At 36.6% G+C, this 70,069-nt stretch overlaps 1 protein-coding gene across 1 annotated transcript; it reads left to right on the top strand.

Annotated features, from left to right (window-relative positions):
- Positions 1-10,079: 10,079 nt before the first annotated feature.
- On the top strand, positions 10,080-57,596 carry AP3S1 (adaptor-related protein complex 3, sigma 1 subunit; the record flags this gene model as incomplete). The annotated part of the gene is made up of 5 exons (XM_011972872.1): positions 10,080-10,183; positions 13,342-13,453; positions 38,445-38,516; positions 46,409-46,516; positions 56,876-57,596. Coding segments are annotated over 5 exons (525 nt in total), but the record flags the coding sequence as incomplete, so codon positions are not given.
- Positions 57,597-70,069: the final 12,473 nt, after the last annotated feature.

The following is a 70,069-nucleotide window of genomic DNA, read 5'->3' as shown; positions in this document are numbered from 1 at the left end:
ACCTCCCAGGTTCAAGCGATTCTTCTGCCTCAGTCTCCCGAGTAGCTGGGACTACAGGCGTACACCACCACGCCTGGCCACTTTTTTTGTATTTTTAGTAGAGATGGGGTTTCACCATGTTGATCAGGGCAGTCTTGAACTCCTGACCTTAAATGATCTTCTTGCCTTGGCCTCCCAAAGTACAGGGATTACAGGTGTGAGCCAGTCCTATTTTAATATTTTTATTCAACCAGGACCTCACAGCCACCTAGGCTGGAGTCCAGTGGTATGATCACAGCTCCCTTGCAGCCTTGATCTTCCTGGGCTCAGGTGGTCCTCCCACTTCACCCTCCTGAGTAACTGGGACTACAGGCATGCATCACCACGCCCAGCTAATTTTTGTATTTTTTTGTAGAGATGGAGTTTCACCATGTTGCCCAGGCTTGTCTGGAACTCCTGGCCTCAAGCGATCCTCCCACCTTGGCCTCCCAAAGTGCTGGAATTATAGGCGTGAGCCACTGCGCCTAGTTGATTATGAGGAATTCTGTTTCTTTTTTTGAAATATAAAAAAGGCAAAATACAAAACTATAAGTTCAAAATAATGATATCTTATGTTTTACTTCTTGTATTAGATCATACGCTGTTTGTCTTTGATCTTGGTAATCCTCTATATTTTAACATCTACCAGAGTGAACGAATGCATTTTAAGAAAACACTTTCCTAAATTTTTAAAAGAATGATGAGGATAATGACATATTGATATGATTAGAGGGAAGTTTTAAAGTTGCCTTTGTGATATATGCATAAGGACAGGAGGGAAACATAGGAAAAGAGAAAACATTATTAGTGGGTTTCTGATTTTGTAAAGTTTATTTTTGTTTCTCATTAATGCATTAAATATTAAAATAATAAAAGTTTTTGCCTTTTTGTAACTGTAGTCGTCTTTAGACTGATGTAATCTAGGAGTTGTGACCAACTGAAATATAGCTCTTTTGACTTCTGTTGTGAAACTATACTGTTAGGAAATCTGATCAGCCTGAAGTAAGTGCTAGGCTCCTTACTGAAAGCTGTTAAGTTAAATAAGGGAAATAGTTTTATGTCAGCAGATACTTATTTAAGTTTAGCTTTAGCCTTTGGATATTTGATTAAAATTTTAAGGCATTCTTTCCTATTTTTTAAATTCATTTTTAATTGACATAATAATTGTGCGTATTAATGGGGTACAGTGTGATGTTTTGATCTATGTACACATTATAAAAGGATTCAATCAAGCTAGTTAATATATCCAGCATCTTTTTTTTTTTTTTTTTTTTTTAAGAGATATCATCTTGCTCTCTCTCCCAGGCTGGAGTGCCCTGATGCCCAGGCTGACAGGCAGTGGTGTGATCATTAGCTCACTGCAGCCTCAACCTTTTCAAGGGCTTCAAGGGATCCTTTTGGCTTGGCCTCCTTGGTAGCCAGGACTCCAGGTGCCCGCCACCATGCTCAACTAAGTTTTTGAAACGTTTTGTTTTGTTTAGATGGGGTCTTACTTTGTAGCCTAGAATGGTATGAAATTCTTGGCTTCAAGTGATCCTAGGCCTTGGCCTCCCAAAGTGCTGGGATTACAAACGTGAGCCACCGCACCCAGCAACGTATCTGTCATCTCACCAACTTGTTATTTCTTTGTGGGGAGAATGTTAAAAATACATTCTTTTGGAAGTTTTAAAATATACATTATTATTAACTGCAGTCACCATGCAGTTCAGTAGATCACAAAAACTTATTCCTCCAGTCTAACTGAAACTTTGTACCCTTTGATCAACATTTTTGCTTTCCCCGTTCCTCCTTTTATTCCCACCACCAGTCTCTGGTAACCACCCTACTGATTTTCTTCATTGAGTATTGCCAGCATTCTAAGAAGATTCCAAGTGGCAGCAGTTGAAGTTCCTATGAGAAATTCTTTCACTGTCAATATAATGAAACATAGTTAAAGGTTAGCACAGTTGACCTCTTCCTTGATAAGCAGTAATATAATGCAAAAAGATAACATTCCTTAAAAGAAAACTTCCTATAAGATTTTATTGTCCTTAGAATTCTAGAACTGACTTTTCAGATAAGGTCCAGAGGTAGTACTTAAAAATAAGTCATTGTTAATGCATGCTTATTATGTGCCAGATATCATTCTATGAGTATGTACATATATGTATAAAGTAAGTGTATGAACTCAGTTCTCACAACACCACCATAAGGTAGATACTATTGGTTTCTCTATGCTACAAATGAGGAAAACTCAGGCACAGAGAGGATAAGTAACTTGCCCAAAGTCACACAGTTAACAAAGAGTACATCCAGGAATAAACCCATATATCTGGTTGCAGATTATTTACTCTCCTCTTTCCCTTTTAGTTTGTTTCTTCAAGTTATACATACATATTGGTTAAAGAATCTAATAGTTTCATAAAGTTTATTATGAAAAATAACATTCCTTCATTTCTCCCTTTCCACAAGTAACTACTTTTAGCTGCTTTCAGTGTTTATGTACATGTGTCTAAATAATGTACTTGTTTTACTACCTGACTTATTATTTGTAGACGTGATTTATTCTGCTATTAAAATTGATTATTTGGCTGTTCTCTCCTCCACAACTAATTCCCAGTCCTCTCATAGTTATTTCATAATTTTGGTTAGATCAGTGTTTTGATGTTTACATTAATTTATTATGTAAACACTTTCTTCAGCCGAGCCATGTTGTAAACTGTACTGTTTTTTCTTTCCTGACACTTTGTTTTCCTTAAAGGTTGTAATTACCTTTTCTTTTGATGTAGTGTTTAATGCGCTTATCACTAATTTACATCTTTGCCAGTTGTCTAAATCTTACGCATCTTTTCTCCGTTTTATGTTCTTAAATTTTAAGTCTTTTCTGGAGCCTTTTGACGAGGACCAATCCAGACCAGTTGTAAGGCAGTCATGCAGGGATCTTTATTATTTTAGGGGATTCGTTTTGCTTGTTTCCTGTGTTGGACCTCCTGTTGCTTCATTTCTTTGTTTGTTATCTTGCCATGGAGGAGCCAGTAATAGCCTCCAGTAATTTCTTGAGAAAAGGTCATGGGAAGTAGATTTTTTGTGACCTGGCATGCATGCCCCAAAATTCTTATGACTCCACATTGACTGCATATAAAAGTTTAGGTTTGAATTTTTTCTCAGAACTTTGATTATATGCTGCATTACCTTTTAGTTTCCAGTGTTGCTATCTAAAAGTCTGAAGCAGTTCTGATTACTTATCTTTCATGTGTGATCATTTATACCTTCCAAAAAGTTGTAGATTCCTGTTTTGGGGGCAGAGTTTCTACAGTTTCACAGACCCTTGCCATGGGTCTGTTTTCATTTATTGTGCTGGGTATTTGATGGGTCCTTTGATTGTAGAAGCTTTTGTCCTCTACCGGAAACATTTCTTCATTTCCTGTTCTCGAGTCTCCTTTTTTCAGTTTTTCTGAATTTCGCTGGACTCTTCTACATTTCTTATTCTTTCTCTTTCGTTTTCTATCTTTGTGCCCTTTGGCTCTATTTTCTCAACTTTATTTTCCAGTTTTCTACTGAATTTTTAAAATTTCTCCTTATATTTTGAATTCCCATGAGCTTCTTTATTTCTGAATTTCACTCTTTTATTGTATACTGTTATTTTATAGTTGCATTATCTTTTCTTACCTCTCATATTAATGATATATATTTTTAAATTTTCTTCTCTTTACTTGGTTTGTTTCCTCTGAGTTGCTTTTTCCCCTATTTTATGTTTAACTTTTTAAAAAAATTTATTTTTTTTTAATTTTTATTTTTTATTATAGTTGAAGTTCTGGGATACATGTGCAGAATGGGAAGGTTTGTTACATAGGTATACACGTGCCATGGTGGTTTGCTGCACCTATATTAGAGTTGTCTTTAACTGTCCAATAATCCTTGATTGACTGCTCCTTTCTAAGGATAGAGTACTGAAAGCTGATTGGAAGCTCTAAATCCATGATTAGAGGTTGCCTGTGCAATCTTTACTTGAGGTAATCAAGCTAGGCAATTTAAGTAGTGTAGGAATTGGAATTGTTGTAACTACAACTCCCCAAATCTTCGTGACTTAACATAATAAAAGTTTGTTTCTCACTTACATAAAGTCCAGCGTTGGTGTTCTTGGTCAACTGGAACCTTTCATGTGGGCCTTTTTTTTTTTTTCTTTTAAATCATTCTTGAGAAGGGAACAAAGGAACTTCTACATCTAGTTAGCATGGAAGATTTTGCAGGAATTTTCATGAGTGAGGCTTGAATAGTATATTTTTAACAACCTGATCATCTGGGAGGAAAAAAGCTCTGATTTATAGCATTTGCTGATCTTTGTGGTATAAATACTTCGCCGTGACCAAGTTCAGGCTACCAACATGATGTCACCAAATGCAGAATTAGGAAGAGATACACCCAATAGACTTTCATGCCAGGTCTGGCATACCACAGACTACCAGCCACATTCCACTGGCCAGAACTATGTTGTATGGCTCCACCTAAATTCAGGGGAGGGTGAAATTGTGTGCCCTGGAAGTAAGGGAACTAGATTTTAGTGAGCAGCTAACAGTTTTCTGTCATAGTTGGTATCTCCATTATCATTAACTTTATATCTAGTTGGAGTTCCTACAGAGTTATATTCCAATCTCCTGCCTAGATGGTGAAGAAGGCCTAGTGCTAGGTATTCTGAGAACTCTCATTAGACAGGATCTGGTGGTATCTGTACATTTACATAATCCCCATGTTTTCAATGTGGTCCCTGAATTTATTTTATGTTACTGTAACAAATTACCACAGACTTAGTGGCTTAAAACAACACAAACTTACCGTTGTATGGTTCTTTGGGTTAGAAGTCAGACGTGGGTTTTACTGGACTAAAATCAAGGTATTGGTATAGCTGCATCCCTTTCTGGAGGCTCTGGGGCGAATCTATGCTCTTGTCTTTTCCAGCTCCTAGAGGCCACCCTCATTCCTTGCTTATGGCTTCCATTCTCCATGTTCATAGCCAGCTGCATAGCATATCTCTGATTCTTTTTCTGTAGTCATATCTCCCTCTGACCACAGCCCAGGAAAGATTCTCAGATTTTAAAGTACCATGCCATGCAATTAGCCCACCTATATAATCTGGGATAATATCTTCATCTCAGAGTCCTTAATCACATCTGCAAAGGCATTTGTCATGTTAACCACGTATTTACAGGTTCCGGAGATTAGGGTGTTGTCATTTTTTGGTGGACCATTTTTCTGCCTACCACAATACCACTTGCTCTCCGAAGACCCTCCCTTTTATCTATTCCTAGTAATAAGATTAAGAACGTTTCTTGGGGATGGTAGTGGAAATTTAGTGATCCTTCTGCTTTTTAAACAAACTTTTAGTCCTTATTTTACACTACTGTTTTCATCCTCACTTCCAGACATATGTAAAAGCACCAATTCATGAGTTTTTGCCTGTTTTGTGACACAAATTGAGTTAGTTTTATGATTTCCCTCTCACCATTTAGGATTAAATTTTCTGAGAATACTTTAACACTTATTTAAACGCTTTCAAGATTTTGTTGTTCTTGTCTTCCTTTCCCATTCTCCTCATCCTTGTGTGTTTATGCCTTTACTGAAAAAACCCTTTAATATTGTTTTAGCTGGGGTTTGGGCAGGCAACAAATGCAGATGTGTGTTTAATTTACCATCTTAATTAGAACACAGCTTGCACTTTTAACTTCTATACCATACTGCCTTAACTTTATTGCCTCTTTTTTTGTGTGTAAGGTAACCCAGATTTTGGGTAATATAAATGGATGTGGATCTTGTCTTCTAGATTACAAATTTATTTATTCAGTACACTTTTATTGGCTACTCTACATCAGCCACTTTGCTGAGCATTTCAAATACAAGGCTCAGGTTCTGGTGTTGGAATTCAGACTACCACAAAGGAAATTTGAGCACATTGTTATAAGTGTATGATAGGAATAGAAACAATACCAAAGAAACATGGAGAAAGAAGGGACTACTTTTAATTGAGAGTCAGGAAAGACTTCATAGAAGTCGTAACGTTCTAGCTGTGTCTTAGAAAGGGTGTTGCTGGAGAATGGAGTGAGGAAGTTGTTCCCAGACAGAAGTGGGAAAATGTGAAGAAGGTGAATGGTAAGAAGTTCATTGTGGCTGGAGCAGATTATATGGGGGAGAAGAAAGAGATGATGAAACTTCAGGGATTAGTGTGGCTTAGATATTGGAGAATGTTTTATGGCATGGTAGGGAGTTTTTATTTAGGTCAGATAAAAACTAGAGATCTTTAAGAAAGGAAGTAACATGGCTTACACATCTTTGGTTAAATTTATTTCTAAGTTTTTAAAAAAATTTCTTGTTTGGGATGATATTGTGAATGAATTTTTAAAAATTATTATTTAAAAAAATTTTTTGGAGGCAGGGTCTTGCTCTGTCATCCAAACTGGATTGTGATGGGATGATCTTGGCTCACTGTAACCTCCACCTCCCAGGCTCAAGCAATCCTCCTACCTCAGCCTCCCAAGTAGCTGGGACTACAGACATGCACTAGCATGCCTGGGTAATTTGTTGTAGAGACAGGGTTTTGCCATGTTGCCCAGGCTGGTCTTAAACTCCTAGACTCAAGAGATCATCCCACCTCAGTCTCCCAAAGTGTTGAGATTGCAGACGTGAGTCACTGAACCAGGCCAAAATTTTTCTTTTCTTGTTTTTTTGAGATGGGGTCTTGCTGTATTGCCCAGGCTGATCTTGAACTTCTGGGCTCAAGTGATGATCCCCCTTGGCCTCCCAAAGTGCTGAGATTATAGGTGTGAACTACTGTGCACAACTGAGAATCATTCATATTTAAGGGCGTGGTTCAGTTCTTTCTTTAACTTACTTTTTATAGGAGTCCATTGTACAATTCCATTCCGTAATTTATCCTTCTGTGACTGGTGGACATTTGGGTCCTTTTCACCTTTTCTTATTGCAGACAGTGCTTTTATGAACATTCTTCTGTTTGTCTCCTGGTACAGAGGTTAAGAGATTTTTTTATGTACGGTTGACCCTTGCAAGGCTCCACTTACACACAGCTTTTCAGTAAGTACATTGGGAAATTTTTTGGAGAGTTTTGACAAATTGAAAACACTTGCAAATTGTATAACCTAGAAATAAAAAAAAATAAGTTTGGAGGTATGTCATCAATGCATAAAACAGTAGATACTAGCTTATTTTATCATTTACTACCATAAAATATATACAAATCCATCATAAAAAGTTAAAATGTATCAAAATTTATGCAAACACTTAGAGACTGGACATGGTGCTACTCTCGGTACGTGGTGCTACTCTCAGTGGAGACAACTGTAAACAAATGGAAAGATGCAGTATTATAACTGTATAAAATTAACTGTGGTTTATACTGTACTACTGTAGTAATTCCAGTATTCTGTTGCTATTGTGGTAAATTCAGGTGTTTTGAGAATCTGCTTAAAATGCTGTGTGATGCTCATCATCTCCTGGTGAGCAGTTTGTATCTTTAGTAAATTGCACATCACAGTAAAAAGTGCTTTCTCCCAATTCCTGTGTAATTTGTTGTCATGTTTGTTATAATATCATAAACCTTGACGTGCTACTAGTGATGTTGGAAGTGCTCCCAAGCAGCAGAGAAATGTCATGACACTACAAGAAAAAGTTAAATTGCTTGATATGTACCTGAGATAGAGGTCTGTGGCTGTGATTGCCCACTATTTCAAGATAAATAAATCCAGCAAAAGGACTATCATAAAGAAAATAAAATTCATGGCCAGGCACAGTGGCTCATGCCCGTAATCCCAGCACTTTGGGAGGCCAAGGCAGGTGGATGACTTGAGTTCAGGAGTTCAAGACCAGCCCAGCCAACATGGCAAAACCCCGTTTCTACTACAAATACAAAAATTATGGCTGGACGCGGTAGCTCACACCTGTAATCCTAGCCCTTTGGGAGACTGAGGTAGGTGGATCACCTGAGGTCGAGTTCAAGACCAGCCTGGCTAACATGGTGAAACCTCATCTCTACTAAAAATACAAAAATTAGCTGGGCATGGTGGTGGGCGCCTGTAATCCCAGCTACTTGGGAGTCTGAGGCAGGAGAACCTCTTGAACCCAGGAGGCGGAGGTTGCAGTGAGTGAGATCATGTCATTACACTCCAGCCTGGGCAACAGAGCAAAAACTCTGTCTTGATAAAATAAAATAGAAATAAATTAAAATAAAATAAAATAGAAACAAAAATTAGCTGGGCATGGTGGCAGGCACCTGTAATCCCAGCTACTCTGGAGGCTGAGACAGGAGAATTGCTTGAACCCTGGTGGTGGGTTGCAGTGAACCGAGATTGCACCAGTGTACTCCATCCAGCCTGGGCAACAGAGGGAGACTCCATCTAAAAAAAAAAAAAAAAAGAAAAGAAAAGAATATTCATGAATCTGTAGCTATAGCTATGCCAATGTGTGAGAAAACTTTGCACCTTTTGCAAAATCCCTTTTTATCTAATATTGAAAATCCAGCTCTTATGTGGGCACAGGAATGCTGTAAGAAAGGCATACCTATAGAATATGATTTGAGAAAAAGTGAAGTCATTATATGATAACATAAAGCATAAGGAAGGTAAAGGATCTAAAGCTGGAGAATTTAATGCCAGCAAAGGACGGTTTGTTGCTTATAGAAAGAGGTTTGACTTTTAAAATGTCACGATGACAGATTGTTAAGAGAAAAAGTATAGCTAAGTTACATTTTTGGGGAGTCAAAACTTATACGTAGATTTCCAAATGCATGGGGGATTGGCATCCCTAACCGCCACATTGTTCAAGGGTCAACTGTCTGTGTAATTGCCAATGCTCAATTGTTTTTGATCTTCAAAAACTGGTTTCATATGGTTTAGAATAGTATCTAGGAGAGAAAGTGCTGGTTAATAAAACTGTTTCCCCAAGTGATTATATGTTTACCCTACCACTGGTGAGGTGAGAGTTTCTTTGGCTCTACATCTTTGTCAACATTTTATACTATCATATTCTTATACTTTTGCCAATATGGTACATGTGGAACTATCTCGTTGTTTTAATTTGTATTTCACTTAATTACTGCTGAGGTTTAGTAACTTTTTATTTCTTTGTGGACCATTCACATCCTTTCCTGTGAAATTGGTGTTCATGATCTTGTTCAGTTTTCTATTGCAGTGTTTAGGAAGCTGACTCTTGTTTTGTTTTGTTTTGTTTTGTTTTGTTTGAGATGGAGTCTCACTCTGTCACCAGGCTGGAGTGCAGTGGCGTGATCTTAGCTCACTGTAATCTCTGCCTCCTGGCTTCAAGCGATTCTCCTGCTTCAGCCTCCCGAGTAGCTGGGATTACAGGCACACGCCACCACACCCAGCTATTTTTGTATTTTCAGTAGAGATGGGGTTTCACCATGTTGGCCAGGATGGTCTCAATCTCCTGACCTTGTGATCCGCCCGCCTCGGCCTCTCAAAGTGCTGGGATTACAGGCATGAGCCACTGTGCCCGGTCAGGACACTGACTCTTACTGGAATATAAATTGCTTAGTCCAGCTTAATAAATATTTATTGAGCCAATCCTTGGCTTTAGATCAGCTTATATAAAGATGAGTAAGATATATGGACTCTTACCTCAGTCTGTATTTAGTAAAGGTGAAACTTAATTGGAAGCTCCATAGTTCTATTTCTTTTCTCCATTCAAATATAGATTAGCTATGCTATTTATAACTTTACCTTTCTGATTCAGTTTACTCATTCATAAGATAATCAGCTTTGACTAACATCTAGTTTGCCTTTTACTAGTGTGTGTAATTCATCTAATATTTTTTCTTGTTGGTTTTTGAAACTTAGAAATATGTTACTTTTATTATAGTGGTAAATATAAATACTTGGTTTTTTCTTTTCTTTTTCATCAAAAAATGTTGGGTTTTGCTTCTGTAAGGTGTAATTTAAGTCACTTCTCCAAGGACCCCTCTCTTAGATGGATTTCCCAGATACATATTACTACCTTTGATTTTAAAAATTCTTAAAATGCTATTAAACCTATACCCTCCGTCCTAATATATATGAATTATTCTTCCTCAGAGTGAAGATACACAACAGCAAATCATCAGGGAGACTTTCCATTTGGTATCTAAGAGAGATGAAAATGTTTGTAATTTCCTAGAAGGAGGATTGTAAGTAAAGCATTTCATAGACATTTCTAAGTTTTGACTATATGATTAAAATATACACTGTTTAATCAGTTTATGGTAAAAGTTTTCTAATTTTGATTAATTGGATTAGGTGAATTAATTGCCACCTATGTTAGCTATAAATCTAACCTAAAGAATTATTTTTTAAAGATATGAAATCTTTTTTTCCCTCTTAAAAATTTTGAAAGGGAATTTTATATAAAGGTAATATATTAATGGTAAAAATTCCAACATTACAGGGAAGTATAAAATGTAAAATAAGAATCTCTCAACCTTAGTCCTTCTACCCAATTTCTTGTGTATCCTTCTAGAAAATTGTTTGTATAGACTAACATATTAAGTATGTTATATGTGTTGACTAACATACAACCTTGAAATTTTTATTTATGAGATTATGCTTATATGCTCATTTGCATGTTGCTGGTTCTCAGTATGTTCAAAAACTTTGCATGTAAACACATCTAGGACAAGCTTATTCTTTTTAATGACTATAGAGTATTCCTTTGTGTGAATGTGCATAAAAATTAGATTACATTTTTTATTTTACTATTACAATACTGAAGTCTGTTTTTCAAATATACCTAATTCAGCTAATCGATTTTTCTATTTTAAAATGAATAAGAATATTGCCAAATATTACAAATAAATACTTTTAAACTAATAACTTCCATGAAAACAGTTTGTTCTCAAACATGAATCAGTCAGAGAAACCTAGAATTTTCTGTATTTTAATGTGTATGATGGATGAGAAATACTCTGGATAACAGGGAATCCATGGTCATAAGTTACTTTTTATCATGTGGAACACTTAACTTGGGTTTCCTAAAAGGTTATATCATGCTGTCCTTAAATGTCCAATACATACTTAAAAATGTTTCTGTTAACTCAAGGCTTCTGATTTAATAATTGAGACAAGTGTACCTGCTTCTGTTTTTGAATTTTACTTGTATTGATTCAACTTTAGTTGTCTTTGACATTACTGTCACTTCCTCTCATCCTAGCCTCTTGATTTCTTATCTCCTAGGAAACTTACCACCCAGCACAGTGTGTACTGCATTTAGAAGTAAGAACCTGATTAATCTAACTAGGGTGCTATTTGAAATAGAAATTGTGGCTTGAAATTGTGATTGTTCTTTTTTAACCTTACAAAAAATAGAAAGCAAATATTGCAGCAAAGATGAGGCTACACATCTAGTTTAATCCTAGTTTTGTTACTAAGAGGCTGATTTTCTTGGACAGGTCACTTAAATTCTTGGGCCTCAGTTTTCTCCTCTATAAAATGAGTTATTTGGACTAACAGGATTTCTCAATCCTGTGGTTGTATATGATGTATTGCATTCTGTACAGGAATTTTTATCAGTATTATACTATAGCTTAAAGATAAAATTATATTTTTAAAGGTAAAATATATACTTGCCACATTAATATTTTTGCTTGCTTTTAATAGCATTAATGGCCTCTTTGAAACTTATATTCTTCAGAAGTTTGCTCTCCTTTTAAAGTAAAGCAAAATTTTAAGATAATCACTAAATTGCTGTTTCAGAATGAAGTGAAGCCTCCTATTTGTGTTCTTTTTACCTCTTTCAGGGAACAATTGCAGTCACAGTCTATAAATACACTCTCAGAATCTTTAAATTGCATGTAGATATTTTTAAATTAAATATCTTCTCTAGAGGAGTATCTAGGATAGTAGGAAATTTTTATTCTTGTCAAAGATCATTTCTCCTTTTGCTATTAGAGGACATAGAAGTAGTATATACCTTGAGAAGTTGTTTCTACAGAACTTGTAAGTTTAGTATTATTTTTACTGCATAAAAAATAGATGCTGGCCAGCCATGGTGGCTCACACCTGTAATCCTAGCATTTTGGGAGGCCTAGGCATGCAGATCTCCTGAGCTCAGGAGTTCGAGACCAGCCTCATCTCTACTAAAAGTACAAAAATCAGCCGGGTGTGGTGGTGCGCGCTTGTAATCCCAGCTACTTTAGTGGCTTGAAGCCAGGAGGCGGAGGCTGCTGAGATAGCGCCACCCAGGCTCTGTCACAGCCTGGGTGACAGAGTGAAACTCTGTCTCAAAAAGAAAGAAGAGAGAGAGAGAGAAAGAAATGCCATTTTCCTATATTCTGTTGGGATGGATGTTAGTTTACTTTTGGTTTCATATAACCTTGATTGTAAATTATGTTAAGTGTTTAGAGGTCTTTTAAGAAGGTGAATTCATTATTGCGAACTTAACTATGAAATAGCTAAACTATATTTAGAAAATTATAAGATGTTTGGAATGATTCCTAAATTATTATTTTTAAAATACTAAAATTCCAGTCATTATAAATAAAAGTATTTCATTAAAGAATTTAGTATCCTAGCTTAGTTTTCTTGCATTTATATTTCAAAACAATGTAATTCTGGAAGAGATCTTGATGGTGAATCTATCCAAAACTTAAGAAGTGTCATTCTTCTTTTTTTTCTAGTTGATAATCAGTCTTAAGCTGTGTAACTTACTGTGACGTATGGAGTTAAATCTAGTAAGCACTTACAAATGCCCCATGATCTAATTTCTGCCTACTTCTCTGACTGTATCATTTACTAATCTTTTCTTATCTACTGACCTTTTTTCTCTTCCCTGAACATACATACTTTGTTCTTGATGAAATGGCCGTTTATTACTTACTACCTTAGCTTGAAATGCTCTTCTCTAAATTTTTTTCAAGCCAACTCCTTATCATTAGATCTCAGCTTAAATGTCACTCTTGCTTAATATTCAGCCTGAAATAGGGAACCCATCAATATATCATCGTTGTATTTTGATTCTTAGTGTAACACTTGCCACTATCTGATGATGTTCTGATATGTTTGTTTATTGCTCCTTCCCCACTACCAGTACCTGGCACACAGTAGTTACTCAGAGAACGGTTTAATGAATGAATGAACTGAAATTAAGCACTGGCTTCTTTTACTTGATATTGCTGAAGAAAACAGCCATCTTAATTTACCTAGTCTCTGAATAAGTTCACTTAAATGCTTTGCCATTGAATGTCACCTTTCGTTTGACAAGTGGTTTTTAAACAAATTGTCAGTTTGCTTGCGCTAATGAAAATGTTTTGCATTTTGTTTCCAATAACATTACAATTTTTTTGTCATTTAGATTAATTGGAGGATCTGACAACAAACTGATTTATAGACATTACGCAACGTTATATTTTGTCTTCTGTGTGGATTCCTCAGAAAGTGAACTTGGCATTTTAGATCTAATTCAAGTAAGTTAACACTTGCTTCTTACTATCTTAAATAACAGTTTGGCATTTAAATTTTTAAAAACTCATATGTTCTAAATTTTCTAAAATGATGTTAGTAAGAGATAAAGCATTTCATAATAGATATTTTGTTGGTAAAAGTGGTCAAAGGACATAGAAACAAGCAAATATTTGATCTGATTAAAACTATCATAACTTAATTTCATCATGACCTTTTATCTTGCTCATGTAAGTTACAGCAAGGAGCTCAAGACTCGTGGGTTTCTTAACACATGTATCCAAAACTAACCCTAAAACCTACCTCTCCGTGTTGCCTGAAAATCTTTCATAAAGTCTCTGGAACTCAAGGTCAGTCATCAGCAAATTTCTTTTTATCTTCAGCCTCTTCTGTTAATATTACTTTAATTTTGCTCTAAATTAAATCTTGCTTCCCTGATGATACTACCTGCAACCCTTTCAGGTAGTAGCCATTTTCTCTCCTGCTTCTTTCTGCCTTTGAACCTGGAGGTGTACTCTTAGCTTCTCGTTGCATTTTCCAGACCATTCTTTCTTCTCAAACACCTCCGAATTTTATCTTATGTTATCAGACTATACCACCTTCTATCCATTTAGTTATAGTCATCACTCATCTCCATCTCTCACTCAGTGGAGATTTTGTTAAGAATTGTGAAGTGTCTGAGATTTGCTTTACTTGCAAGCTAAGAAGTTAACCTGCCATAATTTCATGGATGCTGGCAGAAGACAGGAGATTTCTGGCCCAGAGACAAAGGACCTTATTACTAATAGCAAAAACTTTAGCTAAAGTGACAGCATTTGCTTGCATGAATTCTCTGATTCCCAAGGGGTGATATGAAGAGGTCCAGATGATACCTGCACACACCATGGATTAAATGACAGATGAGGAACACCAAGCTTAGGGAACTGGAATCTTTTATAATGGATACTAAGCTTGTCTGCCCTTGTTTGGAAGGAAGAGACTGTCTCTTCCAAGAGTGTAAGGAAACCTATCCTTTGCTGTGGAAGAAGACACTGTCTATTTTCCAGGGCTGTTTGATACACAAGCATGCTTAAAAAGATAGCCCAGAACAAAGACAGTCCATGCCTCTGCTCACAATATGTGCGGAAACACAAGATCCATGGAAAATTGTCTCCTAATAGATTATGGTTCTTGGTTTACTGGCATTCATTCCAGTACTGCTTGTTTTGTAATTCTTGGTGATTCCATTGTTCATATGTATAATTCTTCTAATATCCTGGTGTCTTCAAATCTGAAACCCCTCTCTCCCGATAAATTTTGCCCTGCATTCCATCTCACTATGTACCCACTTCTATATTTTATCTTTATCTAAACTGTAACCCCTCCATAATCTCAGTTTCACAGTTTTGAAGTGTTTAGACCTATTGGAACCCTCAGTTTTAAAAATCTATTTTTTTTTCAGTCTCTGGTTTTACTGATCTTACTTTCCTTATCCAGCTTAAATTTCATAGTCATGATAGTGATATAGCCTTGTGTTCTCTTAACTCCTTGTCCACACCCATACATCTGAACACACCTAGAGGAAAAAAAAGGTAACCATGTTTACCAGTCTCACTTTAAATTAATGATCCTTTAGCTCAGTGAGTCCTTTATGCTACCCAAGAATCATTTTCTGTTTCCCCGGTCCATTTACTCTCCCATACCTCTAGATGACTACTCATACAGTCTCCTCTCTCCTAAAATATCTAGCACTTTTAGCACCTTGCTTCCCAGTACACAGATAAAATTGGCTTTTGAAGTTATCAAGAAGGAGGCATGGTTTGAGCTCTAGTTGGTGTTACAGAATAGACAAGAAATTAACCCAAGCAGACAACTTAGGTAATAAATTCTTAGCACTGTGGCTAAGGCTTTAAAAATAGAAACATTGTGGCCAGGTGTGGTAGTTCACACCTGTAATCCTAGCACTTTGGGAGGCTGAGCTGAGCAGATCACTTGAGCCCAGGAGTTCGAGACCAGCCTGGGCAACATGGCAAAACCCCATCTCTACAAAAATTAACGAGACATGCTGTTCTGCACCTGTAGTCCCGGCCACTCGGGAGGCTGAGGCGGGAGCCAGAGAGGATGGCTTGTAGTGAGCTGAGATTGTACCACTCACTCCAGCTCAGGTAACAGTGTGAGACCCTGTCTCAAAAAAATATAAATAAAAACATTGTTAATAAAATAAAAAAGAAGATAAATGATAAATGGATCTATTCATTTGCCACATTACTCTTAAATCTATAATTCTTAAACTGGGTTTTTGGGAGGAGCCAGGTATCAAAGTTATATGAAACCACAACATAATCATGGCACATATTCCTGGTATATGTTTTTCCTTTGTTTTGAAGATTGGTGGCAATGAGGAAATGAAAGTAAACATGTATGTATTATGAGGTAGAATACAAAATTTTAATAATATTTAAAGCTCTAAGTGGAGACTTGAAAGAAATTTTGAGCTTGAAGGAAAGGTGCCCCGAGATCCCTTGGGTATATATTCACTTTCCTCCTGGGGCCTACTTGAGAAACACTGCTAGGTTTTGTTTTGCTTTCTCAAGGCTTTTCTAGTAAAGAAAAAGAAGCCAAATCTTGCTTTTGATAATATTGGAGGGTTAATCAGGACTATATATTGCATTGCCTTGTAACTTTGTTTATTCTTACATTTCTTAGTTTATCCCACCTAGGGGAGTAGTTAATTCATTTTATCCTTATGTCAAGAGAGCATTATAGTTTTACAGAAAAAAAAATTAATGCAGAACTGTGTTTTCTATTTCTCTGTTACCCATGACTGAAGAGAGTGGTAGACATGCACACTGTGTTCCAAAACAGTTTTTACTTACCTGAGCCTAGCCACTAGAATTATAGGAAGACAAACAGGAAAAAGTGTACCATTTCAAATTTAGTCTCTTATTTAACAGAAATATTGCAATTAAGAAAGACCAAAGCAAATGTGTGTTTTCCTAGAGGTAAATCAAAAGTATTTTATGCTTGTGTCCTGAGATTAAGTCCTCACCATTGATTATTATTTTGATACTGTGGTTGATCTTGTTATGAGAAGGTAGTTCTGTCTCCAAAGGGGATTAGATGGGGAGTTTTCAAAGAACAAACATGCTATTAATATGTCATATCCGAAGTAAAGTCTGTCGTGTACTCATTGGAAAGTGGAACCTGTCTTCTGTGTTTTGCAAAATTTTTTAGCCATGTTTCACACGTTGATCATTTGTTTTGATATTAGGTAACATATAGAAGAAAGGATTTCAGGAGGACTTTGTCATTTTCCTATCACTAAAGTAGGCTAGAGCTGTTTTTACAATACCCCTGAGTTACCACATGCTGATGTATTGTGTCACAAAAAAATAAGATTTCTGTAATTCACCTTATAGTTACTATGTCTATCACTACCAGAGACATGTTGGAAGTTCTTTGGTTGTGATCTTTCCCCTTCAATTACCACAGTTCATTAAATACTGAAGAGAGAGTGTACTGAGCATACATGAGTCAGTCACTTTAAAAATATTGGTTGAATAAACAAAGATGGAAGTGAGTAGCTTATTGTTTCTGCTTCTGTTTCATCAAATAGCTATTCAGAGAGAACTGATTTTCTTAGTTTGTTCATCCTCTAGTTTGGAGAAAGGCAATTTTAATGTAAAAAGTAAAAGTGGAAAATTATAAACCAAGAGAGATTACATCAAAACCTCTTGGTCTTGCATATTCTTTTAGAGAACAGATCAAGAAAACTCAGCATATAACTGTTAAGCCTATGCTTATAATTTTGATATTTTAAATATTAAAGTGATACCATTCATATAACTGGAAGCATATATTTTAATACAGAGAGTTAGTGTCTCTGAGGTATGCATATGTTGTCCCAAATATGAGTTTGTATCTTGTATAAAATCTGGGAGAAGGCATTATTAGTAAATTCGATATGAAATTTACACCACTCTTCCACCAGTACTGAATTTACATCAGTATTCCACAGAATTTACACCAGCTACCCAAATGAATTATCAGTTTTTGTTTTCTTTTGTTTCTTTTTTAAAATTCCTTGTAAGTTTGGAAAAAAGGGGTAGACATTTTTTGTTATTGATATATACCATTTTAGTGTGATATTAACTGCCATGTATGTGAGAGTTAATAGCTAGCTTTTTAAGGAGTCCTTTCTGTTGTAGCATATTGTTATTGGAAGTTGGAAGTGTTAAAATATTTACAGGATGAGAATAAAAGTTTATCAAATATTAATGTTGGGTTGAGTTATTTATAAGCAGTCGTATTGTCCTTAATTACTTTATTATGCCAAGCTGATAATGGAGGCATATAAATTCACTGGATAATTCCAAATTTCTATTACAGTTTTCTGTACCACATATAACAGTAATCAGAGCATCAGTCTTATTCAGTTGTAGCTAGTTGAAAAAAAAATAACAAAATTGAGAACTGACAGCTGAACTTTTCTTAGGTTTAGAAAGATACGTTCTGACCATGTTGTTAGAATGTATATTTAAACTGGAACTCCATATATAACATTTGTTATTATTACAGTACCATTAGACTGCCTTTTCAGGAATTATTTTATTCGTGGGTGCTGATGCTAAGTTAGTATGATATTGAACAAGTTATTTATTCTTTATAGACCTTAATTTTTTTTTACCTGTAAAGTATACTTGTTTCAACATGTTGCCTACAGACATGAGGTTGTTAGAAAAGACCTGTGAATTAAAGCTACCTATTATCTTGTAGTGGTTAAAACCATTCAGCTATGTAATTTTGGGCAAGTTATTTAACCTCTTTGACCCTAACTTTCCTCATCCACAAAACAGGGATAATAATAATAACACCAACTCACAGAGTAGGTGTGCACATTAAAAAAAGATATTTCATGTGAAACCCATGACTAAATGATTAACATGCCCGTGGTTTTTAGCTAACATTATCATTAAAGCATGTATTTGTGAGAAAGGCATATAAAATATTATTTTGTTAGTACACAAACTGAATTAAGTAAATAGGTTTTTTTTTTTTGTAATCTTTCTGACTTTCTCATTGTTAGAAGCATTTGTGAATCTGTTTATCCTGTATGTTGTTTGATGGCTTGGAATGAATTTTATATGACACATTTATGTGATAAGAAATAGTCTTCACTGGGGAAATTTATAAGCCAAGAATACTTAAGTGAAGAAAGGTCTCTGATCTTCCCAGCATCACCTAGCAAATTATGGTGAGGTAGGTGCTGCTGACTGACTGAACATACAGTGGTGTGCCAATGAAGGCCCACCCAGTTATTGTTCTCATCTATCATGATGGTAGGCCTGAAAGTACACTTGTTGGTGGGGTAACAGATATACTGTTTAAGCCTTGGGCTATGTAGGTTTGGGTACCACCTGTTTTTTAAAATTGCCTGGGAAAACCAACCGTCCAGCACTTGGAAATTATGGGAATTTGCAACTCTCCTGTTGGAGATAAACTAACTCCTGGTCCCAGAAGCAGATGAGTTTCTGGTATAGTTCCTCCTGCTGGAGCAAGAGGGATCCCTGCCTAGCGAGCTTATTTTCCAGGCACTCAAGCGAATGCCCAGGATCATTTTAGGAAAATTCTGCCTCCTACATTATACTGTGTTACCCGGTTATTTAAAACTTTCTGTTTTCAATAAGATTTGTTTCTCATATATTTTTGGGCAACCCCCAATTTTTTAAAAATAGTTTGGGTCAGATTGTTAGAGTTGTGCAGGATTCCTAAAATTATTTTCCTGTGTTATTTTCATGCTTGAGAAATCTAATTTCCAGCAATTGCAAATATAATAATTCTTAGTTATTTATGTTGCTATTTATTTGTGACAAATCCTGGTATCAAATCCTGGTATCAAATTTGATGATACCTGCTCTTATAATTTACATGTTTCATTGATGTCTTAGCAGTTCATTTAGGAGGCATCATGGTGTCAAGTTTAGAGTGTCAGGGTGTTAGAGTCAGGTAGTATGGATTTGAATCTTGACTCTGTCACCTAACAGTTGTATAACTTTAGGCAATTACTTAGTCTCATCTTTCCTCAGTTTTCTTTTTTGTAAGTGTTGATATTCATACTTATCTCACCAGCGTTGTTGTAAGAATTAGAACTAATTTATATAAACAACCAGCAAATGATTTAGAATATAGTGGACACACTCTTCTTAGTTACTTCACAGTAGTGAAGGAAGTAGTTTAGAACTCAAGTGCTTAAAATCAGAATTTTGGAGCTGGAAGTGACTTAAAATTTATTTTCTTCCCTTCAATGTAGGTTTAAGAGAAAAACTCAGCTTATGTTGGTCTTCTTCTTTGATTTAAGGTAAATTCATCATGTCCTAATGTAGAATGGTTGGTTTTCAGGAAGGAATTGGACATGGTGGGGAGACTACCCAAATTTGACATTAACCACAGTACAGCTATTAACCCAAGAAATTAACATTGATACACAACTATATAATCTGTAGGCCTTGTTTACAGTTTGCCAGTTGTCCCATTAATGTCCTTTTCTCATTCCGGATGTAATTCACACATTCCATTAGCTGTCATGTCTCCTTTATCTCCTTTACTGTGTAACAATTCTTTAACTTTGTCTTTCGTTCATGTCTTTCATATACTGATCCTTTTGATGAGTACTAGCTGGTTATTTTGATATTCCTCAATTTGGGTTTGTTTGATACTTCATTATGATTTAGACTGTGCATTTTTGGCAAGAATGCCACAGAAATGATGTTATGTCCATAGTGCATCATATCAAGAGGTATATGGTGTCCATTTGTTCCACTACTTGTGATACCTGATGATCACTTGGTTAAGGTGGGGTCCAACAGGTTTATGCACCATAAAGTTTCATTTTCCCATTGTGCTAGTATATTATGGGGAATATTTGAGACTATGTAAATATACTTTTTCTAGTCATATATTTGTTCATTCATCCTAGTATCTATTGATCATTCTTACCTAAAAGAATTATTAATATTTGTGGTGTTTATCAAATGGTGGGGTTTTTCTTCTATCATACCTTCAATATTTAATAGTTGAAATTCTGTGAGGAAAAGCTTTGTGATACATATTTTTTTTATTATACTTTTAAGTTCTGGGATACATGTGCAGAAGGTGCAGGTTTGTTACATAGGTATACACATGCCATGGTGGTTTGCTGCACCCATCAACCCGTCATCTACATTAGGTAGATGTAGGATAGCATTATCTCCTAATGCTATTCCTCCCCTAGCCCTCCACACCCTGACAAGTCCCGGTGTGTGATGTTCCCCTCCGTGTGTCCATGTATTCTCATTGTGCAACTCCCACTTATGAATGAGAACATGCAGTGTTTGGTTTTCTATTCCTGTGTTCGTTTGCTGAGAATGATGGTTTCCAGCTTCATCCATGTCCCTGCAAAGGACATGAACTCATCCTTTTTATGGCTGCATAGTATTCCATGATGTGTATATGTACCACATTTTCTTTATCCAGTCTATCATTGATGGGCATTTGGGTTGGTTCCAAGTCTTTGGTATTGTGAACACTGCTGCAATAAACATACGTGTGCATGTGTCTTTACAGCAGAATGATTTATAATCCTTTGGGTATTTACCTGGTAATGGGATTGCTAGGTCAAATGGTATTTCTGGTTCTAGATCCTTGAAGAATCACCGCACTGTCTTCCACAGTGGTTGAACTAATTTACACTCCCACCAACAGTTTAAAAGCGTTCCTATTTCTTCACATCCTTGCCAGCATCTGTTGTTTCCTGACTTTTTAATGATTGCCATTCTAACTGGAGGGAGATGGTATCTCATTGTGGTTTTGATTTGCATTTATTTAATGACCAGTGATGATGAGCTTTTCTTCATGTGTGTTGACTGCATAAATGTCTTCTTTTGAGAAGTGTCTGTTTATATCCTTTGCCCACTTTTTGATGGGATTGTTTGTTTTTTCCTTGTAAATTTGTTTAAGTTCCTTGTAGATTCTGGATATTAGCCCTTTGTCAGATGGATAGATTGCAAAAATTTTCTTCCATTTTGTAGGCTGCCTGTTCACTCTGATGATAGTTTTTTGTTTGTTTGTTTGTTTGTTTTTGCCGTGCAGAAGCTCTTTAGTTTAATTAGATCCCATTTGTCAATTTTGGCTTTTGTTGCAATTGCTTTTGGAGTTTTAGTCATGAAGTCTTTGCCCATGCCTATGTCCTGAATGGTATTGCCTAGGTTTTCTTCTAGGGTTTTTATGATTTTGGGTCTTATGTTTAAGTTTTTAATCCATCTTGAGTTAATTTTTGTATAAGGTGTAAGGAAGGGGTCCAGTTTCAGTTTTCTGCATATGGCTAGCCAGTTTTCCAAACACCATTTATTAAGCTGGGAATCTTTTCCCCATTGCTTGTTTATGTCAGATTTGCCAAAGATCAAATGATTGTAGATATGTGGCATTATTTCTGAGACCTCTGTCCTATTCCATTGGTGTGTATACCTGTTTTGGTACCAGTACCATGCTGTTTGGGTTACTGTAGCCTTATAATATAGTTTGAAGTCAGGTTATCATGATGCCTCCAGCTTTATTCTTTTTGTTTAAGGTTGTCTTGGCTACACAGGCTCTTTTTTGGTTGCATATGAAATTTAAAGTACTTTTTTCTAATTCTGTGAAGAAAGTGAATGGTAGCTTGATGGGGATAGCATTGAATCTATAAATTATGTTGGACAGTATGGCCATTTTCATGATACTGATTCTTCCTATCCATGAGCATGGAATGTTTTTCCATTTGTTTGTGTTCTCTCTTATTTCCTTGAGCAGTAGTTTGTAATTCTCCTTGAAGAGGCCCTTCGCATCCCTTGTAAGTTGTATTCTTAGGTATTTTATTCTCTTTGTAGCAATTGTGAATGGGAGTTCACTCATGATTTGGCTCTGTTTGTCTATTATTGGTGTACAGGAATGCTTGTGATTTTTGCACATTGATTTTGTATCCTGAGACTTTGCTGAAGTTACTTATCAGCTTCAGGAGATTTTGGGCTGAGACGATGGGGTTTTCTAAATATATAGTCATGTCATCTGCATACAGAAGCAATTTGACTTTCTCTCTTCCTATTTGAATACCCTTTATTTCTTTCTCTTTCCTGATTGTCCTGGCCGGAACTTCCAATACTGTGTTGAATAGGAGTGGTGACGAGAGGGTATCCTTGTCTTGTGCCAGTTTTCAAAGGGAATGCTTGCAGCTTTTGCCCATTCAGTATTATATTGGCTGTGGTTTTGTGATACATAGCTCTTATTGAAATATGTTCCATCTATATGTAGTTTATTGAGAATTTTTAGCATGAAGGGGTGTTGAATTTTGTCGAAGGCCTTTTCTGCATCTATTGAAATAATCATGTGGTTTTTGTCATTGGTTCTATTTATGTGATGGATTACGTTTATTGATTTGCGTGTGTTAAACCAGCCTTGCCACCCGGGGATGAAGCTGACTTGATCATGGTGGATAAGCTTTTTGATGTGCTGCTGGATTCGGTTTGCCAGTATTTTATTGAGGATTTTCGCATCAATGTTCATCAGGGATATTGGCCTAAAATTCTCTTTTTTTTTTGTTGTGTCTTTGTCAGGCTTTGGTATCATATCATGATGATGGCCTCAAAAAATGAGTTAGGGAGGAGTCCCTCTTTTTCCATTGATCGAAATAGTTTCGGAAGGAATGATACCAGCTCCTCTTTGTACCTCTGGTAGAATTCAGCTGTGAATCTGTCTGGTCCTGGACTTTTTTTGGTTGGTAGGCTATTAATTACTGCCTCAATTTCAGAACTTGTTATTGGTCTGGTTCAGGGATTCAGCCTCTTCCTGGTTTAAGTCTTGGGAGGGTGTATATGTCCAGGAATTTATCCATTTCTTCTAGATCTAGCTTATTTGCGTAGAGGTGTTGATAGTATTCTCTGATGGTAGTTTGTATTTCTGTGGGAACAGTGGTTATATCTTCTTTATAATTTTTTATTGTGTCTATTTGATTCTTCTCTTTTCTTCTTTGTTAGTCTGACTAGTGGTCTATCTATTTTGTTAGTCTTTTCAAAAAACCACTTCCTGGATTCATTTATTTTTTTGAAAGGTTTTTCGTGTGTCTGTCTCCTTCAATTTTGCTCTGATCTTAGTTATTTCTTGTCTTCTACTAGCTTTTGAATTTGTTTGCTCTTGCTTCTCTAATTCTTTTAATTGTGATGTTAGGGTGCTGATTTTAGATCTTTCCCAGTTTGTCCTGTGGGGGTTTTAGTGCTATAAATTTCCCTTGAAACACTGCTTTAGCTGTGTCTCAGAGATTCTGGTACATTGTATCTTTGTTCTCATTGGTTTCAAAGAACTCATTTTTTTTCTGCCTTAATTTCATTATTTACTCAGTAGTCACTCTGGAGCAGGTTGTTGAGTTTCCATGAAGTCGTATGGTTTTGAGTGAGTTTCTTAATCCTGAGTTCTAATTTGATATAGCACTGTGGTGAGAGTCTGTTCATTAATGATTTCTGTTCTTTTGCACTTGCTGGTGAGTATTTTACTTCCAATTATGTGGTCAGTTTTAGAATAAGTGTGATGTGGTGCTGAGAAGAATGTATATTCTATTGATTTGGGGTGGAGAGTTCTGTAGATGTCTGTTAGGTTCACTTGGTCCACAGTTGAGTTCATGTCTTGAATATCCTTGCTTATTTTCTGTCTTGATCTGTCAAATATTGACAATGGGGTGTTGAAGTCTCCCACTATTATTATGTGGGAGTCTAAATCTCTTTGTATGTCTCTAAGAACTTGCTTTATGAATCTGGGTGCTCCTGTATCGGGATATATATATTTAGGAAAGGTAACTCTTCTTGTTGCGTTGATCCCTTTACCATTGTGTAATGCTCTTCTTCGTCTTTTTTGATCTTTGTTAGTTTAAAGTCTGTTTTATCAGAGACAAGGATTGCAACCCCTACTTTCTCTTGCTTTCCATTTTCTTGGTAAATATTCCTCCATCCCATTATTTTGAGCCTGTGTGTGTCTTTGCACATGAAAGGGTCTTCTGAATACAGCAAACCAATGGGTCTTGACCTTTTATCCAATTTGCCTGTGTCTTTTAATTAGGGTATTTAGCCCTTTTACATTTAAGGTTAATATTATTTTGTGTGAATCTGATCCTGTCATTATGGTGCTAGCTGGTTATTTTGCCCGTTAGTTGACACAGTTTCTTCATAGGGTTGATGATCTTTACAATTTGTCATGTTTTTGCAGTGGCTGGTACAGTTTTTTCCTTTCCATATTTAGTGCTTCCTTCAGGAGCTCTTGTAAGGCAGGCCTGGTGATGACAAAATCTCTCAGCATTTGCTTGTCTGTAAAGGGTTTTATTTCTCCTTCACTTATGAAACTTAGTTTGGCTGGATATGAAATGCTGGGTTGAAAATTCTTTTCTTTAAGAATGTTGAATATTAGCCTCCACTCTTTTCTGGCTTATAAGCCAGAAGAGTTTCTGCAGAGAGATCCGCTGTTAGTCTGATGGGCTTCCCTTTGTGGGTAACCCAGCCTTTCTCTCTGGCTACGCTTAACATTTTTTCCTTCATTTCAACCTTGGTGAATCTGACGATTATGTGTCTTGGGGTTGCTCTTCTCAAGGAGTAACTTTGTGATGTTCTCTGTATTTCCTGAATTTGAATGTTGGCCTGCCTTGCTAGGTTGGGGAATTTCTCCTGGATAATATCCGGAAGAGTGTTTTCCAACTTGCTTCCATTCTCCCTGTCACTATCAGGTACACCAGTCAAACGCAGATTAAGTCTTTTCACATAGTGCCATATTTCTTGGAGGCATTGTTTGTTCCTTTTCATTCCTTTTTCTCTAATCTTGTCTTCAAGCTTTATTTCATTAAGTTTATCTTCAATCTGTGATATTCTTTCTTCCACTTGATTGATTTGGCTATTGATACTTATGTGTGCTTCATGAAGTTCTCGTGCTGTGTTTTTCAACTCCACCAGGTCATTTACGTTCCTCTCTAAACTGGTTATTCTAGTTAGCAATTTGTCTAACCTTTTTTCAAGGTTCTTAGCTTCCTTGCATTGGGTTAGAACATGCTCTTTTAGCTCAGAGGAGTTTGTTATTACCCACCTTCTGAGGCCTACTCATGTCAATTTGTCAAACTCGTTCTCCATCCAGTTTTGTTACCTTGCTGGCGAGGAATTGTGGTCCTTTGGAGGAGAAGAGGTGGTCTAGTTTTTGGAATTTTCAGACTTTTTGCACTGGTTTTTCCTCATCTTCATGGATTTATCTACCTTTGGCCTTTGATGTTGGTGACCTTCAGATGGGGTTTTTGTGTGGACATCCTTATGGTCCTTGTTGATGCTATTCTTTTCTGTTTGTTAGTTTTCCTTCTAACAGTCCATTCTGCTGCAGGTCTTCTGGAGCTCGCTAGAGGTCCACTCCAGACCCTGTTTGCCTGGGTATCACCAGCAGAGGCTACAGAACAGCAAAGATTGCTGCCTGTTCCTTCCTCTGGAAGGTTTGTCCCAGAGGAGCACCCACCAGATGCCAGCCAGAGCTCTCCTGTATGAGATGTCTGTTGACCCCTGCTGGGAGGTGTCTCCCAGTCAGGAGTCACAGGGCTCAGGGACCTACTTGAGGAGGCAGTCTGTCCCTTATCAGAGCTCAAGCACTGTGCTGGGAGATTGCTGCTCTCTTCAGAGTTGGCAGGCACGAACGTTTAAGTCTGCTGAAGCTGCACCTACAGCCACCCCTTCCCCCAGGTGCTCTGTCACAGGGAGATGGGAGTCTTATCTATAAGCCCCTGACTGGGGCTGTTGCCTTTCTTTCAAAGATGCCCTGCTCAGAGAGGAGTAATTTAAAGAGGCAGTCTGGCCACAGTGGCTTTACCATGTTGCGGTGGGCTCCGCCCAGTTCGAACTTCCAGGTGGCTTTGTTTACACTGTGAGGGTTAAACCACCTACTGAAGCCTCAGTAATGGCAGACACCTCTCCCCCGACTAAGCTCCGGTGTCTCAGGTTGACTTCAGACTGCTGTGCTGGCAGCAAATATTCAAGCCAGTGGACCTTAGCTTGCTGGGCTCCATGGGAGTGGGATCCACTGAGCGAGATAGACCACTTGGCTCCCTGGCTTCAGCCCCCTTTCCGGGGGAGTGAATGGTTCTGTCTTGCTGGTGTTCCAGGTGCCACTGGGGTATGACAAAAAACTCCTGCAGCTAGCGTGGTGTCTGCCCAAACGGCTGCCCAGTTTTATGCTTGAAACCCAGGGACCTGGCGGTATAGGCACCTGAGGGAATCTCCTGATCTGCAGGTTGCAGAGACCATGGGAAAAGCGTAGTATCGGGGCCAGGTGGCACCATCCTTTACAGCACAGTCCCTCACAGCTTCCCTTGGCTACGGGAGGGAGTTCCCCAACCCCTTATGCCTCCCGGGTGAGGCAATGCCCCACCTTGCTTCTGCTCACCCTTCCTGGGCTACACTCACTGTCTCGCCAGTCCTAATGAGATGAGCCAGGTACCTCAGTTGGAAATGCTGAAATCAACTGCCTTCTGCGTTGATCTTGCTGGGAGCTGCAGACTGGATCTGTTCCTATTCGGCCATCTTGCCAGCCACCTCCTTTGTAATATTTTTACTCTTTTTAAGTCACTGCTCAAAATATCAATCATACCATATTCAACTATAGGTAGAAGAATGTATTTTTAGGCCAAATACCATTTTAAAAATCAGCTTTTGCTTGGGAGTTTAAATATAGTTTTGACAATTTATGTCAATATAAGCTTTAAAAAATGTTCTCATGAGTAGTTTTGTACACAGAAAGAAATTATTCAGAGTTTACTTTCATTTTTAAAATTAATACTTATTAACCTTACAAATTCATAAACCCGGTTCTTTCTTAGAAATTCAACATACAAATCAAATTAAGTCACTTAAATGGAGGGACTGAAACATAATTAAGCTTCCTATAGTACAAGCAGTCCTCGCTTTGCCGAATACCATGGTAATAATTCATGTTTGCAGGAACCATGTTTATCACTTTGCACGATTCAGTGGTTGCTGAGATCCATTAACATGGTACCGTATAAAGCAAGGAGTACCTGTATTTTAAACTGAATTTATATATGTCATATGTTTTATTTTTATGCTCATATTTTGGCAAACTTTCTCAAATTTTTAAATATCTCAAATTAATTTTTAGAAGTTCATGTATTATGGTGATTCTTAAGTTATCTTAAACATTCTAATACATCAATCAATGTAGGCAAGTTTTCCTTTATATTTCAGCTTAAAAAGGCAGGTGGATCACGAGGTTTGAGGAGGTTGAGACCAGCCTGGCCAACGTGGTGAAACCCCATCTCTACTAAAGATACAAAAAATTAGCTGGGCATGGTGGTGTGCGCCTGTACCCAGCTACTTGGGAGGCTGAGGCAGGAGAATCGCTTGAACCCTGGGGGGGCGGAGGTTGCCATGAGCTGAGATCACACCTTTGCACTCCAGCCTGGGCGACAGGGTGAGACTTCATCTCAAAAAAAAAAAAAAAGAAAGAAAAAACAACCCATTCCAATTGGATATTCAGGTTTTTGTTGAAATTTAGATTTATAAAAGCCTAGTCTGTTAAGTATTCTTATGATACCACATTTTTTTAAGGCGTAAGTATTTAAATATCAACTATATGGATTCTTTCTAAACTTAATGTGAAAATCCTAATATTATAGGTTCACATCATAATTTCTGTTACTTTAAATCTTTCTGGATTAAAAAATCACTTAACTAGTAAGGCAACCGTTTTTTTTCCTAGTTTCTGAGGTTATTATATGTTGACTTGAGAGGCCCTGGCCTGATTCAAGATTGATTCTTTGCTAACACACTAATAGGAACACTGATACAGACATTCTATCACATAGAAAAACTGTTGATCTCAAAGTTCTTCCTGGGTTGAAATCATAGCCCTATGACTTAATAATATGAACTTAACTAATATTACTTCTTTCTATTTCCAGAAGTCTGCACTAACATTATGGCCAACATCATTTACTACATTAGTTGTATTTCCGTTTCTTCTGCTTTCTTGAGTATTTCAGTGTCTTCCTCCTGGTTCCAAAGACACATTAATGACTTTCCATCTGTATTAGTCAGTGTCCTCCAGAGAGACAGAACTGATAGGATATATGTATATATGAAAGGGAGTTAGTTTATTAGGGAGAATTGGCTCACACAGTCACAAGGCAAAGTCCCACAGTAGGCCGTCTGCAAGCTGGGGAAGAAAGAAGCCAGTAGTGGCTCAGTCTGAGTCCAAAAGCCTCAAAAACATGAAAGCCAACAGTGCAGCCTTCAGTCTGTGGCCAAAGGCCGGAGAGTCCCCTGGCAAACCATGGTGTAAAACCAAGAGTCCAAAGGCTGAAGAACCTGGAGTCTTGATGTTTTAGGGCAGGAGGAACCAAAGGAAGCAATCAGTGTGGGAGAAAGATGAAAGCCAGTAGACTCAGCAAGCAAGGTTATTTCACCTTCTTTTGCCTGCTTTGTTCTAGCCATGCTGGCAGCCAGTTGGATGGTGCCCACCCACACTGAGGGCAGGTCTTCCTCTCCCAGTCCACTGACTCAAATGTCAGTCTCCTCTGGCAACACCCTCACAGACACGTCCAGAAAGAGTACTTTACCAGCTATCTAGGCATCCTTCAATCAAGTTAACACCTAATATTAACCATCATCGTGTTGAATCCTTTTGTTAACTTCTTTTATTCTCCTTGAAATTTATCATTTGATTTAGGCAGCCGAAACACTTTAAAGAATGGTGTGAAAAGCCTGTGTTTGTAGTTACTTCTTTTTCTATTTCTTCACTTGAAAGGAAGTTATGAATGAGATTTTAACTCTTAACAGTAGATTTTTGTGGGTGCTGTATGGACAGTTCAGATTTTTGCTTTATACTTTTCTGTATTTTCCATATTTTCTAAATGATCGCTTCTTACTACATTAGAAATAATATATTATTTGTTGTTGATGTCGGTTCTGGAATTAGATTTTTGAGATTTGAATCAGGACTCTACCATTAAGTGTTAGTAGTTAACCTTTTGCTTTAGATTACTCTTCTGCAAATGGTTGATGATAAAAGTAGTTGCCTTATGGGATTACTGTGAAGGCTCAAATAAAATACTTAAAGCACTCGGAACAGTGTTAATGCCACAATACTACGTAGAGTTGACTCTTGAACAACACAAGTATGAACTGTGTGGGTCAACTTATACACAGATTTTTTAAAATAAAGATTACACTGAGTGTACCTGCCTCTCCTGCCTCCCATTCCACCTCCTCCACTTCTTCCATCTCTGCCACCCCTGAGACAGCAAAACCAACCCCTCGTCTTCCTAAGTGTACTCAATGTGAAGATGAAGATAAAGATCTTTATGATGAACTATTTCCACTAAATGAATAGTAAATATGTGTTCTCTTCCTCACTATTTTCTTAATAACATTTTTTCTCCAGCTCGTTTTATTGTAAGATTACAGTATATAATACATACAACAAAAAATGTACTAATTGACTGTTTATGTTATCGATAAGTCTTCTGGTCAGCAACAGGCCATTAGTAGTTAGGTTTTTAGTGAGTCAAAAGTTGTACACAGATTTTCAACTGTGTGGAGAGTCAGCATCCCAATCCCCCTGTTGTTCAAAGATCAACTGTACCAAGTAAATGCTAGCTGTTACTATCGTTAACTTTCTATAAACCACAGAGAAAGAATCATTAATGTCAACTCTTTCAGAATTATTATGACGTGATACAGAAGATAGATGGTCCTTTCTTCAACTCTTAATTTCTCTATATTGACATTAAGAGTTCATTATGTGTTAAGTGCATGGTACATAGTAAATGCCCATTAAATGACTGTTTTTGCTAACATTGTCATCACTGGCATGTGAGTGTCCAAGTGAGGTGTAGTAGAAATCCAGTCCAGAATGCAGTCATATGTTGAGTCAAGTGCTATTTACGTATCTTGAACACCATACTTTAAAGATTCTTAATAGTACATGCAGTAGTACATATTGGAGAGTGTACCTAGGCTACATTCATAATTGTTCTTCAAAGATAAATGATCTGATTTTAAGTTCAGTTTGTCTTCCCTAGACCTGTTGGTACATTCAGTATTTGTAATGGTATTTTTTAGTTATTGGTTTGAGTTAAACCAAGATGTTTCTCTCTAGAACATCTTGCTGGTGTTGAAAAAAAATTTTTTTTGCTTCAGCATATTAGTATCCTTAAATTTATGCCTCCAATTTTTGCACTGAAGACTTTTCCTATCTTATAACATGTCAGTGTAACCCTTTTTTATTTCATTTATTATTGTAGGTTCAAAACAGCAGGATATGTTCCTCCTGAATTTTAACAGAAATTTCTAAACCGAGAAACAATATTTTTTTTTACTTAGAAACTTGAAAGGGGGTCTGCCAAATAAGTGGTATTGTTTAAGGGTAATTTGTGATATTTTTATTTTATCTTGTGTACATTTTTATTTCTCCATGTGTTTGTTATTATAATACTAGCTAATGTGTATTGAGTGTTTTCTTTTGTGGGACATTGTTTTAAGCCCTTTATATTTATTCACTTAATCCCTAAAACAACTCTATAATATAGGTACCATTATTATGCTCAGATAAGAAACTGAGGCTTAGTGTTAAATAACTTGCCCTGGATCTCAGAGTTAGGGGCAAAGCTAGAATTTGAGTATACGCATGCTAAAGTTTGTGCTCTTGAGTACTCAGTACTAAGCTGCCACATAATAGATACCTGTTACTCTTTGTAGCCTGGATATATAGGTCACTGTTTATGGCTTGGATGTAAAGACAAAGAAAACACAAGAATGTTTTATAACTAGAATAGCATGGGAAAGGAGAACTGTTAATATTTGGAGGAGGCATTATTCAGAATCTATTTTTTATATTTATTTTTTGAATACTAGGTAATTAAAATGCAGGACAATTTAAAATATTATTCTTTTTTGTAAATTAGAAGTAATTTTTCTCCCACCAGCTTTTGAATTCCTTGAAGACAGAGTTTAGGTCTTTGGTTTTATATCCCTGGCACCTGAATAGCTACTCAGTAGTGGTTAGATACCTGTTATATTGAAATTGTCTTTAAACTTTATATCATTTTAAAATTGAGACACAAGAGGGTGCTATTTACTATGACACTTCTAGGTCTTACCTCCTTTTATCTTTCTCCTTGTGAAATAATAATGCAACAGCAATTTTGTTGTTATGGTTAGAACCATGAAGACTCTAATTTTTCCCCCTAATTTCTTCACTTCAGATTGTCGTTTATTTGTTTTTTGTTGGCCTTGTCCATGTAACAGATCATCAGTGTGTATGGACCTTAGGGCTCTAGATTTCTAATTATATCAAATAATTTTTGCTAAATCAAAAGAAAATTAATAGAAAGTGTTTTGAAGAAGGTTTTTGATTTTTTAAAACTGAACATAGTATCTAAGTGCTTTAAATGTTAAGATTTTTTTCATAAATTAAGAACTTGCAGTTATAATGACATTTTGCTGCAGGGTATACTTTTTTTATAGTGTTCACATTTTTTTACACTTGGTATTGTTCTGAATTAAATGTGGACAGCATTTTTCCTTTGTAAGTTAACAAATCACAGTGTCTTGGTGGTTGTGGCATGTAGTCATCTTCGTTTTATATCAGTATTTATCAGCAGAATTACAATTTTCTATTTCTATTTTAATTTTATAATTATCACATAATTTGAACAGCCAGATAAATAATTCTGGCTGCCATTTATTAAATGGGTCTTTGGAACTATGCTGGGCCCTCGATCTAAGTTGTTTAACTCAATTTTTATGATAATCCAGAAAAGTAGGTACTTTTATCTCTATCTGATAGTTCTGAGATTTAAAGGAGTGAAATGATACTTAAGGCCACAGAGCAGGGATTTGAAGCCATGTATGTCTTCCTGGTTTCAAAGCATGTATCCTCAACACAGTACTGTACTGTCTGTATAGGCAACCCATATTTTTTACCACTCCCTAGTTTACCAGAGGCACACTTAATGCTATCACAAACTTTTTTTTTCTTTTTTGCCCAGTATAATCTGCACATTTAGTAGGTTCTGCTGATCTTTTATAAATACATGTAAGTGAAGGGGAACTATTTAGACAGCATTTTTACCAGGATGGTCTTCTAACAGTTAAAAAAGGATGACTGCAACATGTAGGTAATCAATGGAACTAGAAAAATTAAGAAAGAAAAAATAAAGGCATACTGGAAATTGTATTCTGATTAGTAAATCTAATAATGATTTAAAATCGAGTAAGACCACTCCACATCATACACAAAAATCAATTTCAGATAAATTTGGTCCAAACTTGAAGAGTAAAATAATAAAGCTTTTGTTTTCTTCTGAGTGAATCTCTTTCCTGACCTTGCTGTAGGCCAAGATCCCTTAAAGTGGACATAAAACAATATTAACTATAAAGAAAAAAACTGAAAAAATGGATTTTATTGGAATGGAAAATTTCTGCTCTTGGAATGAAAAGGCAAGCCACCGAACTGGCAAAGATATTTGTAATACATATGACAAAAGACTGTAGCTAGAATATATAAAGAATTCCTATACATCAATAAGAAAATACAGACCACTTTAATCCCAGCTACTCAGGCGTCTGAGGTGGAAAGATTGCTTGAGCCCAGGAGTTTGAGACCAGCCTGGGCAACATAGTGAGACCATGTTTAAGAAAAAATAATGATCAAAAGACCAATAGAAAATGAGCAGAAATCTTGAACAGGCTTTGTGAAAATGGATATCTAAATGGGTAATACAGATGAAATGGTACACAGTCTTATGTCAGAGAAGTACAAGTTAATATCATCATATACCACCACACACCGTTGAGTATGGTTAAAGTTAAAAGATGGGTAACATAAGGTGGTGACAAGGCTATAGAACTGCAGAAACTCTCATACACTGCTGTTTAAAGTCTAAGTGTGCATAATTGTTTTGAAAGTCTATTTGGCACTATATACTAAAGCTTAACCTACGCGACTCTTTGACCTAGGAGTTCTATTCTGAGTATATAATCAGTAGATACGTGTATATATATATGTTCACCAAAAGATGTGTAAGAAATGTTTCTAACAGTACTAATTGTAATGGCACCATACTGGAAAGAACCCAAATTTATATCACCAGTAGAGTGGACACATTGTGATATTCTAATTCAATGGCATACTGTGCAACTAAGAATGATTAGCTGTTGTATTATGTAATAACCTGAATAAATCTCACAAAGATAACAATGAAGAAGCCACTCACAAAAGAGCATATATCCTATGATCTCATTTTAATATGGTTCAGACATAGATAAAATGTATTCATAGTGTTAGAAAGTAGGGTATTGGTTACCTTTGATGGTTGATAGTGACTGATGGACTCTGAGAAGGCTTCTATAATGCTAGTAATGTTAAAACATGATTTGAGTGTTGATTATACAGAAAATTTATGTTATATGTTATGATTTTTGTACTTTTCTATGTGTATGTTACACTTAAGTAAAAATTTAAGCAGGGGGTAGAACTTAAATGGCTTTATTTTCCATAACTTTTAACTATGATTTTCTAAATAGGTATTCAAATGATTTCTAAGTTAAAGACTATTTTCAAAGTAAATATTTTCTTCTTTCTCAATGGAAATGTCACCAGTAACTTGAGTTGTTTCCGGAGCCCTGGTATCATCCCAGGCTGTCTAGTTTCTTTAAGCAGATGTGCCTATTAATAGGGGTCTAAAGCAAAACAGTAAGAAAAAGAACTTTCCCAACTATTTCATGAGGGCTGCCCTGGTAACAGCGAGAATTTTCCTCTTTTCACTCCTATTATTACTTGCTCCAAAAAGTTAATATATGTTCATTGCTTACTCTGTGTTCAAGCAGCATTACCCCATTCAGTCCTCATAACAGGAGTCTGTTGTATCAAAGAGGAAAAATGTATCTGAATTAGTTAGAATGAATAAAGTCATTTCAGGTACCGTGTCACTAGGGCCTTGAGGAGAAATAAATAAAGTTGGGAGTTTGGGTGGATACTAAATGATACTAATTTTTTACCTACCAAAAAATAAAACTAAAGTCTCACTTGTGGCTGACCTGTTGTAAAAGGAAAATACAAGATGGTTTTTCGCCTCTACCCCCACAGTCACTCAGTACAATACATCTGACACCAGATGTGTGGGAGTTTGTTCCCGACACACCAAGCAGTTCTCCTGCTGGATGTCCTATAATTCAGTGCTGACAGTGTCTACATGGGGATAGTATCAGATCCCATGACACAGTCCCACAAGGCTGCCCCCACTTCAGATGCCAGTTGCAAGTAGTAAGTTGTGACCTGTACTTCTGATTGAGTGATGGTAAATTGGGATTCTTGTGACCCCCCTCCTCAGTTCGATTAATTTCCCAGAGCACTTTACAGAACTCAGGGAAACACATTTACCCACTTATTATAAAGAATATTACAAAGGATACAGATGGGTGGGACCCTCATGGAGAACCTCTGCTAGGGCAGTGTGGAAGGGAAATGTGGGGTCAGAGCCACCACGCAGAGTCCGTACTGGGGCACTGCCTCATGGAACTGTGAGAAGAGGGCCATCATCCTCCAGACCCCAGAATGATAGATCCACTGACAGCTTGCACTGTGTGCCTGGAAAAGCCATAGACGCTCAACACCAGCCTGTGAAAGCAGCCAGGAGGGAGGCTGTACCCTGCAAAGCCACAGGGTTGGAGCTGCCCAAGGCTGTGGGAGCCCACTTCTTGCGTCAGTGTGACCTGGATGTGAGATATGGAGTCAAAGGAGATCATTTTGGAGCTTTAAGATTTGACTCCCCCACTGGATTTCAGATTTGCATGCACCCTAATAATTCAACCAAAAAATGGGCAAAAGATTTGAATAAACATTTCTCAAAAGAAGACATACAAATGCCAAACAGGCACGTGAAAAGGTACTCAACATCATTGATCATCAGAGAAATGTAAATCAAAACTGCAGTGAGATATCATCTCATTCCAGTTAAAATGTCTTATATGCAAAGTCAGGCAATAATAAATGCTGGCAAAGTTGTGGAGAAAAGGGAACCCTTGTACACTTGGTGAGAACGTAAATTAGCACAACCACCATGGGGAGCAGTTTGGAGGTTCCTCAAAAAACTAAAAATAGAGCTACCATAGGATCCAGCTCACTGCTGGGTATATATTCAAAAGAAAAGAAATCAGTATATCAAAGAGATGTCTGCACTCCCATATTTGTTGCAGCTCTGTGTAGAATATCCAAGATTTGGAAGCAACCTAAGTGTTCATCAGCAGATGAATAATAGATAAAGAAAATGCGGTACATATACACAATGGAGTACTAGCAAAAATAATGATATTGTCATTTGCAACAACATGGATGGATAGAACTGGAGATCATTATGTTAAGTGAAAGAAGCCAGACACAGAAAGACAAATATTGTACGTTCTTACTTAATTTTAGGATCTAAAAATCAAAACAATTGAAGTCATGGACATAGAGAGTAGAAGGATGGTTACGAGAGACTTGGAAGGGTAGTGGGGGGCTGGAGAAAGGTGGAGATGATTAATGGATACAAAAAAATAGAACGAATAAGACCTACTATTTGATAGCTCATTATGGTGATTATAGTCAATGATCATTGAATTGTACATTCAAAAATAAGTAAAAATGTATAATTGGATTGTTTGTAGCACAAAAGATAAATGCTTGAGGGAATGGATACCCCATTTTCTTTGAAGTGATTATTGTGCATTGCATGCCTGTATCAAAACATTTCATGTACCCCACAGATGTGTATACCTACTGTGTACCCACAGAAATTAAAATAAATTATAGCTAGACAAAATTAACTATATATATTAACTATAATAATTTTGTTGTCACCTCCTTGTGGTGAGGTCAAGTGTTTTGAGTATCTGCTTAAATTGCTATGTCCTGCTAATTGCTATGTCCCCATGAGCAAAAAGTAATCTCTCCTGGTTCTTACGTATTTTTCATCATGTTTACTCAATATCGTAATCCTTGAATAACACCATGGTAACTCCCATACCAAGTGCCACTAGTGATGGTAGAAGTGCCCCCAAGAAGCAGAGAATGTCATGACATTACCAGCAAAAGTTGAATCACTTGATAGGTACCTTAGATTGAGATCTGCAGCTGTGGTTGCTTTCCATTTCAAGATAAGTGGATCCAGCATACAGACCGTTGAACAGCAAGAAAAGGAAATTTTTGGGAAATTTCATGAAGTCGTACCCCAGCAGGCATGAAAACGTTATTTCACATATTTTGTGAAATATGAAATATGTGTTAATTAACTATGTCATTGGTAAGGCTTCCATCAATAGTAAACTATTAGTAGATTTGGGGAATTCAAAGTTATGCATGAATTTTCAGCTGCCTGGAGGGTTGGAGTCCCAAACTCTATGTTGTTCAAGGATGAACTGTAGTTATATGTCCACTTAGCCATCTAACATTGATTCCAGGAAGGAACCTTGGATTGTGGATGTGTAGAAAGGTGCCCTACATAGGAGCAACTATAGCAAGAAGCCTTTTGTTTACATTTTACTCCTTTCCCCATAGGATCACCTGTGAATAGTGGGATGACTATTCATTTCAATAAACTAGGGATAGTCCTGGTTTATAGCTGTTGTTCCAGGCTGTTATTACATTATGATGATACTGCATCCTATTATATAATTTAGTATTAATAGCTGTTTCTTTTTACTTTTAATACTGCCCCATTTGGGATGATAAATTGTATGGTCACGTTATCTGAAATTACCACTGAAAGGGGTGGTGAGAATAGAAATGGGAATAGAATAGTTGGTGACAACTATGCAGTGTGGAATTTAAGAGACTGATTTTTGAAGGTTTGCATCAGGGATCATCAAGACCATCTCAATCATTTACTAGGATGCACTGGACTCAGAAGTTGCTATATTCATGCTATGGTTTATTATAGTGAAAGGATACAGAGTAAAGTCAGCAAAGGCACATGGGATGAAGTCTGGAAGACTCCAGTTGCAAGCTGTCAGGTGTTCCTTTCTACTGGAGTTACACAGGACATGTTTAATTTCCCCCAAAATATGTGATAATGTGTACAGAGTATTCCCAACCAGGGAAGTTTACCCTGGGGGTCAGTCACATAGGTATGTCATGCCTGCATGACTGACCTTGGCTACTTAAGCTTCAGATCCTCAGAGAAAAAGCTTATATTCACTGTAAATCAACATTATTAACATAAAGTCCCTGCTCATACTGGTACAGCATGGCCCAAGACCTCCAGCACACAAAAACACTCTAATCGGACAACTTTCTGAAAGGTCGGAGCTTAGTTCTCAGGAGCTGGCCAAGGGCTAGTCCTGAAAATAGTCCATTTATGGGAATGTGCAGAGTTTGAACAATGCAAGCTTGTTGAGATGACCCTTTTCCACACGATGTCATACAGGTTACTCAGTTTAGAGTTTGTACCCAGGTAAGTCTGATGCCAAGGTCTGTGCTTTTTCCGTAAGTAGTTTTTAGTGGTCTTTTATACTGATTTGATAATTAAAAGTTACTGGCTACATTAGATATAGTAGGGAGTTGAACTGTGCCTCACCTCTCTTGATAGATATTTCCTAATGAGCTTTCTTCCCCCACTCATGTCAAAATAAGGAGAGTTAGTTGAGTATTTTTAAGTGATTTTGTAAGAAGTGGTGCTAAGACTTTCTAGTTTTAGTGATTTTCAAAAAAAGTTTATTTTGTTTTCTATACTTACGTATTGAAAAGTAGTTTATCTGTAGTTAAACTTGGTATTTTTAGGACTCTATTCTTTTTTTACTTTTTTTATATTTAATACAATTTTTAGTTTGAAAAAGATAAATGTATTATACAAAATTTTAGTTCATAATTAAGAATTGCCTTCCTTATAGATAACAGGTTTGAATAAATTTAAACAGTCTCAAAACCTTTTTTCTTTTTCCATAGGTATTTGTGGAAACATTAGACAAATGTTTTGAAAATGTCTGTGAACTGGATTTGATTTTCCATGTAGACAAGGTACTATTTCTATTGTCACATCTAAGCTTTTTTAAAAAAAAACATTAACTTACAATTGTCATAGCAAAAGTGGCTTTAATGAATAATTATTTTTTTCTTTTATTTTATTCTTTTATTATTCAGTTCATAAATTGTTTTTACTATGAGTCAGGCTTTGTGCTTGGTGGAGAAGATTCAGATCCTTCCTTAGAGGAGTTCACATCTAAGGGCGGAAACAATGGCATTAACAAATAATAATAGTATGTACAGGATGTCAATGGGGACACAGCTGAACCACTTACCTCTCCCTAGGAGACTGTGAAGGGGGGAAATTACATTTAAACTGGATTTTTAAGGGATTAGTAGATATTTCATACATAGAAAAGGAGAGGATGGTCCTACTGGCAGAGATACAAAATATAGGCCTTTTTGTGAGGAGGGACTGATATTGATCAACAGGCCTAATTTAAAAGAACCATTAATGCCATGACTTTGAACTTTATTGTGAGGCAATTTAATGTTTTTAAACAGGTTTTTACTGACATTATTATTGCTTTGTTTGTATATATTTTTGATAGAATGATTTTTTCTTGTGTTATGGAGATTGGATTGATAGGTTGAGAAATTAAACACAGGGAAGTCAATTAAGAGTTTATTGCAGTAGTCCAGAAAGAAATGACTAAGACACTACCATGAGGTTTGAAAGAAGGTAAGACACTAAGATGAGGTTTGGGAGAAGGTAGAAGTGATAGGATTTGATGGCTTATTGAAAGCTGGAGGTGAGAGAAAGAATGACAGATTTCTACCAGTATTGGTTGATACTTGTGATACGGAACTTAGGAGGAAGAGATTCCACTTGCACTATGTGCAGATTTTATTCTGTATTAAGTTTATATAATCTAAGAGATTCTTTATGAGTGATTCAACTATTGAATAAGATAGTCTGAAAATTTTAGCAAAAAAAAAAAATGCAGTGTGATTTTTAAAAATTGGCTTTATTGAGGCATAATTTACAGGTGTTAAAAGTCAACAGGTTTAAGCTTACAAAACTAAGATTTGACAAGTGTGTATAGTACATGTAACCAGCATCACAATCAAAGTGCAAGGCATGAATTTCATTATTTGTGAATGTCAAAAAAATACTTTTCTCTTTAGCCAATATTCTAGATCATATCTCTCATTTACCAAGTGATTTGATTTTATAAATTAATTCACTTTGGACAGAGTACTTAAACATGATATGTTTATGAGTCTGTTTTTAGTGTTGTGTTCTGTTTTTCTCTAATTACTATGTCTAATGCTTTTTCACACTTACAAAGACTCTTGTTATTTTTAGTCATTAGGGTTCACAATACTCAAAATTATGTTTTGAAGACCAGGTGCAAGTGCTCATGTCTGTAATCCCAGTACTTTGGGAGGCTGAGGTCGGAGGATTGCTTGAGCCCAGGAGTTTAAGGCCATCCTGGGCAAAATGGCAAAACCCAGTCTCTACAAAAAATACAAAAATTGGCCGGGCGCGGTGGCTCAAGCCTGTAATCCCAGCACTTTGGGAGGCCGAGACGGGCGGATCACGAGGTCAGGAGATCAAGACCATCCTGGCTAACACGGTGAAACCCCGTCTCTACTAAAAAATACAAAAAAAAAACCTAGCCGGTCGCGGCGGCGGGCGCCTGTAGTCCCAGCTACTCAGGAGGCTGAGGCAGGAGAATGGCGTGAACCCGGGAGGCGGAGCTTGCAGTGAGCTGAGATCCGGCCACTGCACTCCAGCCTGGGCGGCAGAGCGAGACTCCGTCTCAAAAAAAAAAAAAAAAAAAAAAAAAAAATTAGCCAGGTGTGGTGTTATGCATCTGTAGTGCTAGCTGGTTGGGAGGCTAAGGAGGGAGGATCACCTGAGCCCGGGGAGGTTGAGGCTGCAGTGAGCCATGATTGTGCCACTGAACTTCAGCCTGGGTGACGGAGTGAGACCCTGTCTCAAAAAAGAAAAAAATTTATGTTTTGATACATGATTAAAATTTTTAGAAAGCTGTGTTTTAAAATGACTGCTGAGAGGTCATCATTAGCTTATATAAACACATTTACCATCTTTTAAGAAAATTGAGGACTCTGTTGTGAAATGTGGTGGTAAGAATAAGGTTCTTGTATTTTTTTACTAGAGAAAGAGAATAAAAATTTCGAAGAAAATTAAGCTGTACTCATCTGCAACTTCCATACATGATACAAAATGTTTTTAAAACTTCTATTTCTCATTAGTATGTATTCATTTTAGAAAAATCAGAAAATACAGATGAGAAAAATATGTGAAAATCATCCCTATCCCAGAGATTGCCTAGTGTTAACATTTTAGAATATGTATAGTTCTTGATTTTACATCTTTAAAACAAATAATCTTTAAACAAATGCATCTTTAAAACAGTAAAGATGGAATCATACAATATGTATTTTGTGTAGCCTGTTCATTTTACACAACACTATATCACTATTTTAGAACCTGCCAAAATTAACTGTCTCTGTTTTCTCTGGACTAAGATCTTGTTTTATTTTTTCAAGGCAAGGAGACAAAAGTTTTGGGATACCAAGAGTCGGAGATCAAATAAGTATTTCCTTCCTATTCTCCAAGACAATGCTAACTTTGCTTTCAGCCCTTTGATGAAAATTATTTTCAACTTAAAAAATATATATTTATTTTTAAATTTCAACTTTTAAGCTGCTCTGGACCTTCCAGCAGTAGGAATCTTCTGAGTGACTCAGCTCACATTTTCTTTTTTTTTTTTTTTTTTTGAGACAGAGCCTCTCTCTGTCGCCCAGGTTGGAGTGCAGTGGTGCGATCTCGGCTCACTGCAAGCTCTGCCTCTCAGGTTCACGCCATTCTCCTGCCTCAGCCTCCCGAGTAGCTGGGACTACAGGCACCCACCACCACACCTGGCTAATTTTTTGTATTTTTTTTAGTAGAGATGGGATTTCACAGTGTTAGTCAGGATGGTCTTGATCTCCTGACCTCGTGAGCCACCTGCCTCAGCCTCCCAAAGTGCTGGGATTACAGGCGTGAGCCACCACGCCCAGTAACGGCTCACATTTTCTTAAAGGCAAGACCCAGAGAGGTTTACACACAACCCTCAGACTGCTTCTGGGTCACAACTGAGTAGATGAAAAGAGAAAGTTGTAGAGAATACCCCTTCTGTTATCAGTCAGGATGAGTTAATTTATGCTGCAGTAATAAACATGAAAATGTTAACCCCGTGAAACAAAAAAGGGTTATTTCCTATTCACGCAGTATTTTTATCGTATTCCACATGCTGTCATTTTGGGATCCATGGTAACAGAGCTGCCACTATCCAGAACGTTGTTAGTTTCTATGTCAGAAAAAAAGTTTTCATTGGGTAAATTTATCTGCTTTTCAAGGTATCACAGATGATAATTGTACCAAATATTTTGCCACTACAGACATGCATCAGTAACTTCCTAGCCTCGAATACAACAGTTTCCATGGGGCCAGCCGTCCAACCTGTAAACCACTGTCACACATTTTCTTTTATCGTGGTTGTTACCGGTTTCTTTTTATAAATCTTTACATGCTAATAGCTGTATCAATCACATAGGCTAGTGTGGTCACCCTGAAGTAGTGGGACAGACCCGCCCCTACTCACAGTTGGTTTGGATGTAGAGACTAACAATGTCACAGGTGCCCCAAGAGGGTTGGAAAAGGTTTATTACTCACATAATGAGGCTTTCTGGAGAAAGCAGAGAACAACACCAGGCTTGGGTTTTCTGGTGGTTTGGTACTGGGAATGGGGTGAGGATTTCTGCATGTGGGCCAGGTCTTAGCTAGTCTAAACTTTCCACTAGTGTAAAGGAAGGAGCACCCAGACCTTCTTAACAGCTTGCCCAGATATGAGGCAGAAGAGGAATGGAGACTAGTAGAACTTGAAGGCCTTGAGCAGAGAAACATCAAAAATGGAGTCAGATCCATTATCACGTACAGCTAAGTTATGCTGTGGTTATTACCCCTAAAATCCTAAAATATGAATAATTCAGTATGTTTCTTACTTAGACTACATGTTTATTGTGGATTTGCTGGGAGGAGCTGCTGAGTTATCTGCCCATTTCCTGTATAGTGTGACTTCAATTGGGTGGCCCCTTGTTGTTGCCCGTATTGGAACAAAGCATCCAAATCCAAGGCAAAATGAGACAGCTAAAGGGCTTGATTTGGAGGATGTATGACTTTGATAATGACAGCTATTAATATACTCTGTTCTCCTCTCTGCATTCCCCCACTTGCCTCCACAAGTGATTAGTGTAGAGATCTGATTGGAGGCCCAAGTGTCTTTCCTACCCTTGAGGCTGAGAGAATGAAGACTTAAGAGCAGAGTGTTTTCCTCCAACCTGGTCCCTCTTGAGGATTTTGATAGCCTGGTCTTTAACCACAGGCACAGAATGAGAGACTCCTTTTACTTTCACCAAATAAAGGAGCTAGTCATTAATAATATCTTGGAGGCCAGCCCTGAGCACAGTAAACCAATAGGAAAAAAAGCACTGCCATCTGAACAAGAAAGATGGACACATTGAACAATCAGAAATTACGCTCCATGGAAAAGAACTACTGGAGAAGATAGAGTAACACTTGAAATTTTATTATTTTAAAATTTATTTATTTTGGTATGATTGGGGTCTTGCTGTGTTGCCCAGGCTGCTCTTGAACTCCTGGCCTCAAGTGATCCTCCTGCCTTGGCCTCCCAAAGCATTGGGATTGCAGGTGTGAGCCACCACCTGGCCTCTCACTTGAAATTTTAAAATGATTTAAAAAGTACTTAAGATTTGGAAAAGTCTTATTGGGCTTGAAAAGAGTTTTTCAGACTGAAAAGTTTTAAAGACGGTGGTCACAATTGAGGCTTGAATTAAAGGTAGAAGATTAAGTGTAGGAAATTATCTCAAAGCATAAGACTGAAAGATAGAAAACATGAAGAAGATAAGAGACTTTGAAGGATGCATTTAACATGTATTATACAAGTACTTGGAGGGTCATATCCAATTGAGAGAAAAAAGAATGAGGAAGAATTAAAGTATTTTAGTAGGAAAACAAGGTCTCAGTGATCTAGAAAGACTTGATATTTGTTTTATAAATAATAACAAAGTTATTTAAGAGGGAGAGATATTTATTAATGGGAAGTATAAGCACAGTAGAGTCTCATATTTAAAAGGAAGAGAATAGTGTAATAAAATTAGATCAAACTAACAAATATTGGGAGAAAAGAGAAAGTATAATTAAAGGTAGAAATAATATTCAATACACTAAAAGTACATTGAATGAAATAATTCATTGAAGACAAAGATGGGTTTAAATAAAAGGCACAGTTTATATAGGAAAGGCCAGATAAATTCTAGAGTGTTTTTTTTTTTAATTTACCAATTTTCATAACTGGTTGCTTTTCTAATATCCACCAAAAAAGATCATTTAAGTTTTTTAGTATCCTATGACAAAAATATTTTAATGTATTTGATTTGTTTAAGTCAATTGCAGACATTATTTTCTTTTATGTTCAAGTTGCCCATCTTTCTAGGAGCCCTGATGCCTTTGTGTTGGAGATAGTATATAGTAACCACAGTCTAGAGGTGCTCATAATTATGAAGCTGCTCATTGTTTCTTGGCCTTTTCAATGAACAGAGCATCTTAAATATTTTATGCTCCAGCCCACAAGTCAGCCATTTCTCCAAGGAACCCTGGCTTCTTTCAGTGGAGAATGATGTTTAGAAATTACTATTTGGGCACTGTGTTTGCTCATTGTTGCTGGGGTGACATGACTCCTGGTTCTTAGTGAACTGAACTGGGAAATAGATGTGTGTATACACACACAGCTGTTTCTAGATCTTGATATGTATATTAAAAGTCATTGACCACTTCTTAATACCTCAGAATCTAGTACAATACTATAGAATTTCTTCTGGCTTTCTCATTTTCCATATTTGCAACTTGCTTCTCTGACAGAGATCAGTGAGAGATCTCATTATACAAATATATGTCTAATAGTTAATGTTGATTCACTGTTTTAAATTTTTATATTTTTGTTCGTTTGCTCTTACCAATACAGTTTCATTTGTCACCAGTCTCTTTTATGGTTTTCCTAACTTAATTTCTCATTCTTTCCTGACTCTAACTTTCAATTCTTTATTTTCTTGCAGAACTGCAAAAATTAATGTATATAATATGTTCTCATTTGTGTAAATTAGATATGCATATACACATGTATAGCAAGTATGTGCACAGCAAGTTTTCTAGGATACCTAAGATATAGCTGACTGATTAGCTTTGGATAAGGGACCTCATAACGGATGCAGAGTGTGGTAGAGACTATTGTTCATACGTAAGTTTCTGTGTGAACTTTTAGTCATTTGCCTATATTCTTTTTTTTTTAAGTTACAGTAGTTTTCAAAACACTGTGATGTCTGGTTTGGTTTGGTTGGCTAGGAAAAGTAATTTATATAAATTTGTCTTCATAATTTGTGCATGAGGTATCCATATTTCCAAAATGAAAAATAGTAAATAATGATGATTTTTTTTTTTTTTTTTTTTTTTTTTGAGACAGAGTCTCACTGTGTTGCCCAGGCTAGAGGACAGTACTGTGATTTTGGCTCATTGCACCCTCCGCTTCCCAGGCTCAGGCAGTCCTCCTGGGTCAGCCTTCCGAGTAACTGGAAGTACAGACGTGAGGCACTATGCCTGGTTAATTTTCTGCATTTTTTGTGAAGACAGGGTTTTACCATATTGCCAGTGATCTGTCCACCTCATCCTCCCAAAGTGTTGGGATTACAGGTGTGAGCCACCATACCCAGCCTCCAGGGATATTTTTAAAATTATGAATAAGTTTGCATGAAATCTTACAAAGAAATTTAAATCAAATAATATATATTTAACTCCTAAAAAGAATTCGTGGAAAAAAAATAAATTACCTTATAATACTTAGTAGTTCTATGCTAAGCACTTACATGAATTATTTATGTAATTGTTATGGTAATTCTATGAGGTGCCTATATTATTGCTGTCTCTATTTTGTAAATAAAGTAACAGACTCAGAGAGCTGAAGTAACTGCTCAAAGGCTACAAGTAATAAGTGGTAGAGCCAGTATTCATGCTTATCTAATTTTGGAGTCTCCGTTTCTAACCTTACCACATTATTTAAAAAAATATATATATATAGCAGAGTAGATTCTTCTGTGAAATGTAATTCAACTCTGAATTGTTGATTTCTTTGATCCAATAATACCTTATGAAAAGACATGAAGTTATATTTTTACTTCCCAATGGAAGACACCATTTTTAGTCATTATAAGATGTATTTATGAGAAGAAATCTGAGTATTACATGTGTAGAGGATTTGGGGGTAAAAGCACTATTAAAGTACCCACAATTTTAAAAATTCTACCTTTTTCCAATCTAGAGCCTGTTAGAAGTACTGTACTACATTGCTTCATTAAGTACAATGAGTAAAATAACAACCTAATTATTGTTGGCTAAGAATCTGGCATAAAAGACCCTTATAAATCATATTTTAGTATTAAACTTGACATAATAATAATAAGAATGGTAGTTAATATTTACTAGTCATTTACTGTGTTTTGAATACTGCGTTGGATTACCTTATTCCTTTCAACAGTCCTATGAAGCTAGTACTATTGTTTTTGTTTTATAGCCTATTAAGCTCATTAACTTAATGTTTTATAGCCTATTAACTTAAGGGGGTTATATAACTGCCTAGGACTTCACAGTAGTGATGAAAGTGGATTATGAGCCCTTACTCCAAGTTGTTTTTACCACTCATACATTTAATATAGATGAAGTGGTATTTGAAACAAAAAGTGAATCATGAAACTTCTTTTTAGTCAGTTTTCTTTATGGGTATATGTTCTTTTATTTCCTTTAGGTTCACAATATTCTTGCAGAAATGGTGATGGGGGGAATGGTATTGGAGACAAACATGAATGAGATTGTTACACAAATTGATGCACAAAATAAGCTGGAAAAATCTGAGGTAAGAATGGAAAATGCTATAGTTAAGAAAGGTTCTAAGCATGATGACAGATTACGCATGATTTGTAGCTTTCACTGTTTGTCCTTCAGTATCACCCTTTAGGTTCAGCCGTTATGCTTATTCAGTTTTTAAAAAATTGAATATACACATATTAGTATGCTAAAGGTTCTGTGACTATTATCTGCCAAACAGCTTTGTGTATTCTTCTTTTAGCCACAGTCATAGCTGCCTTGGGTAATAAGCACAATTCCAAATCTTATTGCTTAAAAGAATTATCTGAATAATGGAATCTAATATTTGCTTTGTAAAACGTCAGTAATTATCAAGGAAGTCTTAGAACTAATATTTTAAAGATATATAAATTTTGTGTTACAAAACTACTTCTGGAAAGGGCAGGGACAGGAAATGGAATTCTTATAAGGAAGTAAGTAATGTTTCAAGTTATAAATAAATGCCTAGCATGTTTGAGTTCACATTCAAAAAAGAAATTCAATACCTTAATCTTTTAATTCTAGATCTTTCCCTAAGATTTCACTGACAAGTTAGTTAAGTCACATATTTTAGACATTGGTACATATATATCCGTGGTTTTTATTGCATTCTATAGGATTGGTTTGTTATACTTAGCTAACTTTCTGCTGTTAGATTCAACCTTAGATTGGATAAATGAGGAACAACCAGCACTTTAGCATTGTATAAAAACCCTACTTCAGAATTTTAGTGACTCTTCCCTCAAGCACTAGTCTGAATATCAGTAGCAGGTGCTGTAGCTGAGCCGCCCGGGCTCACATTATTTGGGTTGTTTATTACCCTAGCAGAGGTTTAGAAAGAGCAATAGTTTTATCACTTGAGGTCAGGAGTTCGAGACTGGCCTGGCCAACATGGTGAAACCCTGTCTCTACACACACACACAAAAAAATTAGCTGGGCATGTAGAGCGCACCTGTAATCCCAGCTACTCGGGAGGCTGAGGCACAAGAATCACTTGAACCCTGGAGATGGAGGTTGCAGTGAGCCAAGATCACGTCGCTGCACTCCTGGGCGACAGAGTGAAACTTCATCTCAAAAAAAAAAAAAAAGATCAATAATTTTTTGATATCTCATTCACCACCCAGCTGGTTTGAGGATACTCTTACATTTGGTATTTGCAGTCATAACTCAGATTGGAAAAAACAAACTTTATTTATAATTATTAGTGTTAAGCTCAGATGTTCTGTTGATTTAAAGTAAATATTACTATGAAAACATCAAGGTATTAAAAATACACTGGCATTAATTTACAACAGGTGAGTTCTGAAAAATTTATCTTGTTGGCATTTTAAAGGATCAGTTTAACTCAATTCTGTGCCCATTTTAATTGAAGAAAACGCAGAATGAAGAATAAATTTGAAATCTAGAAACAGTTGAAGCTTTCTTATAAAAACATTTTCCAATGTTCTCTTTTAAATAAAATAGTATTGCATTTTTATCTCAATTTCCCATTCCTGTTGGTTTCCCAAAGGAGAAGTTTATAATGGTGATTTAGAGCTAAGATTCTCTTAAGTAACTATACATTTTGTTTGTCCTATAGCCAATTTTTAAAATACTGGCTTTTGAAAGTGGAAAACATAAATTAGGTTAATAGAGAAAATTTTGTTTTGGGACAAGGAAAAAGACTCATAATTTAATTTAGTATAACTGACTTGCAATATATTATTTAGTAAAGAAAAGGTTACTGTAAACCCTGAGCTATTGCTTTTAAAGTTTTAAAAGAACTTAAAATATGTGTCATTTGTTAAACATTGCTTTGCAAAACTGTATGGTTATAGATTTTAAATGCCAAGGGACAAACAGTTATGCAATCCTTTAATAACTGGTATAATGAATGAGTATCTAGTAATTTGTGAATTCTGTATAATCATCTTTAAAAAGTATGACCAGTTGTCTGGAATTTTCACCTTTCCAGGTACTTAACTCCTTTCCATTGGTGGTGGTCCTTCTTTTTCTTCTGCTACTTAACACATTTATGCCTAGTGTTCCGTTATTGGAATGCTAAGCTTGTGGGAGTTATTTGTATCCTACTGTTCAGGGTCATCCCCAAGGTCTGATTTTTCACAAAAAAAAGTTTGCAACCTCTGACATAAATGGGTTAATGTGCTATATTGACGAAAGTCATGAAGGACCTATAATTATTGCATAATGGGTATTTGCTTTTTGATTGTTGAATAAAACTTCGTTAATGAGGCAATTTTTCTTATCTATAAAGAGCAGTAAAATGTAATTTACATTTCAATGGAAATAGTTATAAGAATACTATAACTTAAAATCCATTCACAGAAATAATGCTATTTAAAATAGTTTAGAATACTGGTGATTACTTCTATTTTTCATTCCCTGATCATCTTGCATCATACATAATTGTTAGCTGGTACCAAATTAGTTTCTCTTTTTTTGTCTTTTACAAGAAAGTATGTTTTAAGTTTGATTGGAGATAAACCACAAAATTATATATTTTCTATACATGTAATGTCTGCTAATATTTTAGTTATGAAATCGGATTTCAAATCAAAGTGAGGCCATTTAGTCCTGATCATCTTTTTAAAACAGCTCTGAAAAGTATGATGACTAATTTTTCAGTAGCTTTCATATATTTTAAGTATGTTTGAACGACGTCTAGCTTTATTCCAGAAACATTGAAATGTCAAAAGCTTTCATATGTTTCATGTCCATGTTACTTCAATTGGTTAAATTTATCAGAGATATTACTCTGCAGAATAATCCAAAATTACTTGAAAGCAAAGTATAAACTTTTACTAATCTTCTTACTAAATTTCAGTTAAAATTTATTATATAAGCATAAACTTAAAGACTTGTTTGGCTGGGCGCAGTGGCTCACACCTGTAATCTCAGCACTTTGGGAGGCCAAAGCAAGCAGATCACCTGAGGTCAGGAGTTTGAGACCAGCCTGGCAAACATGGTGAAACCCCGTCTCTACTAAAAATACAAAAAAAAAAAATTATCCGGGCATGGTGGTACTTGCCTGTAATCCCAGTCGCTCTGGAGCCTGAGACACAAGAATCGCCCGAATCTGGAAGGCGGAGGTTGCCGTGAGCCAAGATTGCACCGATGCACTCCAGCCTGGGTGACAGAGTAAGACTCCATCTCAAAAACAAACACAAAAAAAGACTCGTTTAAAATCAAGAATGTCATGATTGATGAAAAGAACTGGTTATCAATATTTTACATCATTTAAGTAATATTTTAGGAACATCATTTATCTTTAAAAATCATTCTGGGTATAATTAAAACACAGCTTTTGAAACATAACATGCATTTATCTAGGGGCCTTTGTCAGAAATCAAAGCTTTTATTATGTTGGTCTAAAGTTAGTACATTTCTGGTAATGGAAAAAAGTGTCAATTTAATTCCCAATACCTAGACAGGTAGAGCAAAGCTCTCCCAGATCCTGAAAGAGAGAAGCAAAGATATACTCTGAATGTACTTCCATCTGTTCTGTTTTGATAGAAAAATGGTTTACTGTAACATTGGAATATTGGGAGAGGAGGGTTTAAGCTGGGAGGGTGATGGGATTCGGGGCAAGTATAAGAGGCACTCAGGAACCTGCCTAAGAATGAAAGGACTCCCTGGGGGTGGAGGTAGAGGGGTGGGGTTGGGGAGATCTGTTAGCTTTTATGTATTTCATGTTATTCTTAAGATGGATAAATGAGTCTGAATTTAGTCACTACTTTTTGAAAGTCAGTCCTCTTTTTTTTTTCCGAACATCCTGATCTTTCTAGCTCTTTCCATTCTTCTCTCTTACAGACCTTTATCTTTCAGTCTCCCAGACAGGACAGGTAGACAAGGTATTGCTGACTTTGAGAAATATGTGCTATAACAAAGGGAAAGCAAAATGATGTCAAAGGCAATTAATTATTTAGGCCAGACTCAAAAATTCTTTGTGTTAATAAACCCATATAGTCCCTGTAGCCTATTTTCCATTCTAGTTTCTCCTTGTAGTTTCTTCATCTTTTATTGGACTTAGTGTATTTTACTAGTATATCATTAATGTCATGTTTGTTCTGTTTTGTCTGCCTGCATTGTAAAAGGAAAGTTTAAATTTTTTTTAAACATTGTCATCTAACTGACAAATTGCATTTGCAGAAATGACAATTTACTTTGTGTATAGAAACGTAAAATTTATTTTGAGCATCATATAGCAGAACCAATCTTAATTTAACTCTCACAGATTTGTTTTTTTTCCATCTCTAAATTAGGATTCTAACATAAAATTGCCTGCTGGGTTTTGGAAGCTGTGAATTTAAAAACCAAAAGCTGAACCTTCAGAGTTTTGCATACAAAATGGGAAGCAGTGAAGGCTTAGAATAGTGACTGTTAAATAGTACTTTTTCCCCTCAAATGGTTTTCAGTTCCAAAGTCTTAACAGAATTCCTTTTACAGTTTTGACCTGCAGGTGCATATTAACAGTGGCCAACAGAAAATAAGATCAGAAACCTTATAAAACTTGACTGTATTTCAAACTTGAATGCTCTAAAAATGGAATTAAATATATTGACCAAAATACAATGGGTTTTCATTGTAGCAAACCTTCTGACATCCAAACATGTCATAATCAGAATCAGTAAAAATACATTAATGCTTTAGTTAGTATTGATTAAAAAACCCTGAATATTTTTGCAAAGCATATTGACAAATATTGGAAATGTTTTTAATAGACCTCTAGTTTTACAAAACTAACTTTTCTTCTGATATTTCCTGTATATTTGTTTCACACCATAAATTAACTGTTAATTACTTTTTTAAAAGTTCCATGTATGTGGTGATGAGCAACTCTTTTGTGTAAAACCATGTAAGAAAGCGAAATGTTTATAAGGTCTCTGATTGAAAATTTCAAAATAAAAGTAATTTATTGAGTCCTATGGAGAAAAAAATGTGTAAACTTACAAAGTTAGATTATGCACCTTACTAATTAGAAAAACATCACTGAGAATTGATGATTGTGGTGATATCACAAAGCATTGCCTTTTAGCCACTAAATTTTTACTTACTCTCTGGATGTGTTTGAGAAGTAGCAACATACAGGTGGCTTTATAGTATCTTATTTTGAGATTGTGGGCTATATCACAAAACTAGGGTACCATTTTTGGTCCCTCTATCCATGTTATTTTGTTCCTCATGTAGAGAATACATAGTAGTCTCATTCTCACCAGTGGGCAAAATTATTGCCAGTTTCTGTGTTACAGTATATAATTTATGTTAAACTGCTATTTTCCAGCAAAGAACCACTAATCACCTGGGTCTATTAACTTTCATTACTAGAACTGTTAATTGGCCTTTTTAAAAAAAAAAAAAAAATCAAGTTTCTGTTTTCAAAGAGTAGAGACTAAGAAAAGTGGCTCGGTATTTTAATACCGATGTTGACGGTCAGCTCATGAGTTGGTTCTGCCTCTCTACCTTGACATACACATTTGTCTTGTACTTCTAAAAAATTTTGGTGAGAACCCTTGAGGTTACATGTAATGGTCAAAACTAGTAATAGTAAATCCATGAAAGTCATTAGTCTGCTCTCCTTTTTTCATGCAGGCAAATCCTGTGTTTGATATTAAAGCTCTAACTGAAGATAATCCGTACAAAATGACTAATAATTTGGAAGGTTTTTTAGATTTTTGAACATTCTAATTTTGTTAAAACTGTAAAACACCATAGTTATTGCTCACTAGAGAATTGTCATGAGCATATCTAAATGTTTATAATTGCAGTATTAAAGCACTGCCATTAAAGCAAAGAACAAGCCTATTATATATCCCCAGATTAAAAGTTATTCTACCTCATGTTGAAAAATTTTTTAAACTGTTGACATTGTCTTTTTTGCTCAAAAACATGCTTTCAAAATCTGCCATTATTTTGTTAATGATTTTGAGTCTGAAACCATTTAATATTGTGTTTATTAATGTTGGTGTTCTTTCACTTTGCTGTTAGGTCAAAATTATGAATGTGCATATAGCAACTTCCAGCAGGAAGGGTGGGTAAAGGTTTTAATATGTACAAATTGTTCCAACTACCATCTTATTATGCTGTATTTCAAACTTGAAAAAAAAAAAGACATTTTAAGATGGTAGGATGATATTTTATGAAATAAATAACAAGATTATTACTTTCCTTTTCCCTTCAAGAAAGTCGATTGTTTATTGCATGAAGAAAAGGGAGCTTTCAGGGTCTTTGAAATATATTTTAGTAATGCTGCTTTTTCAGTTTTGCTTGCACATATTTTGTTTATTTTTGGGTCTGGCAATTTAAAAACAAAATCAAAAACAAATCATATCCATCCATTACTATCTTTGTGATTCAAGTGCTTGAAATTTCCAAGAGTATGTCTGTATAAGTCTTCTATCTGTTTGGCCTCATTTTGGTATATTTGCAGACTTCATTTTGTTTTCTTTCTCTTAATTCTGTTAATTTATTTAATCTCATGGGAGAGAAAACATGATCATTCTTTTATATACTGTACTTCATTCTTTCATCCAGTTCATATTCTTAACTGCTTTGGATTCATATATTTGTTTTTATTGGTGTAGTCGCTGCAGTTTTACCTGCCATGGTGGTGCTCAAGTATAACATAGATGGAAACAAGTTATTTCTCTAGTAGAATTTCATTCTTTTTATTTCTGCTCTGTGTCAACTATATAATCTTAAATCTTTACGAACTATGTTGTACTGTCAGAAGTATCTTACTTTTACGTTTAAAAATGTGTTTACAGTAATCCCCCTTTATCTGTGTTGGATACATTCCAAAACACCCAATGGATGCCTGAAACTGTGAATACTACTGAACCTTATATATGCTATGTTTTTTCCTATACATACATACATACATACATACGATAAAATTTAATTTTTAAAATAGGCACAGTAAGAGATTAACAACTAATAATAAAAGAGAACAGTTATAATAGTATAATGTAATAAAAGTCATGTGAGGCCAGGTGCACTGGCTCACGCCTATAATACCAACACTTTAAGGGGCCAAGGCAGGAGATTTACTTGAGGCCAGGAGTTTGAGCCAGTCTGGGCAACACAGTGAGACCCCATCTCTACAAAAAGATATGTATATTTTTTACATTAGCTAGGCATGGTGGGACACACTTATAGTTCTAACTATTCAGGAGACAGGTGGGAAGATCACTTGAGCCCAGGAGTTCAAGGCTGCAGTGAGCCATGATTGCATCACTCACTCCACCCTGGGTGACAGAGTCAGACCCTGTCTCTAAAAAAAAAAAAAAAAAAAAAAGTTATGTGAGTAAGTCCTCTCTCTATCACAATATTGTACTGTACACACCTATTTTCAGACCACAGTTAACCACGGGTAAATGAAACCATGGAAAGTGAAATTGCAGGTAAGCGGGGACTACTGTACTGCTAACAAGTCAGGTAAACTTAATTTCTGTAAGTTTTAGCATTGAAAAGTTAAGTGTTAGTAAAAGTTACTTTGTTGCTTTGAATGTATCTTACTAGAAAAAAAAATCTTAAGATGAAAATTACTTCATACCTCTGTGTGAGCAAACTGATTCCCTAATGGAAAATTACTTTACATTTTATGTTTTAATAAAAATGTTTCAGGCATCACTTTCATGAATGTCTGAAAATGAAATTTGTTTTATAGCCATTCTGGTGTTGACTGAGTGACATAAAGTCTTTTTTTTGCCCTAAATTTTTATATATAAACATTGCTAGCTGGTTTAAACATCTACTTATTGATCAATTGTCATTATCATATTTTCTTCACATTTTATATTTTGCATAATAATTATTTTAAAATGTTAGTTTAATTAAAACTTAAAGTACATATTACAATTTTAAAATTTCCTACCATTTAAATTCATGGCATACTATACAAAAGTATTGAACATGCTTGAGAAATAATTTGATTCTCCTAATTCATTTGCGTGTTCTGAATAGTTCCCATCTTTTGCATGTCTATGGCTTGCTGCTTATGTTTAGAAGAATTGTAGTTTGTTGTACTTAGAAACTTCTTTTGGTTTTACATATTAAGCACAAATATGCTATTTAAATCAATTGCTGTATTGACTTTATGTATTCTTGTTAGCAGCCAATAGTCGACAGCATCTTTGGTCACAAAGATACAACTCAGTCTAATGAAATTTAACAGGATGTGTTTTTTAATTTTTTAAATTTTTTAATTTTTTTTTTTTTTTTTTTTTTTTTGCTTTAGCTGTTCATGGTACAGGATATTATGGAAAAGAGAGCTTCATGTACATTTAATACTGAAAAATGATGTTTACTATTTATAAGTGTAAACCATAGTGTCCAATAAAATACACAGATACACAGAATTTCTCTTGCAATAATAAAATCCCTTAATAATTCATGCCTTTTTAAATATTTATACTCAAATATTTTGTCAATACTTTTCTATAGTCAATTCATCATTTGTCTTCTTTATGGAAATTCCAAAGTAAAAATAGTGGCAAATTGATCTTTCAACTAGAAAAATTACAAAATCCTCCTGTCTAAATAATGATACTACCTCCAGGACATCTGCAATTTTGTAAATTTTTCTTCCTTGGTAGACAACATACTTCCTGGTAAAACAAAGCCAAAAGATGGTAAACCTCTTTGAATTAGATTCTTCTTTGATCCCAACCCACTCTCAATTTTGGTAGCTAGACCTTTAACTTGGAATGATCAAATTAAAGACCCTTTCGAATATGATACATGCTGCCTTAATTATTATTTAGTTGTATCTCCAACATCTTTGGGGGAGCAGGAAGGAAGGGGGGATAACAAAAACTTCATTGCTTCAGGTAGGTATAAGTATAGAGGTCAATCACATTTTTAGTTGTACATCAAAAATAACTAATATCCATTAAATTATAAAAATTCTCCAGCCCTATTCAGTATTTAGTTGGGTATGGAGTTACTCATTTGTATGACCCTTATTGCCTGTGTAGAATATACTTATTATTAATACTATTCTACTAATTTTTCTATTATTTCCAATTCTGAATTGATAATCCATGGCTTTTATTTCATTGCTTAACAATGTTTGTATCCTTTATTTAGCAAATAGTTTACACTGGCCTATTTTGTATCAGTCAAGATTTTTCTCAGGTAACAGCTTTATTATTATTTTTATTTTTATTAACAAAGGTAGGATTACGTAAGAAAAGAAAACTAAAATTATGAAAAGGGACCTTAAAGCTAGTGTTTCTAATTTGATGGACATTGCCTTATATAGAATCTAATCAAAGTGGAAGATTCGTTTTTGTTGTCTATTTTTGTACAAAATGATGCCACTGAACTCAGATGTCTTTGTTGACTTTGCCCTATTATATAGCCTGAATAAAAATTAATGAAATGTAATTGGTATAAAAATTAAACCTTAAATATGAAGGCTGTTAATGTAGGTGAGAAAAATGATATATATGCATTTTTCTTTTATTTGTAGGCATATTTTCTTTTAAAATTATTTCACAAATTATAAATGTTCCTACTAATAGGAAAGCCAAGTATTATGCACTAATGGTACTTACTGGAAATTTTAGATTTCATTTATTTATATTTACTACCCTCTTGCTTTTATGCTCTTCTTTCTCTAAATTTGTGAACTGTAAGCTGAATATATGTTGCTCAATCTATGCTATATGACAAAACATTTTTAATCATTATATTTTTACTAATGCATCAAAGGGTTGGAATGATCCTCTTCTTGTAGTTTCATCTTTAGGCAGAACTATATTCTTTAGATTGAGGCTTTGCTTAAAAGCCTATTTTTTGAATGTTCTAGAACTTTCTTAGAAAAGTTTAAAAGAGCCCCCACAATTTAAAAAACTAATTTTATTGTTTTAAAATGTTTTAAGGGTTTATCCCTAAGAAAAGAAATTAGACAAGCACGATCTGTTACTTACAATTTTTATTTCACAGCACATATTGATAATAAATGCCATTTTAAAAGCAAAAGAAAATCTATCATGATCGTTGCAAGAGATATTTAATAAGGAAACTAATGTAAATCATGCTTCATGCTATAGGTCAGTTAAATCAAGATACAAGTGAAGATTTAGGTCTTATTGTGTGAATATTGTGTGGTAGTGCACATTAATTTGTATTTAAATCTTTACATTGTTATCATTGCATGTGTTCACTGTATTTTTTAATGTGTCACTGTTTTCTCTTTATAGATTAGTATTTCAAAGTAACCATTCCATACAAATTCAAACTATCATCTGGTCCCTAAGCTTGTTATATGAAAATCTTTTATCATTGTCTTCCATTGTAAGTGTTTTATGATGAGCTACACCTGAGTTGTACATTTTCTTTTTCTTTTATTTGCTTCTGTATACAGGCTGGCTTAGCGGGAGCTCCAGCCCGTGCTGTATCAGCTGTAAAGAATATGAATCTTCCTGAGATCCCAAGAAATATTAACATTGGTGACATCAGTATAAAAGTGCCAAACCTGCCCTCTTTTAAATAAAAATGTAAAAAGGCCACTCCCAGGTAAAATCCAGGGGGAAGAGTCATCTAAGTTTACCATGCAGTTGTTTACCAAAAATAGAGGAGGAGAGTCTTAACTTTTGCTCTTGGATTTAAGTCAAGGTACTGTATAGAAGTTGTGTAAAATCAGTATGAAAGTTCAATGTTGCTTTTCTTGCTCAGTGATTTTAAAGAAAGTGAGTAGTTCCTATGTGATTTTTTTTTTCTTTTCTAAACTGCATTCCTGTGCCCACCTACGGCATGCCTCTATGTATTGGCTACTACAGTGTTTTAAAAAGTGTTTCAGATATTTCTTTAATTATGTACAACCTAAAATGTTGGTGTTTTGTGTGGATCACAAGTGCAGCATTCCTTAATTCCTTCTGCTATTTGTCATACAATTGTTATTTAAAGAACCAAGTATGTATTGCATGAAAACATTATGACTTTTTTCTCTTAGTTTAAATAAACTCCAAGGTAACTGGACTTCTAAAGCACCTTTCTGTTTTTGCCTGATATCTACTTTAGCAATAATTTTTTTTACAACCCTCTGACTCAACAAAGTAAATAAAAATATATTTTATCACTATTAAGCAGCTGTTAATGTCGATTTATTTTATACTTAAGTTTTTAATATTCAGAAACTCAGTAAATTATTCTGAAAATTATTTCACAAACCAGGAGCAGTCTGTCTTATGCATATTGTGCAAGATAAGATCTGGAGTGGGAGGCGACAGTCTTTCTAAAATGTATATTGAGAAAAAGTAAAATCTTTTTTATACAAATAGCTTTAAGCCTTGCCTCTTGTTCCTTCTTGCCCAGATGGTAAAAAATAATTTCAGCAAATGCCTAATTGATTTTAAATACAAAAACCCTTGGGGCTCTACTTGTCTGTTTCATCCTAAAGCAAAGTTAAACGAACGTTTTCTTAAGTCCTAACACTCACTTATTCTAGTGTCTCATAATTGGCCCACATTTTATTTGGTCTTCCATGAACTGTGAGCGAGGTTACTTTTCCAGTTAGACTAAGGGTTTCCTTACAGTTCTAGTTCTCCTTCTTCAAATGTTCTCTTTGAAACACTTCCATAGACTTGCAGCATGTATGGATTTTACTCCAAGAACCCTAAGATATAAGCAAAGTTACTTTATTTTTTCTAAATAAAATTAATCTGTCTCTAAGCTCTCCAGCATGTTACGATAACAGGAAATTTAATCTGTGATTATTGGGATTGCCATCAGCTCAGAAATATGCGAAAGTCCTAGAGAAAGGTTATGCAAAGTGGAACATTTCAGGAGATACCTGGTCTTTAGTCATTTGACAATGTTTATTAAGTGTGTACTGTGCGCCCCCAAGTCCCTGTCTTTATGGAGCAATATGCAGTAACACAGAGTGCCTAGCAGTACCCCCTCCCCTCACCACCACCCCACCCTTTTCCTTTTCTCTTTGTTTTGGGGGAAACAAATTCTGGGAAGGTTAAGTGTTGGTTTGGTTAGGATATGCCAAAATTAAGGAAACCTCTGGGCCATACTTTAACTTCAAGACCATACTTTAACTTCAAGAAATAGTCAAAAGTGTTTTATCTCCCATTATATTCTATCACATACAATGCCCCAACAACCAACCATCCTTCCTCCCCCTCCATTCTCTCATCTTCCCTCCCTCCCTCTTTTCTTTCCTTCAGCAAATACTTACTGAGCATTAGCTATGTGCCAGGCATTGTTCTGGGTACTAGGATAGAGCAGGGAACAAACTAGATTCTCTTGGAACATAAATTCATGTGGGGTGAAACAATAAATGTATGATATGTCAGGAGGTGATAAGTGCTATGGAGAAAAGTAAACCTGGGTAAAAGATAGGGAGTAGAAGGGTTGCGGGGTAGGAGTTGGGCTATTGCTGTGATTTATAGAATGGGTAGGAGGAGGCATCTCCGATGAAGTAACATTTGAACAAAAACCTGAAGGAGGTATATAAGGAAGGCATCATGGGAACTTGTGGAGCAAGAGTAAATCCACATAGCAAGTAACAGATGGCAGAGCCCAGAGGCAGGGGCGTGCTTGGGGTGTTTGAGAAACAGCAAGGAGCCAATAGCAAAATGGACAAGAGGGAAAGTAAGCTCTTATTAATGTTCCTGTTGTCCATCTCTCATAATGTTTATTCATGGGCAATACACAATAAGGGATATTAGCTTTTAAACTTTTTCATATTTTGGAAAGTAACAAGGCAGAAACTTTTGATTAAACATACATTGTTAAACACTTACTCACATTTGTGCTCTTTCAAACCACACTAAACTGACAGTAAAGAGTTTGTGTTAAAGGACCCAAATGGACAAAAAGGATCAGACAGGTGATAACAGCTACAAAATATTCGAAGCTGGAAATTCGTAATACTACGTATTGTGAATACGTAGTATATGACTGAGCAAACCTGAGAAAACTGGAATTTAGGTTAGCAGTGGAATAATCATGAAAGCATGTGGATTTGCACCACAGAATCCAGAAAGACTTCAGGAAGTAGAGGTACTAATGAAACTGTGAATAGAATTATCAGTTATCAAATTGTCGTATATATCAAAGCATGTAGACTCTCAGATCCCCTTCACCATATCACAAACCTTAGCAATTGTCTCTCATTCACCCCTGAACTAAGAGCCTGGAAATTACCCCAAATACCTTCTCAATGGTGGGAGCTCAGCCTACTTTGTCTCTCAGCTCCCAGACTGTTAGTAGCCAGGCTTATACTCTACCCTGTCCACAAGCAGGAGATTCTAGCATATTCTTCCCTAGGAAGATTAGCCCGAGAGAAAAGATCTACAGTTAATGATGTTTCAAGCTTGCTCATTGATGTGGACCATCCGTATCATCCTCTTCTAAAGCCCCTCGTTGAAAAGCTTCTCCCTTGCATGCAGAGCTTCCAGTCAGGTGTTTAGGAGCCTCACACATGAGCAGAAAGCAAAAATCACCAAACATTTGAGGAAAGCTTCTAACATGAAAGGTAGAGGCCAAAACAAACAACATAAACTAATAGGAAAAACATTTTAAAATTAAAAGTTATCACTTATCCCCCACTATATTAGACACCTCTTATCTTGAGAATCTTCTTGGCCCACCACTTCAGCCACTGCTGTAGTAACTAATTCTTCATAGTCTTGACCAGCTTTGCTCAACTACAACTGGATATTGCCTTGTTTTTTGGCCCAAGCGATAACCTACTTCCTGCCTTGGACGTTCTCTTCACCCCAGCTGAAACATAGGAAACCTTTTGGTACTTATGTATGTACAATTTGGAGATGAGGGAAATTTAACACCATTCTGACTCCTGTAAGTGCAATAAATACTTCTGTTTTATACCTTAGCAGACAGTTGAGAGTATTTCAAAAGTATTCCTCAGTAAGTCCCATGGGATTGAAGGCTAGTTGCCTGGAGCAGTAACCAACTCCCTAATATGTCATTTTTTAAAAAAAATTTCCCCCTTCTCTGTTTAGTTCATATCCTGTACACCTTCCTGGGAGTGCATTTCCCAAAAATTATCTGTGCATAAGCCTTTGTCACAGGCTCTGCTTTCAGGAAACCCAGCCTGAGCGACACCCAGGGAAATAAAAGATCAAGAATAAGAGCAAAAAAAGGAACATCTGAGGAACTAAATGAAGTTTTTGGATATAATACAAAATATTATACAATTGAATATTTAATGGGAAGATTGGAAGACAAAGTTGGGAGGACTTCCAAAAAGAAGAAAAAGACAAATGGATGGAAAATAAAAGGTAAAATTAAAGGATCACTTCAGGTAATTCCATAGCTGACCAGTAGAAATTCAGGGGGAGGGATGGGAGCAACACAGAAAATACAGGGAAGAAAATTTCCCCCTGAAAAAATTTTTTAAAGATTGCTTAGATCGTAAGAACATGAGTTTTCAGATTGAAGGGCCCATTAGGCTGCCTAGCAATGAATGAAAAGAAGAACCATACCAAGTGTCTAGTAGTCCATTTTGGCTGCTATAACAAAATACCATAGACTAGGTAGCTTATAAACAACAGAAATTTGTATCTCACAGTTCTGTAGGGTGGAAATTCAAGATCATGGCACCAGCAGTGCCTGGTGAGGCACATTTCTTATAGAAGGCATTTTATTGTTGCATTCTCACATGGGGAAGGGGCACATGAGCTCCCTCAGGCCTCTTTTATAAGGGCAATATAATCTCATTCATGAGGGCTCCAAGCTTATGACCTAATTACATCCTAAAAGTTCCACTTCTTAGTACTATTGCATTGGAGATTTGGATACAACATACAGATTTTGAGGGACACACACATTCAGACTATAGCACAAAGGGACATCACTGTGATTCTAAAAGATTCTAAAATCTGTGGAGAGGGAGGGAAAAAGCAAGTCACAGAGGATCAGGAATCAACGTTTGAAGCCAAAAGACAAGGAGAAAGAAATGACTTCAAAATTCTGAGGATAAATCATTTAAACCCAAAATTGTGTGCCAGACAAATATTCAGGTATATATGTAGTTATAATGAGTATGTTTTCATACATGCAGTCTCAAAAGATGCATTTCTCATGCCCTCTTTCTCAGAAAGCTACTGAAAGATTGGCACCACCAAAGTAAAAGAATACATTATTTTTAAAAATCAAGAGATCCAGTAACCAATATATACAGCACAGGAGAAAGATGAAGGAAAGTCACAGGATGTTGGTGAATCTTAGAACCATAGCTTTATGGCATACCTAACGGGCAATTAGCCTAGATTGAAACAGGAAAATGAAAAGTTCAAGGAAAGATGGCTCTTTAGAAAAGAACATGGCCAGGTGGGGTGGCTCACGCTTGTAATTTCAGCACTTTGGGAGGCCAACGTGGGCAGATCACTTGAGGTCAGGAATATGAGACAAGCCTGGGCAACGTGGTGAAACCTCGTCTCTAGCAAAAATACAAAAAATTAGCCAGGTGTGGTGGCACACGTCTGCAGTTCCAACTATTTGAGAGGCAGAAGCCGGAGAATCTCATGAACCCAGGAGGTGGAGGTTGCAGTGAGCCACGATCGTGCTACTGTACTCCAGCCTGGGCAACAGAGCTAGACTCCGTCTCAAAATAAATAAACAAACACACACATTTTAGTAAATTTGAGAAATATAATGTAGGTTTACATTATTATTTATCTCGATTATTTTGTAAGTTTATTGATAGTTGACCTTTGAACAACATGGGCATTAGGGCCACTGACCCCCTACACAGCCTAAAATTTGCATATACTTTTGACTCCTCAAAAATAACTAATGGCCTACCAGACCAGAGACTTACCAATAACATAAGCAATTGATTAACATATATTTTGTTTGTTAAATGTATTATATACTGTATTCTTACAATAATCTAGAGAAAAGAAAACTGAGAAAATCATAAGGAGAAAATATATTATTATATTTACTATTCATTGAGTGGAAGTGGATCATGGTAAAGGTCTCCATCCTTATTGTCTTTATATTGAACAGGCTGAGGAGAAGAGGAGTCTTGCTGTCTCAGGGGTGGCAGAGGTGGAAGAAAACCCATGTATAAGTGTATCTGTGCAATTCAAACCCGTGTGCAAGGGGCAACTGTAATTTCAATCTTTATATTAGTGAAAATAGCTTTTTACTTGAAAATAACTTTAATATTTGATACAATGAAATTGAGGTGAGAGGGAGGCTCTTCCTTTCAGAAATGTATATTTTAAGACAGCTAGGCTTTTCAAATGTCAGGATAAATATGAACCAGATACTGTAGCTTTTAGAAGTTCACTTCACAGCCTTTTAAGCATACGTAGAATGCCCAAAAAGAACGAGCTTTATCTTGCCATAATATATAGCAAGGTTTAAGATACTTTTTGTGGGCCCGCATACTAATTAGTATAATTTGAAAAGGAAGGTTGATATTTCTGATATACCAAGGGCTCACAAATTAGAAAAAGACAATCTAATAATATGCTAAGGATAGAAATAGACAAGTCATAGGAAACTAAATCTCAGTGGCAAATAAATATGTAGAGATACTTAACCGCACTAGTAGTCAAGGAATGCAAATGAACAATTAGATTTTATTTTCTCCTGTCATATTGACAAAAACTAGCAGAGGTGACAACATCCAGCTCTAGAAAAGATAATGGGATAACGTGAACTCTCATATTTTGATAGTGGGAATGTAATGTACTACTACTTTTTAAAAAAAGTTCTGCAAAAATTTAACAAAATTAAAAATACACATATCACACATAACCCATGACCTCATTTGGGAACTCTGTATAGCACTTCTTGATTTATTTGTATAGAAAGGCATTTATTATATGAAATTTTTTGTAAAGTTAAAAAAAAAATAACCTGGAGATATATTAAATGCCCACCAGTATGGAAATAGTTGAATAAATTGTAGTAACTACCACACTAGTTGCAATAGCAAACAACTGGAATGACTTAAATGTCTGTCAGAAGGAGACTGATGGAAAAGCTAGATTACTTCCATATTATGGAGTCCTATGGAGCTACCAAAAGGAATAAGAAATATCTCTTTATATTGCTACAAAGTGATTCTTAGAATATAGTGTTAGGTTAAAAAAGCAAAGAGGAAGGAGAGTACATATGGAATGCATATTAGGGCTCTCCAGAGAAAAGATACATGTAGAAATATATATACTTCTTTATAGGTTATATATATACACACACATATATATATATATATAATTTATAAGGAATTGGGTCACATGATTAAGTAGGTTGACAAGTCCCAAGATCTGAGGTTGAGTCCGCAAGCTGAAGACCCAGAATCGCTGATGATGCATTTCCAGTCAAAGGCCAGGAGGCTGGAAACTCAGGAAGAGCCAATATTTCAGTTTGTGTCCAAAGCCAAGAAAATGTCAGTGCCCCAGTTCAAAAGCAGTGAAGAAGAAAGAATTATCTCTTACTCTGGGAAGGATCAGGAAGGCCAGACCTTTTGTTCTAGTCAGGCCTTCAACTGATTGGGTGAGGCTCACCCACACTAGGGAGGGGAATCAGCTTTACTCAGTCCACCAATTTAAATGTTTATCTCATCCAAAAACACACTCAACAGAAACACCCAGAAAACCTGTTTGGCGAAATACCTGGATACCCCATGGCTCATTTAAGTTAACAGATGAAATTAACCATCACAATGTGCTTTCAATAAAGAAAAAGGGAGAATGAGTATGTATGTTTTGTTTATTTTTTACATAGAAAGATAAACTATACTTTTTGCGGGGGAGTGGAGGGAGACAAGTTCTCACTCTGTCACTCAGGCTGGAGTAGAGTGGCATGATCTCAGCTCACTGCAGCCCCTACCTCCCAGGCTCAAGCAATCCTCCCACCTCAGCCTCCTGAGTAGCTGGGACTTCAGGCGCATGCCACCATGCCCGGCTAATTTTTGTATTTTTTGTAGAGATGGAGTTTCACCTTGTTGCCCAGACTGATCTCGAATTCCTGAGCTCAAAGCAATCCACCCACCTCAGCCTCCTAAAGTTCTGGGATTACAGGTACGAGCCACCATGCCTGGCCAACTGTACATATTTTTTTAAACATATAAGAGGGAAGAAACAGGACAGAAGGTTCGGGATAGAATCTAGATTTGTCTGAATGTACTTTGTTTTGGAACCATGTAAATATTTTACATACTTAGTAACATACAATTTAAATTTTGAAAACGTACCCTCTAAAAATTGAAAGCAGAGCAAATGTGTTGAACTATGCCATGAGTTGTGGCATAATGATCCAGAGGGAACTATTTCACATAACTCTAAAACACTTGACAATACACCACTAAATACCTGCTGTCCACAATTGTTTTCAGTAATCATAATGTGTGTGATATTTGTTCTTCTGAGGCTGGGTATGTGGATTGTGGGGTAAACTAAGGAGAAAGTATGTTGGCACCTGTAGTGGTTGCTCTTATGCGCATCTGTCAGGACTGAGGCACTCATTTCTTCAGCTGCTGGCAGTGAGCACTCAGTTGAGTTGCTCTGAGAACTGCCACCAGCTGGAAAGAACTGCTTCACCCAAAGCCATGGCTCCTCACAAGGACGTCCCATATCCAAGTGCTAAAAGCTTGGTGCCTTTGGCTAAGGCACAACAGCTCTGAAAGGCCATTCCATCAGCTCCAGTGCTACCCATGGGATCAGCTGAGGCCTTCATTGTGACTGCACTGCAATTTAACTCCTCCTCTGCTCTATCCTACTTCCTTCAGACTCTTACAGACTTTGATCCCAGTGGCATACTCTAGTAAATGGGCACATAAATCCACCTCAGTCTGTTTCTCAGGAAAGCTCATCAAAGCAGTTATTGCCAAGAATGGTCTGAAGAAGCAAATTTTTTGAGACGGAGTTTTGCTCTTGTTGCCCAGGCCGGAGTGCAATGGCGTGATCTCGGCTCACCCTAACCTCTGCCTCCCAAGTTTAAGTGATTCTCCTGCCTCAGCCTCCGTAGTAGCTGGGATTACAGGCATGCGCCACTACGCCCAGATAATTTTGTATTTTCAGTAGAGGCAGGATTTCACTATGTTGATCAGGCTAGTCTCGAACTCTCGACCTCATGTGATCCACCCACCTTGGCCTCCCAAAGTACTGGGATTACAGGCGTGAGCCACCACGCCCGGCCAGAAGCAGACTGTAAAATGACATTTTGGAGCTGGATCAGCATTGGCAGGCTGGCAATGGAGGACCCTATTACTGATGGCAGTAAAACTATTTGCATGCTATAACAATATAATTGTGGAAACTTTCACTGGTGGTGAGTTGGGATGGGATACTGGAAAACCCTGATACAATGTTTCAGGCATTTGAGAAGTCCAAGGGAAGCAGTAATTATAAAGAGCATGGGATTGGATGGCTATTCTGGGTAATCACTGTATAGAGAAATGCTGACAGTAATGAATCACCAAGTAAGGCTATGTATGAAGGCCAGAGGGCCTCCTTGGCAGCATATGAAAACTGATCTCCTGCAGCTGGAGGACAGGAAAGGCTGAGGAGCAGCCCCAGGGCTCAAGTTTGGCTGCAGAACTTTGTCAAAGCGAACCTGGGGGAGCTGGAAGAGTATAAGTGGGCCTGGATCCTGAGGGTTCTGGGTCAATGGGGAAGGAACATAAAGTTGGATGAGAGGTTATTTATATTTAAGCACTTTCCAATGATAAAAGATATAATACTCTGGGAAGACAGTGCTAACCCGTGGCTAGGGTAATTTTGGGAAGCTTGGAGAAAGCCTGAGCCACTTAGCTTGGCCCAGCTAAGTGAAGTATAATGAGAACTACCAATGCAGCCAAGGGATCAAAAGGCTCCGAGAAGTATGTGTGCTAGAGTGAATGTACTGTGTAGGGCAGGAAGGCCCAGAGGTGACTATTTACCAAAACAATAAAGAACGTGCTATTTAAAGGGGCATCAGCATCATTCAGAAGCTCAGAAGTGGCTGTCCTCTGAAGGCCGGGTTTGAGGGTGGGAAATGTTACAGAACTGGGTGCCCTGATAATAATAGGGATGATGGGGTCCTGAAATAACAGAGGTCAGGTTGTGCACTTCGCTGCCGGGAGCAAAGTGGATAAGTTATCTTAATGAATTGCAAGGTCAGAGTGTCATTCAGGTGTTATGGTCTGCAGTTTGCTATAGAGATATTTAATGGAACATGGCTTCAGTAGATGTAAGATAGACGGGCAACCAGTAAAGACATTGCCTAATCTGTACAACCAAAAGAAATCAAGAATGGATCATCAGGAGGCTGAGAGCAGCTGCTGCAATAAAAAGTCATGAACTCTTTTCCAGTGTCTGGTTCTGAGCCAGTTCTCAGATCCAGAACTCACTGATTAACAGAAATGCTAAATCTCCAGGAGGAAGGACCCTGCAATACCACCCAAATGCGTAAGCTAATTATTTTCCCAGGGCTTCCCCTAAATGGACTTACTTGGGTAACTGTGCACTGGGTAATGGAAAACCCAATGTTTTAGGAATTACTGGGCACAGTTTCCAAGTTGCCATTGATTCCCAGGGACCAAGCATTGTCATTGCCCCTTCCCCCATTACACTGGGAACATATGAGGGCTAGGTAATACATTTAGTCCTGGCCCAGGTCTAGTTTATATTGAGTCCACAGGTCTACCTCATGGTTATGATATTTTCCTTATCCTCAAATATATCTAACTGGTATGAGTGTTTGGTAAAACCTTACAGTGGTTCCCTAGTCTGTGGGATAAGAGATATAGTAGAAAGGAATACTAAGTGGAATCTTTGAAACTGCCCCTACACCACTCTTAGCCGGATAGTAAGAATTGTAACTTGGGGACAAGTGAAGAAATTAATGCCATGCTTAAAGACCTAAAAGGATTCAGGAATGGTGGTCTCCATCATGTCCCACTTAATCGACCAGTCTGCTCTCTACAGATGGATCCTAGAGGATGACAGTGGACTACTGCCAATTGGCCAATTATAGCTGCTGTGGCAGATGTAGCATCTTTGTTAGGGCAGATTAATAAGGCTCTCAGATAGTTGGTATGTGGCCATTGATCTGGGAAATGCCTTCTTTCCCATCCCTTATAGGAGGAAAGTCTAGAAAGTTCACATTCACTTTGGATGCACAACAGTTAACTATAAATGTTAATTCACCTGCCCGTCCTCATAATATAGTCAAAGGATCTGGATCCTCTGGATATTATATCACATTAGTCCACATATTGATAAAATTGTGTGATTTAGACTGCACAAACAAGAAATTACAAACATATCAAAGGCCTTGATAAGATACACTCCCTCAGTGGTTGAGAGAGAAACACTATAAAGATTCAGGGGCCTGGGATCCAATGGTCTATGATATCCCTGTCAAATGAATGTTGTATTTCATGACTTCCCCACTCAGAAATAAGCACTGTGGTTGGTAGGCCTCTTCAGATTTTGGAGGCAGCATATTTCATACAGAGAACACTATTCCAACCCATTTACACGAATAGCATCCAGCTGTGAATGAGTCTCAACAAAAAAGGGCTCTGCAGCAAGTCCAGGCTACAAGGCAAGTGATTCTGCCTCTTGGACCATACTTCCTAACACACTCAATGATATTGGAGCTGTCAGTGATGGTAAAAGGTGTCATGTGGTGTTTCTGGGCATGTTCCAGTTGGAGAATAACAACGTAGGCCCCCTAGAATTCTGCGACCAAGCCATGACACCCACAGTAGAAAATTATAAACCATTTGAAAAACAAGTCCTTGGTGCTACTGCGCCCTGGTTGACGCAAGTGATCATGCTTCCAGAACTGACCTGAGATCTGTCCAGCCCACAAAATCATAAGGCTAGGCAGACCTAGCAACAATCTCTAGTAAGATGGAAGTGGTGTACATGGGAAAGAAGGGGGCCAGAGTGCACACATTAGCTGCACAAGTCCTGGCCCAAGTTTCATTTTCCACTGTTGACCAATGCCTTTCCCTCAGCTCCTGGGTAAGACAATGGTGAGCAGAAACCCTTCCAATGGGCAGAACTTTTGAGTTGCACACATGGGCGTCCACTGGGTATGAAAGTAAAAGCGGCCCAAGGTAAAACTACATGTGGAAGCATAGCTAATGACTTGGCTGGTTAGTTAACGGATCAGAAGATCAGAAACAAGGAGGTTTGGGTGAGAGGCATGTGGGTGAGTCTACGGGAATAAACATGAAAGTAAAATCTTTCTTTTTGTTTGGTATCTGAAAAGTCTGAATCGTGTGTTACCTGACAGAGAGCATCTATCACAAAAGAGGTGCTTACACAATGGAATAGACAGAATGACTCACCGGAATGTCAGTCTGCCTCTGTTATTGGCCACTGCAGTGTTGGCACAATAGGAACATGAGTAGAGAAGCCATAGTGACGGGGATGGAGGCTGCACGTGGGCCTAACAGCAGGGGCTCCTGCTCTCCAAGGCTGATTAAGCTACTGCTTATGTCAAATATCCCATCTACAACTAACAGAGAGCAAGGCTTAGCCCCTGATTCAGCACCTTCCTTTGAGGAAACCAAGCAACCACTTGGTGTCAAGTAACTTTGGCCATCTTGAAAAGGGAGCAAATTGATTCTGACTGGAATTGATACATATTCTGGGTATGAACTTTCCCTTCCTGGCTGCATGGCCTCAGCCAACCTCATTATCCAAGGACCTACAAAGGGTTTGATCCACCTACCTAGGATCCTACCTAACCTCACAGAGGACCAAGGAATTCACTTTACAACAAAGGAGGTACAGCAGTGAATATAGATCAGTGAGACTGGTCTTGTCACAAACCACGAAACCTAGAAGCTGCTGGATGGAGTAATGAAATGGCCTTTTAAAGGGACACCTGAACACCAGCTTGGAGATGAAACCTTGTGAAGGGGGACATATTCTACAGGATGTAACATATACCCTAAATCATAACAAATCTATGGTGCTATTTCTCCAGTAGGTAGATTCCATAGGTCCAGGAACCAAGAGGTAAAAGTAGGAGCGGCCCCACTTCTCCCAGTGATCCGCTTGGGAAATTTGTGCTTCTGGTCCTCACAAGTCTAGGATCTATGGGTATAGAAGTCTTGGTTCCCAAAAAGGAAATGCAGATTTTAAGCAGAACAAGAGTCATATTAGCTTTTAGTCTACAGCTGCCCTCTAGTCCTTCTGGCTCCTCAAATCAGGAGACCAGTAGGCAAAGAAAGGAGTTCGCATCCGCTGTTACTCCACAGCTTACTGAAGTCTGACCAAAAGAGTGTCTTTCAGAGTACCATAAATAGTAGCTATAATGGCTCATCTAGTGGAAATCACAGCCATTTTGGAGACAGATTTCATTAGGACTCTGCTACTACTGACAATACAGCTCACTCAGTAAGATGCCAGAACCAAAATATTTAACCTACTTTACCTCCTCACACTATATGTGTGTGTGTGTGTGTGTGTGTGTGTATGTATATATGTGTGTGTATATATATTATATATAACCTGTCAAGTTACCCACTACATATATATATGTATATATATATTATAACCTATTATATATTAGGTAACTACCTGTGTAAGATCACAGGATTTGGGAAATATAGTTTCCATGT

This window comes from Mandrillus leucophaeus, unplaced genomic scaffold, assembly GCF_000951045.1.
Source record: "Mandrillus leucophaeus isolate KB7577 unplaced genomic scaffold, Mleu.le_1.0 Scaffold131, whole genome shotgun sequence".
Taxonomy (NCBI): domain Eukaryota; kingdom Metazoa; phylum Chordata; class Mammalia; order Primates; family Cercopithecidae; genus Mandrillus; species Mandrillus leucophaeus.
Note: the sequence above shows the minus strand (reverse complement) of the source record. Positions and strands in the feature narration are given on the sequence as shown.